The sequence below is a fragment of the Pinus tabuliformis genome, chromosome 7 (genome assembly GCF_031772625.1).
Source record: "Pinus tabuliformis cultivar Carrire ecotype Pingquan chromosome 7, CPIR1, whole genome shotgun sequence".
Classification (NCBI taxonomy): domain Eukaryota; kingdom Viridiplantae; phylum Streptophyta; class Pinopsida; order Pinales; family Pinaceae; genus Pinus; species Pinus tabuliformis.
In genome coordinates, this window is record NC_142293.1 from 1,816,844,779 (window position 1) to 1,816,916,867 (window position 72,089).

At 40.8% G+C, this 72,089-nt stretch overlaps 1 pseudogene; it reads left to right on the plus strand.

The window, feature by feature from the left end:
* Nucleotides 1-11,965: 11,965 nt before the first annotated feature.
* On the plus strand, nucleotides 11,966-12,493 carry LOC149255658 (uncharacterized protein At4g18257 pseudogene; annotated as a pseudogene).
* Nucleotides 12,494-72,089: the final 59,596 nt, after the last annotated feature.

Consider the following 72,089-nt stretch of genomic DNA (forward strand, 5'->3'; position numbering starts at 1 on the left):
AGAAGAAATAACCCAGGGAAATCCTTAGCCTAAAACCCCAACTCTTTATTATCATACAAGTGGAAATATAGTCCGGATTACAAAAAAATCAGCTCACAATCCATCCTTCTCTCTCTGCAATCCCTCTGTTGCTCATAGACAGTCAAAGGCTTCTCAAAAACCTTCTCCTCTACCCTCCAAGCCTCCTATTTCCTTCCGCAGTTTTTCCCAGGGTTAAGTGCTTTCACAAGTGTGAATTCCCACCTCAAACTGCTCACTTGGCTCAGAAATCACTGCACAAACCTGAAGGAGATAATTCCTTCTGTATGGATGAGTTTCCTATATAGGAAAATTCCTCCAATTGATAGTACATTGTCCCTTCCTCTGATCTCAACTGGATCTCTGACTGAACTGACATGCATTAGTTATTTATGAGAGAATATTCAGTTATCTGAAGTGCAGCAGTTATATGCAAGCATGCATTAAATAACTAAACTCACAATTAATTCAACAAACTGTTTGAATTAATCTAACTAGACTTGACTTAGTTAACTGAGCTAAGTGATTACAACTCAAAGTACAACTCATCCTGATCTCCTTAATCAAGGGATAACTTCCTCAATCAATGGAGAAACTATTGCATGTCTTCACATAGACTTCATGTTTGATTTTCTACATCTAATTAACTCAAGATGAATTAATTAATTATTTTTCAAACAAATGCTAAGACCAAATTCGAATTTTAATTCTCAATTTTAATTTAGGGACTAATTAAAATTGGAATCTATCCTGAAATGCTATTTATAGCAACGCTATTTTTAGCATTTCTATTTTTTGCTATTTCCAACAAAGTTGGAGTATATCCTGAAATGCTATTTATAGCAATGCTATTTTTAGCATTTCTTGTTGCTATTTTCAACACTCCCTCTCAATAAGAAAGGCATTAAACTCGAACCCGATCCTGAACCTTTGGAATGTTCTGCATGCAACACTTATCTCAAGTGTTGTTGCTCCAACAACTCTAGAAACACAAAAAATATCCAACTTGTATCAAAATGATGCCTCTGTCATTAAAGTCTTTGACTGTTATTGCCTCTGTCGACTGAAAACTTTGCACCTCTATGATCTTCAGTATCTGACTGCTCTAGCCTCTGTCACTTTGCTCTCTGACTGCATCAATCACATTGATTCCTCCTGCTGCATCCGTGCTGTTGCTGGTCCTATCTCCAAACACTGCACCTCCTCTCATCAAGTTGCATTGTGCTACCCACTGCTGCACTGCAACTCAGTTACTGAGAAGTAAGTAATTGATCTCCCAACTGACCTCCCTGTTGGGCTAGAAACACCCTTTGATGCTGAAGCTTCCTCTACTGCTGACAAGTGCTCCCTCTCTGACCTCTACGCTGCTACAAAAACTCCTAGCATCTCGCATCGTTGCACACCTCTCTGTGCCATCCTGCATTGGTGCAACACTCCTATGCCTCTCGCATTGCTACATCCTGCTAGCTCAACGCTGTCTTGGGACTCCTGCACTGTAGCTCTCTATGCCGCTCCATCCGCATCTGTCTCTACCCACTTAGCTAGTCCTGCTACTCCTCATTGGGTTTCCCGTAGCAAGGTCCAATCATAGAGGCTGGGTACCTCAAGGATCCTACCCCTATTTCAGCCTTCTTGGGACTATCACTTCACATCGCCCCACCTCACACCTGGAGGTATGGATGCATGTGATCCGTCTACTCACCTGGCTCGAAATTTCCCCCTACTGGAGGTCTCTGCATGAGTGGATGCCTCCACTCTGTCTCCTCTCAGCTTCCCCAGTTGTGGCTGCTCCACAACCACCTGAAGCTGCTTCACCAATTGTGGCTCCTCCACATTCGTCTCAGACTTCTTCTAGCACTGCATGTTGAGAGGTAATGTACTCTCCCTCTCAACACCAAGTCTCCATCAGTTGCCTTGCTCCTTAAGGCTTTGCATGCATCTTGAACCTTAATAGCATACAGGTTCTTGACTCGTGAACCGATCTGCTTCACCTGTCTCGTGGTGATGTGTCGAAGGAAAACCTTTCCCTTACTAAAGACTACATCATAGCCTCTGTCTTCCAGCATTGCGATCAACACCAAATTTCTCTTCAGTCTTGGTACATACTTGAAATCGGTCAAGGTAATGCGAGCTCCATGCTCCCTCTGAAAAACAACCATGCCTACACCTGAGACACTATAATTTTCATCATTACCCATCGCTATGAGTATCTGGAGATCTTTCTCCTCCAAAGTACTAAACAAACTCTTGTCATCGGTCATGTGGAAAGAAGCTCCACTGTCAAGAAACCAACCACATCCCACCATGGATGAAACCATGCATGTGAAGATAGTGAAATCCAACTCGAATTGTGAGGCCAGTGCCTCACCTTCTGATCCTTCCATAGATCCCTTCTTGGATTTCCTCAGTGGACAATTTGTAACAAAATGGCCCACCTCGTGACAACGAAAGCATCGCACTTTTAATTTGTCAAACTTCTTCCCACCATGGGAAGAACTCAATTTGGAATGAGAATCCTTCTCCTTCCCCTTCTTTACCTTACTCACTAAGGCATAATTTTCTTCATCCCCCTTGGATGAAGAACCATCTCTGGTGCTTCTTCTTATCTCCTCCTGCATCAAATCCGACCAAAGTCGTTCCCAATCTGGCAGTTTTTCTCTTCCATTAATCGAGTCTTGGTAGCTATGCTAGCTCTTCAGAAGACTGAGGAGTGCAAGACTCACCATGTCATCATCGTCTATCATGATCCCTACGCTTCCAAGCTCATCCCCGTAGGTGATGAGCTTGTTTAGATACGTAGAGATCATGTCACCATTTTCACACTTGGTTTTCCGAAGCTTGTCTTTCAGTGCCAACTTCCTCTGATCGCTGCTGTTCTGATATATATCTTTCAATGTTTTCCACATCGAAAATGGTGTCTCCTTCCCATGGAGACTTGAGACTATGTGGTCTCGAACTTCCTCTAGAAGGATTCTCCTTGCTCTAGCCACACATTTCTTCCATTCCACCAATTTAGTAGCATTAGCCACTGCGGGCTTGGGGACTTCTTGATCAATGAAGTCCTTTAGACTATTATCCTCTAATACTACTTCCATGCAATCCTTCTAGGCTATATAATTAGAATTGCCATCAAGAGCATATTTGAGTCTTAAACCGTTGAACGCCATTGGTGGAAATGAGATGTGATAAGAACTCGATTTTTATATTCAGGAACCTCAAACTTCGAACTTCTCCCTTCTTTTATACTGTTCTCTCCTTGATCACCTTTGCTCCGATACCATGTAGAAATTTCCCACTATAGATCAATAGATTATGCAATATACTAAAGCAAAATACAAGATCTACTTCTACAACAAACTTTGCGGAAGCTTAATCGAATATAAGCAAGATCAATAGAACACATATAATTGATAAGGAGAAATCAATCACACATAACATAGAAGAAATAACCCGGGGAAAGCCTCAGCCTAAAACCCCAACTCTGTATTATCATACAAGACTTGGAAATATAGTCCGGATTACAAAAAAATCAGCTCACAATTTATCCTGCTCTCTCTGCAATCCCTCTGCTGCTCATAGATAGTAAAAGGCTTCTCAAAAACCTCTCCTTTGCCCTCCAAGCCTCCTATTTCATTGCCGCAATTTTTCCTGGTGTCCAATGCTTCCACAAGTGTGAATTCCCACCTCACACTACTCACTTGGCTCAAAAATCACTGCACAAACCTGAAGGAGACAATTCCTTCTGTATGGATGAGTTTCCTATATAGGAAAATTCCTCCAACTGATAGTACACTGTTGCTTCCTCTGATCTCAACTGGGTCTCTGATTGAACTGACATGCATGAGTTATTTATGAGAGAATACTCAGTTATCTGAAGTGCAGTAGTTTTATGCAAGCATGCATTAACTATCTGAACTCACAATTAATTAAAAAAACTATTTGAATTAATCTAACTGGACTTGACTCAGTTAACTGAGCTAACTAATTACAACTCAAAGTACAACTCATCCTAATCTCCTTAATCAAGGGATAACTTCCTCAATCAATAGAGAAACTGTTGCATGTCTTCACATAGACTTCATGTTTGATTTTCTACAACTAATTAACTCAAGATGAATTAATCAATTATTTTTCAAACAACAGCTGAGACCAAATTCGAATTTCAATTCTCAATTTTAATTTAGGGACTAATTAAAATTGGAATCTATCTTGAAATGCTATTTATAGAAATGCTATATTTAGCATTTCTATTGTTTGCTATTTCCAACAGAGTTGGAGTATATCTTAAAATGCTATTTTTAGCATTTCTTGTTGCTATTTTCAACAGAAGTCTCAGACAATTGTGGAGCAGCCACAATTGGTCAAGCAACTTCAGGAGGTTGTGGGGCAGCCACAACTAGAGAAGCCGAGAGGAGATCGAGTGGAGGCATCTACTCATGCAGAGACCTCTCGTAGGGGGAAATTTCGAGCCAAGTGGGCAGAGGGATCACATGCATCCATACGTCCAGGTCAAAGGTGGGGCGATGTGGAGTGACAATCCCAAGAAGGCTAGAATAGGGGTAGAATCATTGAGGTACCCAACCTCTTTGATTAGACCTTACTACAGGAGCCCCGACGAGGAGTAACAAGACTGTGTGAGTGGGTAGAGGTAGATGCGGATGGAGTGGCAGAGAGAGCTACAGTGCAGGAATCCCAAGATAGTGCAGAGCTAGTAGGCTACAACAATGCGAGAGGCACAAGAGTGTTGCACCAGTGCAGGATGGCATAGAGAGGTGTGCAACGGTGCGAGATGCATGAAGTGTTACAGGAGCTCAGAGGGATCACTTGTCAACGGTAGAGGAAGCTTCAGTATCAGAGGATGTTTCTAGCCCAAAAGGGAGGTCAGTTGGGAGATTTTTTTTGTTTCTAGAGTTGCTAGAGAAACAACACTTGGGAGAAGTATTGCATACAGAACATTCCAAAGGTTCAGGATCGGGTTCGAGTTGAATGCCTTTCTTGTTGAGAGAGAGTGTTGAAAATGGCAACAAGAAATGCTAAAAATAGAAATGCTAAAAATAGCATTGCTATAAATAGCAGTTCGGGTACTAGTGTTGGACATAGCAACAAGGAATGAAAAATGGAAGTGCTAAAAATAGCATTGCTATAAATAGCATTTCGGGATAGATTCCAATTTTAGTTAGTCCCTGAACTAAAATTGAGAAGCAAAATTCGAATTTGATCTTAGCAGCTGTTTGTAAAATAATTTATTAATTCACCTTGAGTTAATTAGTTGTAGAAAATCAAACATGAGGTCTATGTGAAGACATGCAACAATTTCTCCATTGATTGAGGAATTTATCCATCAGTTAAAGAGATAAGGATGAGTTGTAATTATTTGGCTCAGTTAACTGAGGCCAGGTCCAATTAGATTAATTAAAATAGTTTGTTGAATTAATTGTGAGTTCAGTTAGTTAATGCATGCTTGCATGTAACTGTTGCACTTCAGATAACTGAATATTCTCTCATAAATAACTCATGCATGTCAGTTTAGACAGAGACCCAGTTGAGATTAGATGGAGGGACAATGTACTATCAGTTGCAGGAATATTCCATTGTGAATATCTCTTGCATGCAGAAGGAATTCTTTCCTTGACGATTGCACAGTTACTTCTTTAGTTTTTGTGAGTGTGATGAGGCAAATTCACACATGTGGCATCACTGGACCCCAAGAAAAACTGCGCAAGGAAATAGGAAGCTTGGAGGGCTTGAGGAGGACATATACTGTGTCTATTCAGTCTGTGAGCTGTATTGTTTGATTGCAGAGAGAGCAGGATAACTTGAGAGCTGATTCTTTTTGTAACTTGAACATATTTCCACTTGTATTATAATACAGAGATTGGGGTTTTAGGTTGAGGCTTTCCCTAGGTTATTTCTTCTATGTTCATGTGTGATTGCTTTCTCATTCTCAATTATATGTGTTCTATTTGATCTTGTTCATATTCGATTAAGCTTCCACAAGGTTTGTTGTAGAAGTAGATCTTGTATTTTGCTTTAGTATATTGCATAATATTTTGATCTATAGTGAAAAATTTCTACAATTTTCAACTTATCTCCCTATGGGTTTACTCAAATTTCGAGCGGCAACGCTCGTTGGATGAAAATTTTTATTCCTCATCCAAGGAGTACTCATGTTTCATACTTTCGATGGACCCTACTACATGAAAAATGAGAAATACATGAAAAACATGATCACAATCACATTTTCTCATGTATTTCTCATTTTTTGTGTAGCAGGGTCCATCAAAAGTATGCAACATGGGTACTCCTTTGATGAGGAATTAAAATTTTCATCCAATGAGTACTCCTGCTTGAAATTTGAGTAAAATCTTAGGGAGATAAGTTGAAAGTACAAGTTGAAAAATTCATTATATTATTTTATTATTTTTTAATCTTTTTACCTTTTTACTCCAAAAATGATGAATCATCCCCCTTGGTTGACATAATCATCTTGAATCCTATTAGTTCTTATAAAGTTTATTTTGGTTGTACATATTTCTTAGGAGGCCCATTTTAGACCTCAAAATTCCCCTAATGAACCTTCCAACATATTCAACCATTTATCTACAACATCTGCATCTATTTGACCTTCGAACATAGAGATATCTAAGCGCACTTATACCTTGAAGGGGGCAGTGCCTCCAAAGTTACTATTTGATGAAGATGCGTCACTGGTGGGCATTTGCTGAAATATCTGGGAAAAGTTTTCCATCATCGCGTTCCTTTGTCGCTTGAGGGATGCTTCGAGCAATATTTTGAAAGGATCTCCTACTCCATTGTCTTTATTTTCTTTTGTCATGGGAGGTGGTCGTGGTCGGTGAGGCCGACCTTGGAAAGGTTCAATGAGTTCGAGCCCTAACTTCTTATACCCTGACCTTGTTGGGGACATGCACTAAAAAACAAAGACAGACCAGACCACCGTGATACCATTGATCCAGATTTATGAAGGAATGAAATGAAATAGAAATATAAACAAAAACATAGAGATACAACAAATACATAACATCAAATCATTAATAATGAAGTCCTGAAAACGATTTACATGTAAAGTGGAAATAAAATAGCTCAGGTGATGGTAGCTTATCTCTGAGAAGAGATGCGACAACTACATGTCTTCTGAACTATGTGACAATGAGGCTCGGTGGCCTTTTTATCATTAAGACATAATGGGGAACCATAAACATCCAAAAACCTAAACCTAGGAGATGAAACACCAAGAGCCTGTGGGCCCTATTGGGGTTAGTTAGAACGACAACTTCCCGGGTTCGTAACTTTGGCATATGATCTCCGTTTGACTATCATAATACCTCATTTCAAAGATCTCCAAAAGGAGGCCAAAAATATATTTAGAAATTAGACTTGCACTTTTTTGGTCTGTCCATTTTCCCCAAAAAATATCTTTTATCCCTCAAAACGACTCCGGAATTTTAAGACCTGAAAAAATGCCAAAATAGTAAATTGTGCTACAATTAAGGAAACTGAAAAGAAACAACAGTGGGGGTCCATGTGGAATATGTAGGTGGCCACCAATATCCACCTGGCTCAAGGTCTCTCCTTTGCATCAATCTCCTCAAGATATAAGAATTGAGGATCTTATAGGGCCTTGGGAACTTTCCCTGACGACTTGTAGTGTTCAACCTGACGAACAATATAGATCAAAGGAAATTGATTACAAATATTGGATGGGAATGAAAAATTAGGCCCCTTTGAGGATATGTCCAAGATTCTTCAGCATGATTAAGACCAATGAAACGATGTCACATTGTGACTTCCTAGTGATGCATTGATCCATTTATATTGTCACTTACTAAATTAATTTGAAGTTGTTTCAAGATATATACGAATATTATGTAATTATGGTTGCAAAATTTAATGTGTCAACCCATATAATGTTATTATAGAGTTATTTTCTCTTTATTCTACTACATAATGAAGCGCTCATCTATTGTTCTCTTGTATCCTCTATAAGATGGGTACCCTAGCTCAATGTTTATGGTACCAACTATAATGAGGGTATCTTTTAAAGTAATTGGGTTAGTCTTGTAAAGCCCCCCATTGCCCGTGAATTATGTTTCTTGTCAAAATTTTAACCAAGAAAATGTCTAAGAGAAGAGCGAATGGTATTTTGGATACCTTGGCTAACTCTTAAATATCCCGTAGTCATGTATCAAAAGTGTTAGAAGTCAACTAGACCCCTAAATATTTCAACAATGTGTTTTAGGACATATATGATCCTATTACCAAACAAGATAAACTAAATACCCTTAGGTATGCAAATTTTAGTCATTTTTCAAATGGGAAAAACATCCATAAGTCTTGGAAATGGGGTCTACTAGCGAGAATGGTCCATCCAATTTACCCATTTCGTAAGTTCACTGACTTGTGTTGATCTGAATTAAATCATTATATTTTTTTTCATCCATATCAATGCATTTGGAGTGGACAAAAGCAGAGGAACCAACTCATGGGATCGTTTTTATCAGTGGGACCCAGTTTGGTGAAACAGGGTCTGAAACCCTCTGGGAGTGTTTTGAGGTATCAAATGATTATTTTTTGGGGGTAAATGTTTTTCACTTTATATTTGCACCTTCTCATGCTATTCTACACATAGAGACCTTTCCAACAGTGCAAGAAGCGTGCTAATCAGAGTCCGTATGAAAAAGTTATGCCACTCAGAAGTTGACCTTCCTGTTTTCACACCTATACTTCAGGAGGTTGTCGCGTCAGCCCCCATTATTAATGGAAAATGGGCTGGCCACGTGTTTGTGATGTAAAAGAATATAGAAGAGTTTATTTTGTAACTCTATTTAAGAGTTGATGTAGTCAGACTTAACCACTAGTAGGCTATTAGGTTGTGTTATAACCAGACCATTAGGAGGAAGAGACATTCCATTCTTTCGAGAGCATTTTGTTCGATAATTGAGCAAAGATAGCCATAAGAGATAGGAGTTAGAGAACACAGAGAGGATGTGTGCACTATAGTAGCCCACGGGCCATAGACATTACTTCTTTGTACCTACATCCATATTTACAGACAGAGAAAGAGAATGGAGTGACCTCACCTTCCAACTGGGTTTTCTCCTGAAAGGGTTTCCCACAGAGCTTATCTTGTATGCATGTGTGCTTATTTTGTTGTTCTCTACTTTTCTGCATAATTTCCATTCTTTTTTTGGCTGTGGTTTACGGACACCTTGGTCAACGGGTGGCGCTACGTCCACAGAAAAATCTTGGCTGATCGACCCTGAAGGGAATCTAGCCCCATGGCCCACTAGCTAGGCCTGACCCCAAGGGCTTTGGGGAGAATAGACCCTGTGACCTCCCAATTGTGAGGCACTGATTTTGACCAACTGAGCTAACCCTTGGGGCTTGCATAATTTCCATTCTTATGCATGCACTAATTACAATAAAATATACATATCTAGAAATTAAATAAAATTGTTATAGTGTAGAATCTCAGATTTTTAATATAGTATTATCATATCTGCTGTGAGGAACTGTCAAATGGAATTTCAACAAAATTTTACAGACCATTTGGTATTAGAGCCAGTTTCTTTGGCTATTTGTGGATATTTGCAGGGGATCTAGGTCGGCAGGGTCGAAAACCGTAAAATCGTATTCATGGCCAGCGAATCCGTAAACGAACCTCATGATCATGTAGAGGTGAGGTTTTAGCAGCATGAACAACAAGTCACGATATAAATTGCAATGTAAGCCTCCTCATGGTGGCCCTAAGAAATACGCTGGGGATATTTGGAGAATATGGGGGTTTGAATGCATAGGACAACTTAGAAGTTGGATCAGGAGGTCAGGATGACACGGAGAACCAACGGAATAAAGAACCCAAAAAATATCAACCTAGTTCGAATGCCGTGAATCAATCCCTATTCAAAATGGAAGCAACAGTCAATATCAAGCCATACCATGACAAGAATGAAGCTATGAAGATGAACCCCTGGTTGCAACAACTGGAAGGTTATTTCAGCGTCCATCAGATCGAGGAAGGGAAAAAGATCCCATTCGCGCTGCTAAAACTAGAGGGCCATGTGTTGTAGCTTATTTTTTCCTCTTGGATTTGGACCATGAACAATAAGGTGCAAGTTAGTATGGAAGATTCAACGCAAAATTCTGAAAATATACTTGATCTTTATGATGCGGTGGAGGAGTTGCATGCCTACAGTTCACAGGAAATAAAGAAATTGTTGAAAGATTATCATAATATGACATTGTGCTTGATTACTCAGAAAGGCTCTTTGATAAAGGTTGATATGGAAAGGGTAGATTGGCAGCTGCCTTTGTATCTTTTAACTGTTCTTGTATCTTTAAATGGTGTTGAGTTACACCTCTAGTAATTGTTATGTGTTGTTCGACTTTTGCATATTCTCAGTGATTTAGCACCCCAACATGTCACATTTGAGCATATATTTTTGGACGAGTTGAGACTTATGGAGCATATTATTGATTTTCTTTTCTTTATGCTTGTGGTACTTGCACATTTGAAGTAGGATAGTTGCATTGGGACCTTCTTGACGCTTTACCATGTACTATTGGTTGCATGTACCCTTTATCTTTTAACAAATTTTGTGTCTCCTTAATCTATAACTTTTGTCTAGCAGTGTGAAGCTTCATTAGAGGCACTCCATTCCCTTTGTTTAAAAAATTCATTTGGGGAACAAATTTTACAAAACAAGGAACTCTGCGAAAATGGTGATGCTGGTCAAGGTATTGTTGGTGCAAGGCAATTGATAAGGAAAAATGTTGAGAATGTAGTTGCTCGTTTGGAAATTCAAGTTGCACGTCTTGAAGCAGATGTTGAACAAATTTTTGATGGTGTTGATGATGCAGTTGGTGCATAAAATGTGTCGTTTGATGAAATTGTTTGGATGCAAGGGCCTGTATTTCATTTGGTTGAAAATTCCATTACAACTTTGGCCAACAATGCAATTTTTCTTAGTGTCGCGATTTTCCTTCTTTTCACCTTAGGGCAGATAATCCTTTTCATACTCTCTCGACTTGTGGTAATAGGTACTAGTAAAATACTAACAACATGCATTCCTCCCTTAGACTCAACATTGGTTTTAGCTAATGTAACGGTGCAAAATACATTGAACTTTGTTGAAAATTTATCAACAGAAACTCGAACAAACTTCGTATTCAGTTAGGGTGGAGAAGCACAAGCAAAGGAGTTGAAGATCAAGCAGGCTCAACTTGCCAAATCAAAGGCTGAACTTGATATTAATACGAATTTGATTGAAATGTCAAAAATAGTTCCTATGAAAGAGGAGAAACCAAAGGATCCCATACCTGATGTTGAGTGGTGGGACATGGTCCTTTTACCCCCTGGTAGCTACGTTGATGTCACAAAAGGTGATTTAAAAGTGAAAATGGAAAAATCTTACTATCTATGTGGATCATCCTCAGCTAATTGAGCCTCCATTTGAGCCTCTTCCACCCCCACCCCAATATTTAAAGCTGACCAAAAAGGAGCAGAAGAAATTGTGTACACATCGGCGCCTTGCAAAGGAAAGATATGAACAGTAGAAACACCAGGGCACACCTAGGTTGGGTTGTGTGATAAAGATGAAATAATCGAAAATCTTGGTGATTTCTTGACATCAAGAACTACATGGTTTTGAAATATACTGAAGGAATATGCTGGGTTATGTGTTATTAATACCAAGGCGTATGTTTGTGGCAATGGTTTTATCCATATCACTATGCTCCATTTGCATCTGATCTGAGTATTAATTTGGTTTCTTTCATTTGGATTGATATGAAAGACTTTAATAGATAGAGGAAAATAGGAACATACTGTAGGAATTGCATAAACATGGCGTAGGCAGGCATGAAGGGCATTGAAGACTGTAAAGGATGAGCATAAATGTGATAGCATCGTCGATTGAATTGAATTATAATGGATGCGAATAAGAAGAGAATTGGGTTGTTGGGATGGTTGAAAAAGTCGGGGGTGATGCCCAAGAAACAAAGGGCCATAGAAGGGGAGGGCGTGTCTTCGCATTTAGAAATTAGGGCTTAGCTCTACAAAACCCAAGAGGAAGCCAAGCACAAAAAGGATGTTGCCCCTAACATTGATTTGCACTGCGTAAGGAAGAGGAATAATTCCCCTCACGATATATTCTCCAACAAGAACTCCGACATTGAATATCGAGCTCACGGGGATAAACTTCAACTAAAAGCCAAGAATGATGGATCAATTAGCTATGCATCATTGGAGAAGAAATTAGAACTCTATTTAAAACTTGTGCATGGAGAACTTCTGGATGATGAAGAAAATGAGAAATATTGTGTGGATTTCCTTTGGAAGGGTACTTTAGAGGATGAGATCGAAATCTTGGAAGGGAACAATAAAACTGGAATCTTGGACAATGACAGTAAAACCGACAATGATATGCCCTTTTCATATTTAGATGTAGAAGTATGACCCCCTATATTTGCTTCACCTATCAAGGAAGGATAATAAATATACAAATATTCTAGGCATGGAAGCCCAACTAAAAATTAGAGGAATGTCAATGATGTTAGTTATCCATTTAAGGATTTTGCTCGGTTACTCACAAATGTTATCAATACATCGTATAAATAACTATGACGCTCTTATGCAATTCGTGCTTTAACAACATAAATATATACATTGCCTTTATTTTGAGATTGTTAGTTGTCAAATGGTGTAATACTCTTTCTAAGTTCCAGAAGAGATCGTTACTTCATAACACTCATTTCAAGATCTAACAGAGTCCTATCACTTAAAGTTGCACAGAGTTTATGCAAAAGCATGCTCTCGTAAGTGGATTTTGTCAAAAATACCTAGGGAGAGATCATCGACAAAGGTTTTTTACGACATCAACTTCCCTCCATTCCGGAAACAGCTAAGGGTGCTTATGTAAGTGGTTTTATGGTTTCCAAAAGCCATACATGGTTTTTTCAAGTCATACAAGGGTACAACACCAGGACCCACAATGACATCCATTGTTGGGATCGGGTCCCCAGGGGTAAAAAGAAATTAATTAGTAGTTTTTTGTAAATTTTTTTGTAAAATATATAAAGTCTCCACGGTTTGTGGACGCGGAGTGTGTAGATGAATAAAGGTCAAAAGGGCTAAGCCCCTTGTTTTATGTAAAATTTGAGTTGGTTTTGAGATTCCCCATGGTCCGCGAACCATGGTATTGTATGGACAAATCTATAAATAGATGAGTCTTAGCGAGTCTAAGGATAAACTTGATAAGTAAGTTTGGATAGAAGTTTGGATAGAGCATTGGGTTAATGTAGGAAGGCTTCGATTCATGTTCTTAGGTAGAGAAGGAAAGGCTCCGCAGTTGAGTGCGCGGAGGCCTTGGTAGAGTTCGCAGCTGAGTGTGTAGAACCCTGCAACTGTGTGCGCAGGGAAGTTTGAGTCTGTAATCGGTGAATTGAAGATCAATTAAGACAATTTATGAAGAATTACTGATTTTTATGTTCATATCTGTTAATTTTATATGTGGCTGATGAATGGCATGTTTTAGGAATTACTAATTGAATACTACACGATTATCTTGAATCTATCTTAATAATGTAGGAAATGAATGTTTAGCCACTTCCACAAATATTCTGGTGATTTTTATTATGTTTTATAGTGAATTAAGTAGATCTGCATGAATTCCAATTTAGGATTGCTTTCTGATGCGTGTAAGTAGGTGAATCAACTGTTAAAGGTCCATAAGGATTGATCATGGACCTTCATGAAGGTTTGAAGGCCGCTTTAACTGAGTTGCAGTAACATGCCCTAGGAGTTTATTGATTTGCATGAAGGCAGATCCAAGTCATTGAAAGCCATCACACTAGTCTCTGGATGCAGAAACTTGGTTCTTGCATCCCCCCATACTGCTTCGAGTGAGATTGCAGCCTGCGCTACGCGAGTTGTTGCGGAAAGGGCCACAATGTCGGGTTTTGTTGGTTGGTACAACTAACTCTGAACCTAGGTGACGACCCCCTAAGCCAACAAATGGTTCTGTTGCCGGGACCTAGATCTACTTGAAAGGGATGTGTGATGTCGCATCATTGGAACCCAACCAAGAAAGAAATTGAAAAGTGGCTGGATCAAAAACTTCATGAGTTCGCAGTGCAAGAAAACAGGAATTCGCCCCTGTCAAAGGAAGAGTGGTTGAATAGATATTTTTATATGGAGATAGACGAGATCTTCTTCTGCACCTTCACAATTGAATTGTATGAGTGGTTAGCTAAGTTTACATATAGTCAAGGAAGGTGGAAGTTTGATATTCCTATAGTGTGGACTCCAGAATTAGTGTGGTGATCAGAAGCCTCTGAAAAAAAGATCGCGTGGGATGTCGATCATTGACTAGATCAGATCTTGGGAGGGTTTGTTAGAAAATTTGCAGTTGATACCTCAATCATATATAACAAAGTGGAGCGAAGATTCTTCAAGGGACCGCGAGGTAAGTATTTAAGATCATTGAATACTTGGATTAAAATGCTCTTATGTGAAAAATGGGTAATGCCATTACCTTGATGTTCGGAGCTACGCGAAGTGGAAGACTCTTTAGAGATCGTGAGAGATTAGGTCCCGAATATAGCCCATTGATCAGACCTCCTTCAAGCGATGACGAAGGGGCGGTGCAGGCTTCACCACGAAGCACTATTCAGCTGATAACACAAGGTTTTCCTTGAACACATCATCCATCCACTCCACCTCCACCTCCACCTCCACTGCATACACCTTCGACCACCCCTCCACCTCCACCTCCACTGCATACACCTTCGACCACCCCTCCACCTCCACCTCCACCATTCAATATGGTGAATGCAATGAAGATGTTGGTCTTCAAGGGCATAGGAAGTGAAGAACCAGAGCAATTCTGGTTTGTTGCGAACGCTGTATGGACAACGCAATAGATTACTGATGACAATATAAAGAAGGAATAGTTGGTTACCACTTTGTAGGATCGCGCACTAACCTGGTACATTAAGTATTGCTCTGATAATCCTCTTGCAACACTAGCAGAGACTAAGATGACTTTCAACAAAGAGTTTAGTAAACCTAAATTTGACTCATAGTCAGTAATTGGATTTAAAGAGATCATGATGAGGGTCGAGGAGACGCCTTGGGAATTTGATCAGAGGTTGAAGTGTCAGATCAAAGAAGCTAACATGCAGATCACAGATAGCCAACATCATGAATGGTTTATAGCGTCGCTTTTTCCCCACTTGAGAATTGCTCTGTCACAACAGAAGATAGAAACATAGGTAGAAGCCTTGGAGATCACGATGAGGCTGCATGCATCACCTATTTAGAATACAAACTTGGGAGTACAACAGATCCATTCATAGTTAGAGAGATTACACTTAGAAATACAGAGTTTGAAGAAGGACAAGGAGTTAAATCAGAAGAGCGCACATAATTCTGGTGTTTGAAGTGCAAGGGACATGGACACGATAAGGATCATTATCCCATGTACGCAAATTATATTACAGGAGGGGGGATGATTCCCCTGAAGCCAAAAGCCCCAACAAGGCTGAGCATGGGGGCTGTGATGTGGTGCGCTATTTTTCAAGTTACCGGGAAACATGCGACGAATAATTTCCATTTACTTCAAAAGTTTGTTCAGACACCCCAACAATTGTTTTGTAATTTCTGCAAATCTGTGGGCCACGATGAGCGCCACTGTCGAAGCTATGAGCTGATGATGGAGAGAACCCCGAATTACTGTATTCAAGCAAAAATTCTTCCTCCAGATCAAGGCGCCGAAGCGACGCACGGAGGGTTTCAAGGCCAAGGACGAGACCGAGGAGGAGGACTTGGTAGAGGTTGTGGTCAGATTATTTGCTACAATTGCAGACAACCGGGGCACTATGCGCGAGAGTTCCAGAATCTGACACACCCATCATGTCAATACTGTAGATAGTTTGACCATACTATAGAAGAATGCTTGGTGTTAATAGCTAAGATGCAAGAGAAGAAAGCACAACCTTAGCAGCCTACACAGAATTTACAAATGATGAGGGATGAGCCCCATGAGGAGGATCAAAGCATTCATATTGTGCTGAGAAGTGGAATAATGACTAACGCTGATAAAGGTAAAAAACTCGAAGAAGATGGATGGGTTTGCAAGGCTCTAGAGAAAGAAGTTGACTTTAATCTGAATCGTGCTAAGGAAACTTTTATGGAAGCCAAGAAGAGATTTGCTGAGGCCTCCACCTCAGGAAGCTAGGGCAAGGTGCAAGAAATCAATGCACTTGTAGAGGTTGATCCTTCTGCACTCACTACTGTTGGGCATGGGATCCCACATATCATGGTTTTGGGGTGCAAAGCCCAAGTTTTGGTCCATTATATTGTAATACTCCACGAATTGCGGGCGTGGAGCGCGAAGTCTAGGATGAGTCATAGGGCTGTCTGCCCTAAAATATTGTAATTTAACGTAAATATGTGTCAGCCTACCCATGGTCCACGGACCATGGGATTATATAAATAGAGCGAGGCTATAAGTGTAAAAGGAGGTACTGAAAGATAGAAATGTAAAGGCATGGTTAGAGCATAGAGTTGGATTTGAAGTGTACTGGGTCATAGTAGTAGTAGGAGGCTCTGCAGCTGAGTGTGCAGAGGCCTATTAGAGTCTGCAGCTAAGTGCACACACCCCTGTAGCTGAGTGCGCAGGGCGGAGTTGAGTCTATAATTAGGATTGAAAGTTAATAAAGAGAATTTTATTCTGTGCATCTGTTATTGAATCTGTATCTTGATGTTATGCATTACTTTTAATCTATTTATTTACTATGCGCACTTGATAATTACTTGTATGAATGCTTATAAATAATCTAAGTGATCAGCTAATGGAGTCTAATTAAGGAAGAAGTGGGTAAATAACATGGGTCGCACTGCGGCTAGAACTGCGCAAAGACAATATCACAAGGCGCAAGGTGCCTATTGGTGCGCAGAGCAATAAGTACAAAGGGTGGACTACATACCAATCACCTCATATCAGACATCCCCAGGGTGTGGAAACCTAGTTCTAGCACCCTCCCATACTACTTCGGGTGAGACCTCAGTCCACGCTCCGTGGACTATTGCCGAAAGGGGCTAGTAGTACTGGGATTTGCTTGGCTAAATCATTTCTGAACCTGGATCAGGCCCCACTAAGCCAACAATTGGTTCCATTTCTGGGACCTAGATCTGCATAAGGGATGTCTGATGTCGTGCCACTGGAACCCAACAAAGAAGGAAATTGAAGAGTGGTTGGACGAGAAGATTCACGAGTTCGCGATACAAGAAAACATAACTCTGCAAGTATCTAAGGAAAAGTGGTTGGAGCGTTACATGTACACAAAAATCCACGAGATTTTCTTTGCATCCTTTCCTTCGGAGCTGTATGAGTGGATTGCGAAGTTAGCTGATAGCCAGGGAAGGTGTAGGCTCAAAAAACCAATAGTGTGGACTCCAGAATTAGTGCACAGACTAGAAGAATCAGAGGAAAAGATCGTGCAAGCTGTGGACCATTGGCTCGACTGGATAGTAGGGGGATTTATCACTGATCTTGCGGTAGACACGACCATGACCTACAACGAGGTAGAATGACGCTTTCTCAAAGGATTGTGAGGTAAGTATATTAAATATTTGAATACTTGGATTAAGATGCTATTATCTGAAAAAAGGATCATGAGAATACATTAATGTTTGGGACTACGCGGAGTGGAAATATCTACAAAAGTAGCAAGGAATTAGAAAACAGTCCCTTAATTTCACCCTCACAAGAGAGCGAGGAAGAGTTTTCCAAGGTCTCTCCGAGAAGTGTGGTTAGTTTGATAAGGAAACACATTCAATGGTTACCACCTCCACCCATGCCACCACCCACTTCACCTCCCTCACCTCCATCTCCACCCACTCCACCTCCACCACCTCCACAATTCAGTATGGTGAGCACGATCAAACTACCAGTATTTAGAGGGGTAGGGAATGAAGATCTGGACCAATTCTGGTTCGTGGTAAGAGCAGTATGGGAAGCACAAGGTGTCACAGATGACAATATTAAGAAGGCTACATTGGTGAGCATGCTGCAGGATCACACATTAACATGGTATACCAAGCACTCTAATGACCACCAAAATGCAAGGATAACTGGTTGAGTCTACAGACCCCACGATACCATCCGCATGCGGACCTGGCTTTGGCTTAGCTAAATCAACCTTAGATCCAGGAGCATCTGGCAAGTACTTTTGGAGGATCCCAGACTGAGAGTAGATCAGTTCTAATTGCTGGGCCCTGAAAATGGCTTGCTCCTCAGAATAGACCCCAGACATGGAGACATCCTTGGAGATCTCAGGTTGCAAAGACTTCAAAAACCACTCTAGACGGTACTCCGGAGGGATTTCGGCTTTAATGAGCCTTTTTCTCCGTCTCCATTCCTGTATGTGATCAGAAATGTGGGTTGCCTTATCCTGACGAAAGGTAGCCAGAAGTTCAGTTCCGGCATCATAGCGGACAGGCAACTGAAAGTGATTCAAGAAGATATTAGCTAAGTCTGCGAACGATGTAAAGCTGCCCCCTGGCAACTCTATGTACCATTTAGCCGCATTACCAGTCAAGGTGCGCTGAAAAAGTCTCAACCTAACCGAATCTTCGATGAGGGAGTTAGATGAGCACCACAAATGGAATGTGGTTACATGATCGCCCGGATCTTCACCACTCTTCCCTTCGAATTTTGGGATGTCCGAAGGGAGTTTGGTTGGGACCGGAGGCCAGGCTGGATTGTATCTGATAGGGTCGTTCGTTAGCTTAGTGAGATCTGGCAAGTTTAACGTTGCCAGAAATGGAAGCCTAGGAGGACCTAGGGGATTCCACCCAGACTGGGCAGAACTCCCCAAGTTCTGAAAAGATTGTCCTGGGATTTGAGAGGCACCAGGCTGCCCCAAGTGACCAGTAGAACCAGCTGAACCAAAGGGCAAGCCTTGTGGTCCAGCAAAATTCGGAGTTTGACCAACTCCTGCCGTATAAGCTCCATAGCTTGCAAAGTTTCCTCCTAAAGAATTGTAAGGAGTCGATAACCCCTGATAGGGGTTCCAAGCCGAAGCGAGGGGAGGAATACTTTGAAACATGCTAACCGTGGAATACGGCCTACTTCCTTGTTGGCCAATGAATGGATTCGCAGTTCCTGCGTTACTAGCCCCAGGGTTATTCCAACCTTGGAAAGGATTGCTGCTTTGTCCTATTGAAGAAAAAGGCATGGATCCTACCGTTGGGTTGGAATGTGGAATATGACCACTTCCAAAAGGAAAACCCTGAAATGAAGCCGATCCGCCCATCATGGACGTAGCGGCATTGAACGGAACTGACGGAATACCCTGTGATTGGGTGCCAAAAAGGAAGGAACCAGTACTAAAAGCATTGGTTTGGGCATTTCCACTCGTGGACGGAATGGAGGTAGACCCAACCAAAGATGTGCTAGCAAACGATCCGAACAAGGAAGCGGAGGGGATGGAAATGGTTCCTCCCCCTTGCACCGATGTTGGGGTTTGCATAGTCGCAGCACTCGTGGAAGCCATGCTTCCAGTAGTGATCATAAATGGTAAGCGCGTAGCGTAACCTGGACTCGCTGGTCTATATAATGGAGGCCCAACGTATTGCAATACGTCTGGGTAACTAGATGGTAGTGGAGAATTTGGAATCACTAATGATTCTGAAAGTTCTTCTACCTCTACGTTATCCTCCGCTTGAAAGCAAACTTGAGAAAAGACTGGAGCGTCCCTCTCTTGTTCAAAAGTACCAGGCCTTGCTTGGCCGCTAATATCCCCGAGAGGAGGATCAATCCCCGATGCGTCATCCGGCGTGGGACGGACCCCACCGGTAGTATTCCCTCTGCGCCTTCTAGGAGAAGGCTCTAAACTAGGTGGCGAGAGACCACGAAGTCTTCGAGACCGTCTTGGAGACCGGTCAGCCACTTTGAATTTTTTGTTATGATCTTATCTAAAGACTCAAAAAATTAAAAGCTAGGCCAACTAGGAGCACAGAGCACACACTAAAAAGTTCCTAAAGATATAGCCAGTCAAACAACTTTCAAGTATTTCCGCTCCGGGTGATTGAGACCGGACACCAAAATACGAGAAAGTGAATCAAAGGGCCTTCCGAGGATAGTCTGGGATGATGAGGGCCCAGTCCTATCAGCGAAGGTATCAGAGGAAGTTACGCTGACCTCCTAACAACAGTCTGCGCCGGTGCAAGCCCCCAAGCTTCGCAAGGGTGCCCTCCGGAAGTACTGTCGAGAGTGATACAACGTCGACCTCAGGTGCCACGGGATTCCCCTCCGCAGCCACCTATGCAGATCCCTATGAGAGGCAACTATGGGTACCAACTCGTCGCAGAAGCCAGGCGGAACAGTCGTGAGGTAAGTTCGGACAAGTAGGAGAGGGGGTATCTCTCTTCCCTGTCTTCACAGACCCTCGTGCTTAACTCCCAGATCCGGAGCTTTCCTGGTCTCCCTAACGCTATTGGATTTACTCTCTTTAATCAGACTCTTATGTTTGACGTTTTGTGTGGCCTTGGAGAGTTAACTCTCCACTCGCCTAATCCAAGGCCCTAAAATCCTAAACTTGTTGGTGTAATAACTAAAACAAAAAGTTCTAGTGGATTTTAATTAAGCGCTTGATTTTATTAGGCTGTTCTTTAAGTCAAAGGTAATGGAGGTGAAACTTGTGGTGTTTTATGGACGCAAAAGAAATTAATAAAACCTAGCTACATGCACATGCACTTTTGTTTTCGATGAATAGCAATTTCTATGAGGTTCAGAAGGCACTTGTAATATAAACAAAAAAATTTTCCTTTTTCTTTTCAGACTCCACACTCACAAAAACTAACAAAACTAAACATGCCTAAAAAGAGATGCAAATCTTTCCCTAATGCAAGAACTAAATGTGGATGCACGATTCAAAGACTACTCTAAAAACAAAGAAGGAAAGTTGCTGCTTTACCAAATTTTGTCTTGCCACTGAAATGCTTAGATAGAAGATGATTTGTTACTAATCATTTCGTCCAAACAATAAAAACAAGTTTTAAGATAAAAAACAAAGCACTTTCACTTCACAAAAAAAAGGAAATCAGATGAGAAGCAAGTTTAAGAAAGCGAAACTCAAAAACTTTCAAAAGATTTTCTTTCAATCAAACCAAAAAGTCTTTTTCAAAGGAAAACTCTCAAAAAATACTGACACTAATGATTGATAAACAAGCCACCAAACACTTTTGTGAATTGACACCTTTCAAATGATGAAAACTCAACAAAAATAAAATGTGTTCGAAAACGCTTTTGACAATCAAAAGCAGCAATGAAAGTCCAAGAAATCAAAAGACAAGTTTCAAGGAAATGGTAACAAACAACTTTCCCGAAACGAAGGAGCAAATGGTCATAAAAATGATTTCGTTAAGCAAACACAAATGTCATGAAAACAAAATGGACACAAAGATTTTAAGACAATCTTCCCACTCTGCCGAAACAGAGCAATCAAGATTCTTAAACAGAAACCTTGTGTGTCAAAAATCAATGACGCTTGCAATCAACGAAAAACAAGACTAGCACTCCTTATAACTAGAGAGAGTTCGAAACAAGATGCCCCCTGTTAAACAGAGAACTGTCACTGGGACTTGACTGCTTTAAACTGACCCAAACCACCAGACAGACATTCAGCAAAAGAAAAATTATAAATCTTGAAAATTATGTGATATACGCGCCTGCAATTATTTGCAGAATGCGTGTACACGCGACTGTAACTAAGGAAACCTGCGTATACGCGGGTTTACTTAGTGCAACTTGCGTATATACGCTTCTGTAATCCAGAAAAAGTGCGTATATGAAGTGTTTCAAGAAAAATAAAAAACACAAACTGAAAAACTGGAAAAGCTTGGAGTTCAAGAAAATATCAGACAGTCAGAACCAACAAACAGAGGGACTGAGCCTTGATTGGCTTGAGGACTACCCAAACTAGGAACAACAAGAGTGTTGTCCCCAGCGGAGTCGCCAATTCTGGTTGAAGGGAAAGTACCCCTAGAGTCCTTTGGGCTGAGACTCTACCAGACTGAAAATTGCTTATACAAAGAAACACACACACACAGCCATCTTTTTTACTTTTAAGCAAATTCTAATGTTTAGGGTACATACCTAAGGTCCTACGTCCGAGAAGACCGTTAGGGTGCAAACCCTTCTTGGAGTTCCCTTCTTCTTTCTCTGACCTGCAAGACAAACAAATCAAAGAACACAACAATACATGTATAGAAGTTTATGTATAAATCATCTTCATGCTATAAAGTTAGTTATAAAAAATCTTTAAGTAACTACTTTCATAAGAATTCAACACAAGAATCTCATAAGCATAAAGAAAGATTATTCGGGAACAAAGACGTGTTTCTTTATATATAAAGGCAAATAAAGTACATATATCGGAAAGATATCACCTGAACACCTTCAGCAGGCTCCAAGCAAGCTTCCTCCCGGATTCGTTCCAGCCTCCAGCCTTCAACAAGAGCTCCTTCCAAGTCTTACTCAATGATGATGTCAAGGATGAATGATCACCAATACACATGGAAACAAGGGTTTCCTATGCAAAATGGGGGAAGTGCAGAATGCACCAAGGACTTCAGACCTGGTCTAAGGGAAAAATCTCAGCATAATAATCTTGCTCTCCTTTCTCTCTCCCCTTGGCCTTCCCTTTGATGTCTTTTTATACCCTCTCCAAAGTAGTTTTTTAGTTAGGAGTTGGTTGGGAACAGTTGGGCCACGGGCACTAACAGGTGATCCAGCAGGTAAACCCGCGATCACCGCCCGAAAAAGAGGAAATTATATTTTTTTAAGTGTTTTAATAGATACACGCGGGTTGGGTATGACAGACCCGCGTGTACACGCGTTTAACACAGGGCAAAGTCGCGTACAGGGAATAAAACACTGTTTTTTAAATTTTTGGACCAGGTCTGGAAGGAGGGGTTGCCCTAGGCCATAAGTGCAGCATCACAAACCATAAGAGTGAGATTTGGAGCTATAACAATAACAGAGATCCAAACCGTGTTGAACAAGGAATTTAGTAGGCCAAAGTCAGAAACACAATTAATCATCGAGTTTAAAGAAATCGCGATGCTCTTCGGCGAGACTCCCTGGGATCTAGATCAATGACTGAAGAGTAAGATCCGCGAATCCAATATGATGTTGACAGATGGACAACATCGCGCATAGTTTGTAGCATCTATGACACTGCACTTGAGGATGATGTTATCACAACAGAAACTTTCCACCCAGGCCGAAGATTTGGAAATGGAAATGAGATTACATGAGACCCCGATACAAGACCCTGGGTTTGGAGTTCAAAAAATCCACGCGCAACTACAGAATCTTTGTTTGGAAATGAAAAGTTTGAAGCAGGATAGGGCATCATGGCTAGAGGCACGCGAGGAAGTATGGTGTATAAAATTCAAAGGCCAAGGCCATGACAAGGATCACTGTCCAGTGTTCGCAAACTACTTGGCAGGAGGAGGGCCAATGCAGTTGAGACTGGAGGCATAGGCAGGGCTGAGCACGACACCCGCTTTATGGTGCGCGATCTGTCAAATAGGAGGGAAACACATGACGAATAATTGTCATTTGCTGCAGAAGTATACACAGATGCCCCAACAATTGTTTTGTAATTTTTGTAGGTCGGTAGGCCATGATGAGTGCACTTGCCATAGTTACGAGCTAATGATGGATCGAGCCCTTGCCTATAGGATGCAGACTGAAACGCGAGCCCTCAACCCAAATACGGGGATGGTGCGTGCTGGATTTCAGGGACGAGGTCAAGGATGAGGAGGAATGGGACTAGGAAGGGGCCGAGGACAATTAATTTGCTACAATTGCGAAGGACAAGGGCACTATGCCCGCGATTGTACCAATTTGACAAGGATGTCCTGTTCGCATTGTGCTAAGTTTGATCATGAAACAATAGATTGTCCTACGTTGATCACACTGATGCATGAAATAGGGGTATTCTAGCCTCCTCTGACTCAGAATATACAAATTATGAGGTTTGAGCCGCGCAAAGAAGACTCGAATGTGAACATGATGCTTAGAAGCGGTGCGACCATGGGAGAGGATAAGGGGAAGCAGCCAGAGGAAGATACGTGGGTTCGCAAGGCTCTTGCAAAGGAACCCGAGTTTGACTTAGAATGCGCAAAGGAAACATTCATGGAAGCTAAGAAGAGCTTCACAGAGGCCTCCACTTCAGGTAGCAAGGATCAAGCAGAGCCGGGAATGGATCCTTCAATGCTCACTACCTTTTTGGAGACATGTATGAAGCTGCTGCACGATAGCAAGGCTGTTAAAGGACTATAGGAGCTGATCACCAGGTGCGCGGGGTCAGGAGAACCATGCGTAGTCCGGAAATTAGGGAAGCATGCTTTGCGCACTGGAAGGGAAATGAGGTTGACTGTGCAGATTGCTGAGTATGAAATGGATCAAGTAATCCTAGATCTGGGTTCAGACACGAATGTGTTACCAAAGAAAAAATGGGAACACATAGTCAAGCCCGCGTTACAATGGTCCCCTATTCAATTATGAATGGCGAACCAATAGAATATTTTTCCCATGTGGAGGTTAAAAGGAGTAACATTTGATATTGAAGGTGTGAGCGCGCAGGCAGACTTTGAGGTAATAGAGATTGTCGATGACAAGAATACCTATCCTGCGCTGTTAGGAATAGATTGGGCTACCAATATGAATGGAGTCATCAACCTGAAAAAGCGCAAGATGATCTTTGAGAAAAAATCACTATGCGTAGTAGTCCCACTGGACCCAGCCGAAGGAGCGCGCTACACTGAACCAGTGCGCGATGAATATAGCAACGATGATCTTGATTGTATTTACAAGATAACTACGCGAGACCAGGATTGGGTGAATCCAACTGCAGATGGGAGAATCTCATGGGAGCGTGAAATATCCTGCACTTCGGATTCAGACAAAGAAGTGGAGTGATGGCAGAATCGGTTGCATGAAGTGACGAAACTGAATTGCAACGTGATGGTTAGATCATTGTGTTGCGTGACAACAGAGGCAAGAGAGCTACCGACATATTATGGATTGACAATGGTGGATGAATTTCTGAGCAAATTTGAAATCGTGGTACTAGAACTGCAACAGTTCGATGCATTGAAATGGGCACTACGTGCAACACCCGCACGATGGTGGGGTACACATCAAAGAAATTTTGAGGGCTGGCGTAGATGCAAAAGGATGATGTGCTTGCGATTTGGGAAATCGAAACTATGGTTGGAAGACAAATATGATGGACGAGATGACCCACGCACGCACCTCGTGAAATGGACCAAGGTCTACGGGGAAGAACCACAACCTAAATGGGTACACTTATTCTACCATACCCTGGATGTCATACCCATGAATTGGTATACAGAGACAAAACTCTAACATGGTACGAGCGAGTGGGATGTCTTGTGCGAAGGATTTTTGTTAACATTCACATTTGAAGACCAGTGGTCGGATACTGTTGACGACGCGTTGCAAGTAGTAAAAGCTGCCATCTTCAAAATACCTCGGGAGCCACTGGAAATGCTTCAACCAGAATGGGCAAACCAGTTAAGCAGCGCCATAGAATTTTACAACGTGCATGTAGAGGAGGATGATGATGACCCTAAAATATTAATATTCCAGAAACCGAAGGCTGTTGCAAGGTTCGAGGACCATCAATTGAGGATCCTGACATAACTGCACCGCTAAAAACAAAGCAGGTAAACATTGGCATAGAAGCGGAGCTGAAGTATGCGACGCTTGGGGATTATTGGGATGATGCTATGGTAGATAAGGTCACTGAGTTACTTCGTGAATATCAAGACTTGTTCCCAACCAAGATCACGGACTTAAAAGGGAACATTAGCGACTTAGGGATGATGAAGATCACACTCAAACCGGACGTGAAGCTAGTTAAGCAGTGCCCTTACCGCTTGAACCCAAAGTATAAAGAAAATGTCTGCGATGAGTTAGGCAAAATGCTTGCAGCTAGAATTATTGAACTAGTGGAAGAATCTAATTGGGTGAGTCCTATGGTAGTACATTAGAAAAAACAGAAAGGCGAAATAAGAATATGCATGGACCTCATTAACGACACCTGTGTTCACGATCCATTCCAAACACCATTCAAAGATGAAGTATTGGAGAATGTTGGTGGTCAGGAGGCTAACTCATTCACAGATGGCTTCTCAGGGTACCATCAGATCAAGATCATGTCGGAAGATAGGAGAAAAACAACCTTCACAATAGAATGGGGCTACTTTCAATACATGTGATGCCCTTTGGACTAAAAAACCCGCCCGCAATATTTTTGCGCATAGTGGTGGTAGTGTTCAAAGAATACATCCACAAGTTCTTGGAGGTCTACTTGGATGATTGGACTATCTTTGGATTAGTTAAACACCATGCAGCGAGCTTACATTTGATGCTGGATACTTGCCGCCGACACCAGATTGCGCTGAACCTTAAAAAGTGCACCTTCTTAGTTCCCTTTGGAAACCTGCTTGGCCATGTGGTCTGTAATCAAGGCCTGATGGTGGACCCCGCAAAGATTGCTCTTATTCTGAATCTGGAAGCACCGCGCAGTGTTAAACAATTACGCGCTACTTTGGGGCACACTGGCTACTATAGGAAGTTTATCAAGAGCTATGCCCAAATAACAGCGCTGATGGAAAAACTATTAAAGAAGGATGCTACATATTGTTGGAATGATGATTGCATGAAAAGTTTGGATGTCCTCAAGGAGAAACTGGCATCTGCTCCCATTTTGGTCTTTCCAAAATGGGATGTGGAATTTCATGTACATGTTGATGCGTTGTGTATTAGGTTAGGAGCCGTACTCATGCAGGAAGGCATGGAAGTCATGGATCACTTGGTCGCAGTCGCAAGTCGAAGATTGTCCAAAGCCGAAAATAACTGCTCTACTACTGAGCACGAAGGGCTTGCAATGGTGTACACACTCCAAAAATTTCGACACTATTTACTTGGAGGACATTTCAAGATGTATACCGACCATTCCACTGAAATACCTGGTGAACAAGCCTGTGTTGGGGTGGCGCATATGCAGATGGATTTTACTATTTCAAGAATATGATTTTGAAGTCATAGTCAAGCCAGTATGCCTAAATGCAAGACCAGATCACTTGTCACGAATTGAGACAGGCGAGGAACCAACAAATTTGGAGGAGGGACTACTTGATGCACAACTCTTCGTAGTGCGTGTTGCAGACAACCATTTCAAAGATATAATCCAATTTTTAACCACAGGAACTGCGTCAAAGGAATACTCCATCCAACAGAAGAAGGAGTCGGTGGTGTGTGCGGCGGACTTTTCTGTCATCACGGGGCACCTCTACAAAATGGGAAACAATGAGATATTATGAAGATATGTACCTGATTTTGAACGAGGACAGATCCTCGCGGAAGCACATGGGGGTGCTATAGGAGGACACTATGCAGGATGCACGACTACATAGAAGATTCTTCGCGCTAGGTTGTGGTGGCCAACCCTGCACCAAGATTCAAAAACACATTGTCGGGCCTGGAACATATGTCAAAGGACTGGAAAACCCTCACGAAGGGATGAGATGCCACTACATCCGCAAATGAAACTGTAGCCATTTGAAAAATGGGCAATCAACTTTGTGGAACCGATCAAACCTCCGGGAAATGTGGGAGCATGCTACATCATCGCCACGATGGAGTACTTAACATGATGGGAGAAAGCGCAGCCAATTAAGGACTTCACATCCGCTACGACTGTGAAGTTTTTGTTTGACAACGTGCTGACATGATTTGGTTGCCCAAAAATCTTAATAAGTGACCGCGGAATGCACTTCCTGAATGAAACCATCAGCGTGCTCACCGAGGAGTTCCAGGTGTATCATTAGAAAAGTACACCATACCACCCACAAGCTAATGGGACAATAGAGGCATTCAAAAAAATACTGGAGACTACGCTGACCAAAGTATGTAACGCACAATGAAACGACTGGGACCTGCACATACCTGCCATATTATGGGCCTACAGAACCACGTGAAAAAAATTGACAAGTCAGACACCTTTCTGGCTAGTCAATGGCACGAAAACTGTCATGCTGATGGAATACATCGTACCTAGTCTGTGAATAGCAGCACTTACAGGCATGTCAGAGCGCGAAGCCTTGGAAGAGAGGCTCATGTAATTAGAAGAACTCGAGGAAGAACGATTTCTGGCAGGATTTCATCAGCAGGTACAAAAACAACGTGAAAAGGCCTGGCACGATCATCATATCAAGTTGTGCACCTTCAAGGTCAACGACTTAGTACTATTGTACGACAATAAATTCGACAAATTCCTAGGAAAATTCAAAATGCACTGGCTGGGACCTTACGTGGTTAAAGAGGTTACAGACAGAGGCACCATCCAACTAGGTAAACTTAACGACAAACCCTTCCCTAGCAAGGTAAACGAAAGTTGCTTGAAGCTCTATACAGGTGGGCCGACTACCTGATTCACCAACTGCGGCATAGTATTCGCAACCCCAGGGGCCGGACTAGGGCGTGGGACTATAAACATGCACAACAAATTCTAGTACAAATGTAAGGAAATAATTCAAACGTGGTGGGCTCAGAAGATCAGATGCTGTCGGTTCAGCCATTAGTAGCTCCGTGCGCTACGAACCTTCGCGCAACACAGGCACAGTTGGAAGGGCTCTGTGCCAAGATCGCTGCACTAGCAGAGTGGCTTGGGACGAGTCACGATGATTGTGTTGGGGGCCTCTTGGGCATGGGATCCCCCGCAACATGGTTTTGGGGCGCAAAGCCCAAGTTTTGGTCCATTATATTGTAAGACTCCACGAATTGCGGGTGCAGAGCGTGAAGTCTAGGATGAGTCATAGGGCTGTCCACCCTAAAATATTGTAATTTAATGTAAAGATGTGTCGGCCTACCCATGGTTCGTGGACCATGGGATTGTATAAATAGAGTGAGGCTCTAAGTGTAAAAGGAGGTAATGAAAGATAGAAATGCAAAGGCATGGTTAGAGCGTAGAGTTGGATCTGAAGTGTACTGGGTCATAGTAGTAGTAGGAGGCTCTGCAGTTGAGTGTGCAAAGGCCTAGTAGAGTCTGCAGCTGAGTGCGCGGACCCCTGCAACTGAGTGCATAGGGCGGAGTCAGGTCTGTAACTGGGATTGAAAGTTAATAAAGAGAAGTTTATTCTGTGCATCTGTTATTGAATCCGTATCTTGATGTTATGCATAGATTTTACTTTGTTATTTACTACGTGCACTTGATAATTACTTGTGTGAATGCTTATAAATAATCTAAGTGATTAGCTAACATAGTATAATTAAGGAAGAATTGGGTAAATAACATGGGTCGTGTTGCAGCTAGAACTACGCGAAGACAGTACCGCAAGGCGCAGTGTGCCCGCTGGTGTGTGTAGTGCAACAACTTCGAAGGGTGGACTGCATACTAATCACCTCATATCAGACATCCCCAGGGTGTAGAAACCTGGTTCTAGTGCCCTCCCATACTACTCCAGGTGAGACCCCAGTCCGTGCTCCACGCACTGTTACCGAAAGGGCTAGTGGTACTGGGATTTGCTTGGCTAAATCATTTCTGAATTTGGGTCAGGCCCCACTATGCCAACAACCATGTTTTTAGAGATCTGCATGAAACTATTGCACGATAGCAAGGCTGTGGAAGGTCTGTAGAAATTAATAAATAAATGCACCAATAAGGAAAAGGCACCTATTGCACATAGTGCAGTTAGAAATATTGGCAAGCAAAAGGCACGAATAGGGCGAGATATGAGGCTAACAACGCAGATTGGTGACTATGAAATGGGCCAGGTCATCTTGAATTTGGGGTTTGAAGTGAATGTTCTACCGAAACAAACATGGGAAAGGATGGGGAGACTTACGTTGCAGTGGTCTCCGATTCAGCTTAGAATGAAAAACCAACAGAAAATCATCCCTATGGGATGATTGTATGGTGTCACGGTTGATATTGACGGTGCAAGTGCATTGGTGGACTTCAAAGTTTTAGAAATCGTTGATGACAATAACCCTTACCCCACGCTCCTAGGAATTGATTGGGCTATTGACATGAATGGGGTTATTAACCTGAAGAAAAGGACTATGTCATTCGAGAATAAGTCGCTAAGGGTTATAGTGCCATTGGATCCTGTGGAAGGAGAACGCTATACTGAACTGGTCTATGATTATGAGGAAAGTGATGATGAGCTGGATCAGATCTACAAAATAACTGCGCGAGATCAGGATTGGATCAATCCGATGGTAGATGGGTGGATCGCATGGGAGCGGGAGAGATCCTGCGCCTCTAACTCGAATGAAGAATTAGAGTATTTGTAGAATCACCTACATGAAGTTTCTACATTATGATGCAATATGATGATGAAATCGCTGTGCTGTGTTTCATCAGAGGTAGGAAAATTACCTTATTATGATGGTTTAACTGACGTAGATCTGTTTTTGGATGAATTTGAGCATGAGGTCCCCGAGGAACACCAATTTCAAGTGTTGGATTTAGCGTTGCGCGCTATGCTTGCATGATGGTGGGGTATGCACAAAGATAGTTTTGTAGGATGGAGGGATTACAGGCGCATGATGAAGTTACGATTTGGGCATCCTAATACAAGAATGTCTAAGAAGTATAGTAGGAAGGATGATCTGCACGATCACCTAGAGAAATGGGCTAAGGTATGGGGGATGAAACTGCAACCAGAGTGGGTGCATATCTTTTTTCACACCCTGGATACCATACCTATGAACTGGTATCTTGAGACAAAACTCCGCCACGGTACCGCAGAATGGGATATATTCAGAGAAGGATTCATGTTAACCTTCAACTTTGAAGACGAGTTTGAAAGCATCGACGAAGTGCTTCAGGAGATTAAAGAGGTTATTTTCAGGACACCGAAGGAACCTAAGGAGTGGACCCATCAGATTGGAGCACCTAGCTGTGCCATGCACTGGAATGCTATAATGTGACCGCTGAAGAGGAGGCAGATGATCCAAGAAATATCAATATTCCAGAAACATAAGGACAACGTGTCGTAGAAGGGCCACAAGTAGAGAACCCAGATATCTCCACACCTTTGAAGACAAGACAGATGAACATTGGAACTGAGGCTGAACTGACGTTCATGAAGATTGGGGATTATTGGGATGAAGCTACGGTAGACAAAGTTTCTGAGCTACTTCACTAATACCAAGACCTTTTTCCTACAAAATTTTCTGATTTAAAGGGCATCATTAGCGATTTGGGCATTATGAAGATCACATTGAAGCTGGATGTGAAGCCCATTAAACAGAGGTTGTATCACCTTAATCCTAAGTATAAGGAAAAGGTTCGCCTAGAGCTAGATAAGATGTTGGAGGCAGGCATCATAGAACCTGTTGAAGAATCCGACTGGGTGAGCCCAATGGTGGTCCAAGAGAAGAAACAAAAGGACGAAATAAGGATTTGCATGGATTTGTGGAAGCTTAACGATGCCTGTGTTCATGATCCATTTCCAACACCATTTACATACAGGGTGTTAGAAAATGTGGGAGGGTAAGAGGCATATTCCTTTACAGACGGGTTCTTAGGATATCATCAAATCAAGATCGCGATAAAGGATAGAAGAAAAACAACCTTCGCGATGGAGTGGGGTTGTTTTCAGTATACTGCAATGCCATTTGGACTGAAGAATGCGCCTGCGATATTCTCCCGCATAGTCATAGCAACATTCAAGGAATTCATTCATAAGTTCTTGGAAGTGTACTTCGATGATTGGATGGTGTTCGGATTAGTGAAGCGCCATGTAGTGAGTCTGCGCCTGATTTTGGATACATGTCGAAGATAACAGATTGCGTTGAATTTGAAAAAGTGCATCTTCTGTGTTCCTTTTGGGATCTTGTTGGGTCATGTTGTGTGAAAGTAAGGATTGATGGTGGGCCCTGCAAAGATTGTGGTGATTATGAACTTGGAGGCTCCTAGGAACTTCAAGCAACTGTGCGCAACACTGGAACATACAGGGTACTATAGAAAATTTATCAAAGCTTATGCTCAAATTACGCACCCATGGAGAAGCTACTAAAGAAGGATGCGGCATTTTGCTTCATGTTTAACACTGGTAGGCGAAGGAGAGTTGGACCATCCTATAGCCTTTGCAAGTAGGAAACTATCAAAAGCCAAGAAAAACTATTCAATGATTGAGTGCGAGGGGTTGGCCATGGTCTACCTGCTGCAAAAATTAAGGAATTATCTATTAGGATGACATTTCAAGATGTATACAGATCACCCCGCCTTAAAGTACCTGGTCAACAAGCTTGTGTTGGGGGGGGGGAATCTGTCGATGGCTTCTATTATTTCAGGAATATGATTTCGAAGTGATTGTGAAGCTGGGGTGGTTGAACGCTGGACCTGACCATCTGTCAAGAATCGAAATAGGTGAAGAACCTAGTAATTTGGAGGAAGGATTACTAGATGGATAGCTCTTTGTGGTGCGCGTAGCTGATGACCACTTTCTAGACATTATTCAATTCCTAACTACCCAAATGTAGCCTGAAGGATATACCAATCAGTAGAAGAAGGAATTGGTTGTTCGCGTAGCTGATTTTTCAGTCATTGCGGGACACTTATACAAGATGAGGGCAGATGAGATACTGCGAAGATATGTGCCAAAATTTGAGCGTGGTATCTCACTGAAGCTCATGGAGGAGCTGTGGGAGGCCATTATGCAGGCAAAGCAACTACACATAAGATTTTGCATGTAGGTCTATGTTGGCAAACATTCCACAAGGATTCTAAGGCATACTGTAAGGCGTGCAATGCATGTCAAAGAATTGGTTGACCATCATGAAGGGATGATTTACCACTAAATCCTCAGGTGTCTTTGCAGGAATTTGAGAAGTGGGCGATTGATTTTGTTGGGCCAATTCAAACCCTTAGAAATAAAATGGGTGTGCGCTATATTATTATAGTGATATAATATCTAACCAGATGGGAGGAATCATAGTCAGTTAAGGATTGTATAGGGGCTACAACAACAAAATTATTGTTTGAGTATGTCTTAAGTAGATTTGGCTGTCCAAAAGTGTTGATGAGTGATAGGGGTACACACTTTCTGAATGAAACAATCAGCGCGTTAACTAAGGAATTCCAGGTCTACCATCAAAAGAGTACACCGTATCACCTGTAGGCAAACAGAACTTTTGAAGCCTTTAACAGGATTTTGGAGAGCTGACGAAGATCTGTAACACACAACGAAATGATTGGGACGTGCACGTACCTGCAGTACTATAGGCTTATAAGACTACTTGTAAGAAGCTGACAGGACAAACGTCATTCCGATTAGTATATGGGGTCGAAGCGGTAATGCCAATGGAATACATTGTGCCTAGTCTGCGCATAGTAGCTTTGACGAACATGGCAGATCATGAGGCCTTGGAGGAATGGCTTGCTCAACTGATGGAGCCTGAAGAAGACTGATTTTTGATAGGATTTCATCAAAAAGAATAGAAGGAACTCGAAAAATCATGGCATGATCGCCATATCAAGCTTCTCATATTCAAGGTAAACGATCTTGTCCTATTATATGATAGTAAATTCACTAAATTTTTGAGTAAATTCCAGATGCATAGGTTAGGGCCATATACTGTCAAGAAATTACAGATGGAGGCATAGTTCAGCTCGCGAAGATGAATGGGGAACCCTTCCCAGGAAGAGTGAAAGGGAGTAGATTGAAGTTGTATACAGGGGATCTTACACAATGACTATATGACATCAGGATAGTCTTAATGCTCCAGGAAATTATAAGGGAGTGCGGGACTATAAAATACACTGCCTGGTTTGAAGGACAAAGTAGTGAGCAAGCTGCACAGAGAATGATGAAGATGCACCAAAGGAAGCTGTGCCATTGGGGAAGGCACCATGCAGCCCAACTGGAAAATGACCATTGGAGTTATTGTTCATGACTAGATGACCGAAAAATAGTTCGCACAGCTGTCAGCCTACGCAACATTCAAGGCTGACTTCCCAGAGTCTATATCCAAGCATGGAAGGATTCAGAGTAGAAATGGAACTAGTTTCCCTATTTGGTGTCAGAAACGGATGTGTAGGAGATCGTAGGATTATGGCCTACAAAGTGGCATGCTCGGTCAGAATTAGATGTTGGAACAAGCATATGCGTGGAAAGTTTGGCTGCGTAGAAAAGAAAGCAGGCTGCTCATAAAGGTGCACATACCCTAATAGAACAGAAAAGGAAGGAAGCTATAGTAAAGGCTTGCATAGAGAAAGAGTGCGTTGGTAAGGAGTGGGCGAAAAAGAGTAGCGTGAATTGCAAAAAGATGATAGGTCACCTTCGTTGGAGACAAAGGAAGAGGAGATTTCAGGCCAAGGCAGAGGAGGTGATGAGGGGAAGAGTACCCCCTTTATTTTGAAAAAATGTGGCAAGGAGCAGAAGGGTGGAACAAAAAAAAGAACAAATTTGATAAAATGCAAGATAATCCCATGGTATTGACACAAAGCGTTCTCGATGATATCAGTGACAAAGTAAGGGATACAACGACAAAAGTGTTGCAGCAGTTTGAGCAACAATACATGCAGACGTTGGGGAGCATCTAGAAGGATCTATGTGAGCTGCATATCCAAATGAGTAGAATACAGGCAGGTGTTGGACAAGCGAGCACGGAGCAAGCGAGCCTGACACCTAGGACAAGCCAAGAATTAGAGCTAGTAAGGACCCTGGATCTTAGAACTATTTGATTGCCAGATGGGTCCATTCGCGCAGAGTCAACTGAGGATCGTATTGTACTTAGTACAATCAAGGATATAGGACTAAATATAGCGGCGCTCTCCTTTGAAGCCCTCCATGCGCTACATAAGGGGGTGATAAGTGCCCTCAACCTCATAAGTGAGAACCAGGGAGAATCGTGCTCTCAACCTCATAAGTGAGTACAAAGTTAATAATGAACAAATGTTCGCAGAGAAGACTCAGGCCCTAAAGGAGCAGGAGGAATTGTGCACACAACGTCAGAACTTGGTCACAATGATTGAGAAGGCATGCAAATCCGTATCAGAGTTGGGTATACCTGATGATGCAGAGGCCTCAACCAGGGTAAGGAAATTGGCTACTGCAGTACGTGCTTCAAAGGAGAAGGTCGATAAGGTGACTTTCAACCTCAGGATGCAGATAGTTGAGCTACAATTAAAGTTGCAGCTGACCACACCGCAAGAGGTGCAAGAATAGAGGAACACACCGATTAAAGAATCCATGGCTCAGCTAGATTTTTCCATTCAAGGGTGTGACAAGCTCTTCACTTAGGCACTGGGCCTCTGGGATACATTGCAAGAAGATCCTACGTTGCAGTAGTTAAGCACAAATCTTAGGGAAGCACAACAACTGTATGATGAAATCAACACGACAATGTGGACGTTGGTGCCAGTCCAACGTTTCACGCGCTTACAGGAAGGTAAGGCAAAGTTGTTGCACATTTAGGAATTGCAGAGGAAGAAGTCTGTGCTTAGTGCATGACTTGAGCAGTGGATAAAGGAAGCTAGTTAGTTCTCGCAAACCATTCTGGAGAAGCTGAAGGCTATGCAATAGACACATAGGACTACACAGCTGGAAGTAGAGGGACCAACCACAAAAAACCAGGTCCAGGAGGTGCAGCAAGCAATGAAATAGAGTACAATGGAGCTCCAAGCATTGACTAAAGCATTCAACGAACTCTGCCAGAAAGTAGAACAACCAGCTCAGTGACTCGAGGGCGAGTCATGACCTTTGTGTTGGGGGCTTGTTGGGATGGGGTCCCCAGGGGTAGAAAGGAATTAATTAGTAGTTTTTTGTAACAAATTTTGTAAAAGATGTAAAGTATTCGTGATTTGTGGATGCGGAGCGCATAGATGAATAAAAGTCAAAAGGGCTAAGCCCCTTGTTTAAAGTAAATTTTTGAGTCAGTTTTGAGATTCACCCATGGTCCGCGGACCATGGTATATTATGGAAAAATCTATAAATAATCGAGTCTTAGCGAGTCTAAGGATAAGTTTGATAAGTAAATTTGGACATAAGTTTGGATAGAGCATTGGGTTAAGGCAGGAAGGCTCTGCTTCCTGCGCTTGGGTAGAGAAGGAAAGGCTACAAAGATGAGTGAACGGAGGCCTAGGTAGAGTTCGCAGCTGAGTGCATGGACCCTTGTAGCTATGTGCATAGGGAAGTTTGAGTCTATAATCAATGAATTGAAGATGAATAAAGACAGTTTCTGAAGAATTACTCAGTATTTATGTTCATATCTGTTAATGTTATATGTGGCTGATGAATGACATGTTTTATGAATTACTGATTCAATACTACGCGATTATCTTGAATCTATCTTAATAATGTATGCAATGAATGTTTAGCCACTTTCGCAAAGATTCTGGTGATTTCTATTATGTTTTCTAGTGAATTAAGTAGATCTGCGTGAATTCCAATTTAGGATTGCTTTTTGATGCATGTAAGTAGGTGAATCAATTGTTAAAGGTCCACAAGGACCGATCGTGGACCTTCGCGAAGGTATGAAGGCCACTTTAACTGAGTTGCAGTAACATGCCCTAGGAGTTTATTGATCTGCGCAAAGGAAGATCCAAGTCATTGAAAGAAATCACACTAGTCTCTGGATGCAGAAACTTGGTTCTTGCATCCCCCCATACTAATTCGGGTGAAACTATAGCCAGTGCTACGTAGGTTGTTGCCGAAAAGGCCAGTAGTGTAGGGTTTTGTTGGTTGGCACAACTAACTCTGAACCTGGGTTAGGACCCCCTAAGCCAACATCCATACTTTCAATCAATCTCGAAAACCAAAGTTTGAAACTCATATATGATTTTATGACAAAGAATCGGGATATGCTTCTTAATTAAGGTCACTACATATGTATTTTTACTTTAAGATTTATCATTATTTAACAAAACATATTTCTATACATATTTTTAATAAACAATTTTTAGAACTGTTTAAAAAACAACTTTATAACTAAATCAAGCATCAATTCTTAAACTAATTGAATTTGACATTTGTTAGTTAGGTTGGGGAGGGAAGATAAAATATGGAAAATGACATTTTTGAGGGGTTCAGAAGGGCACAACCATCCATGACTGGTAATGTAAACAAAACATTCTCTTTTAAATTTGAAGATGAAATTTTAGTTTGATTCCATCATTGGGAAGTTTCAGTGATTGTTTTTCTCTTGAGTTTCAGCATTCAAATTTATGTATTTTCCTCTCTTGAACAGTGTAAGATGTAGTTTGTGCTTTGGTTTAGTTTTTGATGAATTTACTTAATTGTACTCATTAAAATTAATATTGAAACCCTTAATGAAGTGCTCCACATCCAGGAATTTCATTTATATTTTCTCAGTCTTACATTATTCTTTCTATAGAGTTAAAGCACATATTCTTAATTGCCTATGCCAAAACTCAGTCTCTTCCATTTTTTGCTTTACACCTCCACCCTGCAACTCTCATAACCTCTTTGGCCATTCTTCTTTGGAAAGATAGGGTTTTGGAACTAGAAGCTTTGCTTGCAAGCCCTCATGGCTTGTCCTTCCTTCCATTGGTTTCAAATTGTTTTTAATTAATATGAAGATGTCTAGGGCACAGGTTCCCCATAGCCAGGAACTGTCTCCTAAGAGATACAACACCATGCACTGACTTGGAGGGAGAGCCACATAGAAACCCCGAGGTTTGAGGGAGAACCTACAGTGATTAAGTGGGAGGATTTTAAAACCCTCATTAAGTCACAATTGTATCCCATTAGGTACGTGGAGGACCAGTGGATCCGATGGCATTACTTCAAGGAAAAATCGAGCCAAAGCATGTGGGAGTACACCACAGAATTCAGAAAGATGGCTATAATGTTGGGTATCTCTCCAAAGAACCCAGATGTACTCCTCAAGATTTTGGTGGGTTTACACTGCCATCTGCGTGAGTAAGTGATGTTGTTCAAGCCCAAATCAGTGGACAAGGCTTGTGTACAGGAACAATACCTGGAGAACATAGGCCTGAAAAGAGCGCAAGGAAGTGTATCGAAGCAGAAGGGGCAACCGAAAGCTTCTAAGGAGGGGAAGAAGATGAAAAAGGGGGAAAATATAAAAATATGACAACCACAACACACCAATGTAAATATCCTAGCAACCACTACAACCACTGCAACATTAATGGCCATACAGAGGAGAAGTGTTGGAAGTTTCATCCAGAGCTAAACCCAAAGAACAAGAAGAAGAATCTCATGGCCATTGATTCGAGAAACCAAGTTAAAAGCATCTCAAAAGTGGATGAGAATATTTTCTATGCATCAATGCAGAAGGAGGTGAATTTGAGTATCCTTCAGCAACAGGAAGATAAATAATTGACCAAAATCTTCCATTTAAAGATACAAGTCAAGAAGACAAAGATTGATACTCTGTTTTACTCAAGATCGCAGGAAAATATCATATCAGCTGAGCTGGTCAATAAGTTGGGGTTGGAAGTTTGTGACCATCCAAACCCATATCCACCAGGATGGGTGAATAAGGATTTAGAGCTGAAGATAACAAAATATTGCAAAATTAGATTTGCTTTTTATTGATGAAGTAGATCTGGATGTGGTTCCCCTTGATGTATGCAGAGTCGTGTTTGTGAGTCCATACATGTACATGCATGATGTAATATACATGAGGAGAGATAACCAGTAACAACTCATCAAGGATTGAAAACTGTTCATCATCAACCCGCACAAAGGTAAGTTGAAAATTTCACTAGTAAGTTCCAACCAAGCAAATAAATTGATGAGTTCCAACAAGAAGTATGTTTTATTGTTTTTAAGAGAATTTTAGTCTGAATAGGAGTTAATAAGAGGCAAGGAATTTATGGAGGGGTATACTAAGAAACAAAATAAAGGATGACGTAACTCCTAGGGTGACAAACTTTACTTTATCAACTTGGGGTTCGTACAAATTTGGAGGTGACAGTGCTATATGCATAACAGATGCAACAATCTACTCTTGTCACTTATCAACTGGGGCAATAGACCATTAGGGTTTTCAAACCAGTCTTCTATTGACTAGAAGGAGGCTGACTACTGAAAGTGAATGTAAAGCTATCTTTAATGTAGAAAGTAAATGCTTGCCTATGTTAAGGAAATGAAAGTGCTGAGTAGAAAGTGCTATGAAATGACATGAAATTACCTAGCTAAGAATTAACACACATTACTTGCAGAAGAGACCTAATTTAACCTCACATTCTATCATCTAGTTATCTGGACTAATTAGCATGTAAATGATCCTAACATTTCTAAGATAGATGTATGCATGCACTAACTAAATATGACAGAAAAGAGTATTTTGGTTTTCAATTTAGAAATGTAAATGTTAAGCTAAACAGGCTGATATTTTTGCAGGGGAGGAAGGTATGGAAAAACTGGTCAAAAATGGCATTGAGAGGTATGGAGGTCAAGTTGAAGGCCTAGCCTAGGCTCTCATCATCATTTCTTCCCAAAATAGTAAAAAACAATCTCCTACAGGGTTTTCTGTAGTTTCTACATGATTTCCTGTAGTTACTACAGGATGTCCTCATTTACTATAGGAAACTTAGCTGAAAGTTGTAGGAAGGTAGGGAAGGTGAAAGGAAGTGTTGGGAAGGTGTATGTTGGTAGAATAAGGTATGGGGAAGGTGCACACTACCCAAGGATCATCCCAACTCTTCAAGATGGTTGGATTTGCTTAAGGTGGCTGTCCACAGTGGCTACAAAACAAAAATATGAATTGGTGATTGGTAGGATTTGGCGAGAGGTGGAGAAGACTTAGATGAGGCTAGTGGAATGAGTTCCTCCTTGCAGATCAACAACTCCTACAACAACACATATTCATTTCTTCATTTATTCACAACTTTATGTAAATGTGGAAAATATGAGTTGAATTTGAGAAATCGATTTAATGAGGGCTATTGGATTAAATCTATGGAATGGAATGCTTTCTAATCTACAACAAACTCAAGAAACCAAAATGACAATTGCAGGTGCTTCTAAGAAATCATTAAAAATGATCTACTCAACAAGAAATCCTAAGCTATGTAATAACCAAAAGATAAATATGTTTTTGGGGTTGTGAGAGTGGGGCCTTCAAACCATGATCCCATGAGGGAGATGAGGATGATGCCACTGTCACAAGATTTTCTGAAGTCTTTTCTTTCACTACTGTAACACTGATCTACTTCTCCAACTAATGGAAGAAAAACTAACTAATCATTCAAATACTTGTAAATTAAACAAAACAAAGATAACTTCAACAACTAATCTATGATTCTAATCTAAGGATACATGTACAAAAAGAGGAACCTCTGCTACTAGGGTTGGGCCCTAACCCAAGAGATTCAACCCTCTGAGTTAACTCAGTGTTGGATCAAAGAAACCCTTTTCATTATCACCAAAATGTAAAAAATAACACGAGGATAACAATCACAATATCTTAGCTCGAAATTGCCTCTTGGCTACAATAAAAAGTCGAATCCTAATGAGGCCGTAGGACTTCTTATTTATAGAACTAAAGCTACCAACAACTTCCTTAAAATCAGGGAGGCATGGCTCCCAAAATCGAGATTGACTTGTCTTCAACTATCACTGACTTGGTTGCCAATGAACTCTGTGGGATTGGCTGCTTGTAACTCTGAGCTGATGAGATCTGGTGGAGGAATCTTTGAGTGATTGAGGAGTTAAGGAGGGATACCCAATCTCCTAAAATCCCTCTTTCTTGTATACTTCGAGTTCTTGCACTTAAATTAGCCCAAAGCTGCTCCAAATCTTGCAATTAATACACATTAGACCACATGACATAACATCTCACCTTTACCCTTCCTACTAAGAAAAATATAATAAAATATGTAAAGATATGTGAGAAAAGTTGATTTTAATCAGTTGGAGAGTGGAATTAAGGCCCATATAATTTACCTATTGATGAGCCTCATCATCACCCCCTACTAAACGTGTTGCTCATCCTTTGAGAAACTTAGTCTATGTCCATATCTTTCATAGCTCTTGTGGCCTCTCTGACATCCCAAGATTCTGTTGATGGAGTTTCCTCTTGTGGATAAAAACCTGCATGTTTCTCTATTTCCTCCCACTTCTTTCTTTCCTCTTCCTCCTTTCTACCTTCTAGCATACCCAATAGCAAGGGTGGAATGAGTTTCAAACCAATCCAATTGATTTTGAGTCTTTACAGTTTATTCTTATACAATGGGGTCCTTTCTAGTGCATCTCTTATCCTTTCAGGGGAATGATACTCCCTGATCCTTAGGCTATATGGTAGGGCACCCCATATCCTTTGGAATTCTTGTTGGCTTTCATTCCCTAGCAATCTAATGTGTTCTCAAAAGGTGTGATTTCTTGCTATTGTGTAGCTAGGTATCATGGTGCAAGCTAGGGATCATTGGCGATGATGTTGTGGGTGCTAATGCCAACCATTGAATTTATCTGTTTTGCTCTGATGTAAAGGGGATCCCTTTCTTCTCTTTCCAACACCCTCTTCACCTCCTTAGCCCTGGCCTCCTCATGACTCATCCATGATGCAAGGGACATTAGTTGTAAGTCCCCCAACTTTGCATTGGGGTCCCACACATTCAAGTATGTTAAGGCCAAGTTGTGCAAGTAGAATTCAGATATCTTGGCCTTATCCTCTAGGGTTCTCTTGTCACATAGTTCAATGAACTTCCTATAGTCTTGGAAAGGCATAGTTCCCTGTTGTTTTAGTGTCTATCTAAAATTGTAGCCATTGATCTTTGAGATATAAGGCATATGATTTTGGTGGCATCTTGCACTGGAGTGCCTCCATGGAGAGGCTTGCCATGGTGGCCAATTGGATCTCTTTTTCCTGTAATTGCCTCCTTATCCATGTGTTTTCTGCCTCTAGTTGAGATCTCATAATTCATTCCCTGTCCCTTATCTTACTCAACTCTCTGCCCATCTCTAGTAGTGTCTCTTCCATATGGCCCACATCCTCTACCTTCCTTGATTTGGAAATTTGCATCCATCGATGTGTCCTTCCTCTCTCTTTCTCAAGCTCAAAGAAGATAGGGATGGCAAATTTTTATGGTATTACTTTGCCTCCCTCAATGAATATGTAATAAGAGCTGAGATTGGGTTGTGGGCTAGGTTCTTGCAGCACTTGGGAGTCTCTCGTAGATGTCTTTGGAGAAGTTTCCCCCTCCCGTACTTGTGTTGTTGCTTCCTTGACTTTCCTCTTTCCTTGCTTTCCTTCCTACTGCTTTTTTTTGTGTTTCTTGTAGTGCTGATAGAGTTTCCTATATGACTGTTTGAGGATCCTTTAGAAGGCTTTTTCCTTTCTGAAATGGGGTTAAAGGTGCCTTGTATTTTTTTTTTTTCTGATTCTGACCTGGTGACAGGCCTCCTAACATAAGTGATGGGAGACTTTGGGGAAGCTTGTTTTGATGTTCCCTCTTCACCTTTTATTTCTAGGGAAACTAGCTTTTCTTGCTCTTTTGGTGAGTCCTCAATTATGATTGGAGTCCTGGTGGGTTTTTGTGGTTTCCCTTGTTTTATCTTGGTGCTCCTCCTTGTTTAGAAATAGAGGGGGGTCTGCATCTGTCTTTTCCCTTTTGACTTGACAGGTGTGCTTAGGGCAGTCAAGGTAGCAACTGTCTCCCTCTCAGTGGGTTTAGGTGACAACCTTGGAGATTCCTCCCTTTCCTTGGTGTGTTCCTTAGGGATTTATTCTTAATTTTCTTCTTTCTCTCGACTTTTCTCCTTTTCTCCTTCCTCTTTTGCTTCTTCTTCCTCTATTTTCTCTGTTTCTGCCTCCACTTCCTCTCCTAGTTCTTCTTCATCTTCTTCTACCTCCTCTTCAGGTTCTTCTTCATCTTCTTCTTCCTCCTCTTTGCCACTAGAGGTATTGTCCCTATCATATTCAAGGGCTTCTATTTCAATCAAAACCTCTTTGTCCATGTCTCTAAATGTGGACCATTGAATGGGGATTTTTAGTTGGCTCAAGGCATCCTCTAGTATTAGCTTAATAAGTCCATGGTGTGCCAATTGCTGATGTTTTCTCTCTTGGACCTTTAGGCTCATTTATATTATTGATTGTACCAAGAAGTAGGGTACAATGAGTCTTTTTTCAATGGGTATCTCCTTTTAAAATCTCAACTAATGGAGGAGTCTAAATTGAATCATAGCCATAGATTATACTGAGCCTCCCTTCACAAGAGAGATATTTGAGAATATGATAGCTCACCTCATTCCAAAGGTAGGGAAGGATTTCCCTTCTTATCCCATTTTTTTCCTCAATTGGCTCTTCATCCCTTAAGAATAAGTTTTTCTTTTCAAAAGTGCTTGCAGCCTTATCCTCCTTTCTCCATGGCCTAACTTGAGGAAGTGTAGTGATTCTGCTAATTACTTCAAGAGTAATTGTAATTGATAGTCCTCTTACCATAGTAGTAGCACTGATTCTAGATTTAGGGTTAAGTGCCATGGAAAATTATTGAGCTACATCATCATCATACCCTCTGAGAAGCTCAACGAATCCCAACTTGTTATGCCTTCTAAATATTTCTACCACAAGGGGATGGAGGTGTATCCTGGATGTCTCTGTGGGTTCCCTTCTGTTAAACCCTCCTGTCATGTCTCTTTTTGGGTTGGATCACTGTAGAGATTTTGGTAGGCTAGCCTTAATTTTTAGGGTGATTGAGAGTTTATAATAGTGGTGGATGGCTGTAATTTATTTCTATCTCCACACAACTTTTAAATTATTCATAGTTCTTTTAAAACTCCTAGGCCCATTATACTTAAAAAACTTAGATTTTTCTTTTCCTAGCTATCAATTCAAAGCATAGGAGATATGGGCCACCTACCTGTCACTGTGATGCTTTGGATGAGGAGAATTTCTGAGAAGCTGGACCCTAGGCACCCCCTTTCAACATTCTCTGTGAATTTCCAATGTTTCATGTAGCTCCCCGCATTTCCTGTAGTTGTTCCTATAGTTCTATTTCCTGTAAGGTGGCTGAAACAGGTTTGCCTCCTCGATGGCTCTCCAAGGAGGTCCCATTATTCTCTATTATTGAAATGAACATATGGTGCATGAGAGTTTGGAATGTTTTCTATTTATGGTCGATTCCTTGGAGCGTTGTATTGGCTGGTAGTGTACAAGATTTCCTCTTTGGGACCATTGGAACACAGTTAGTTGTCATGAAACCTCCCCTCATAATCATCACCCACTCTCACACAACTTAACTCAACCACCTTTTCAACTCATTCTTCTTGATGTGATATTTCCACATGTCATGCTGACTAGGAGTTCACTTTTTGTTTTCGAGCTGAGGGTGGCCAAGTTAACTGGCCACCTCCAGCTTATAAAATCAAAATTTTTCATATTCCTGCACTTTTATGATATCATACTTAGGGAAGAATTCGAATGAGGTGCCATAACTGTGCCTTCCTTCGCTTGGTTGATGCATGATGGAGGGTGACTCCACTGTGCTTCTTTTTGTTTAGGTAAGTGCTTTTCCTTCGTCACTTTTTTGTATATTTCTTCCTATTGATGTGGTTGTCTTCTTTGTTGTTGTGTGTAGGTGCTTGTTCTCTGCTGCTACCGCTGAGCTCTAGATAAGAGTCATAGTGTTTTTAGAGGTGCTTGATCTCTTTTCTTGCATTGGTGTTGAAGGAGAATGCATGGAGAAACTGTTGCTGTGAGAACACAGGCTGCTACAGGGTTTCCTGTAGTTACTACAGGAAATCTTGTAGCTGCCTTTTTCATCATTTTTTTTTTTTTTTTCACTTGGAGGAGGAATGGGTGGTGATGTAGGAGTGGAAGGATGGAAATGGAGGAGATGGAGTGGTAGGTGAGTGAGGCCAATGATGGCATGACCCTTGGACTCCTTTTTTTTTATATTTATTTATTTATTTTTTTTGAGTGGTTTTTTATGGACATAGAGGTTGGTATGGTCATGAGCTGGTGTTGGGTGAGAGGTGGTGAGGTGTATGGTCCCTTATTTCAACCTAGAACATGCCTGCATCATCATTTTCCAATCGAAATTTCATTCCTGTAGTGTTTCAGGACATCCTGTAGTACTATAGAAACTCTTGTAGTAACTCCAAGAAACTCTATGGAAGTCAAAAAATTGCATAAAAACTGGTTTTTGATGCCTGGAAGTGAGGATGGATGATGGAGACATAGTAGGCATGGGAGATATGAAGTGAATGGAGGAATAATGGGGTGATGTTTGGCTTTCTTTCCTTTGAACTCTGAGTCCTTTGTTTCCTTTAAAAACCTGCAAAAATCACATAATTTTATTAGTGGGCAGGTTTGAGGTCCTTGCCATGGAATTTTATTTTTTTCTTTTCTCTTTTTCTTCCTTTTTTTTTGAAAGACACACAGGTCACCTCAAAGGAGGTTTTCAACCTGTCTTCCAGCTCTAGGCATCTCAAGGGAGGTTTTCACCTAGGGATATTTTTATTTTTCTTTTTTTTTTTCACTCTTGGGTTGCCTCAAGGAGGTTTTCAACCCAAAAGTTGGCCTTAGGTGCCTCATATAGGTTTTCACCTAGGTCCCTTATTGTTTTTTTTTTTCCTTTTTCATTCTTTCAAAAATAAAGGCGCGCTCGAAGTTGAGACACTTCCAAGCACATTCACTTCCTTACTGATGGTACTGATAAACTATTCCCTTGATAGAGGTCTTTTATAGGTTTTCAATATGTATCCATTGACAAGCAAGGGGATACCTTCTTCATCAATGGTCCTTATTTGCACAACCCCATTGTCATGGAAATTTTCTATCAGATATGGGCCCAACCACTTGGTCATCAATTTTCCTTTGAAGTCCTTGAACTTGGAGTCATATAGAAGAGCCCAATCACCTTCTTGAAAAACTTTGTCTTTGATGTTTTTGTCATGCCAAACCTTTCTTTGTACTTGAGTAACTTCTGTGTGTAGGAGGGCTTGCATCCTGAATTCATCTAAACCATTGAGCTGGAGCAACCTCTCTTGATGTGCCTTTGTAACATCCAAATCCAACTATGCTGCCATTCTCAAAGTGTTGTACTCAAACTCAATGGAGAGCAGAGCCTTCTTCCCATAGACCAAGTCATAAGGGGTGAAGCTAGTGGTTGTCTTCCAAGTTGTATTATAGGCCCAAATGGCATCCATTAGTCTTTCAGCCCAATGTTTTCTTCTACTTCTCACAACCTTGGTGATAATCCCTTCCAATTATCTGTTGGTAACGTCCACTTGTCCGTTGGCCTCAGGATGATAAGCAGTTGATTTCCTGTGTTTGATCTTATGCTGCCTCAACATATTTTCAATTAGGAGTGAGGTGAATTAAGCTCCCTAATCAGTGACTAGATCTCTAGGGTACCCAATTTTGTAAAATACATTCTCCCTTAAGAACTCATCCACTTTATCTTATGTTTCTACCTTGACAACCTTGGTTTCAACCTATTTTGTCAAATAATCAGTGCACACAATTATGTACTTTTTCTACCCTGATGGTGGATCAATGGGCCCAATTAAATCCATGCCCCACTTGTTAAATGGCTCAAGAGTCACTTGAGGTTGCAAACACATTTCATCACTGGGAGTAGGTTTCCTCATTATTTGGCACTTGTCACATCAATTGGTGTATCTTCTTGAATCTTGGTGGAGAGTGGGCCAGTAGTAGCCAACTTGTAGTACCTTGAAATCTATCCTCTTAGCTACAAATTGACCTCCACAAGGCCCATCATGACAGGACAGAAGGATGTCAAAGAATTCCTCCTCCTTGAAATGTATCCTCAAAATTTGATCTAGGTTGAGCTTGAAGAGATTGCCCCCAATCCAAGTGAATGGGGCGCTCTTTCTAATAATTTTGCTCTTTTCCTTGGAGGATAGATTTGGAGGGAACTATGCACCCACTAATTAGTTGGATATGTCAGAAAACCATGGAGAGAGAACTAAAATAACAAATAAATGCTCATATGGTAGCTGATCATCAACCATTCCTTCCTCACCTACAGGCAAAGAAAGTCTAGACAAAAAATTTGCAACTACAGTTTCTCTACCAGGCTTGTCAATGCTAGTTAGATCAAACTGTTGTAATAAAACTATTAGATCAGGCTTATCAATGATAATTAGATCAAACTGTTGTAATGAAAGTAACAATCTAATAATTATGTTATTCACATCAAGCTTGTTCATTGAATATTTACTAACAACATGGGTAGTATGTACAAAGGTATGGTAACCAGTGATGTAATGTCTAAATTTATTCAAGGAATGGACAACAACTAGGAGCTCTTTTTTAGTCACAGTATAGTTTAATTTAGCCTTGGAGAAATTTTTGCTGATGAAATAAATGGCATAAGGCAACTTGTCATTTATTTGGCCTAGAGAGACTCCTATAGCTTTGTTAGAGACATCAAAATGTATGTGGAAAGGAAGAGCCCAGTTTGGGCCTTAGAGTATGGGTGTAGTATTCAACTTGTCCTTTTCTAGGGCCTCTTGGCAACTTTCTGACCAGGAAAAATCAGAGTCCTTGGCCAATAGTGAAAACAAAGGTGAGGTTACTTCACTGAAGTCCTTTAAGAATCTCCTATATTATTCAGCTAAGCCCAAGAAACTTCTGACATCCCTCTACTTCTGAGGTGTAGGGATCCTCTTTATGATAGCAATTTTATTTGGGTCCACTTGCAGTCCTTCCTAGGATATTGAGTGACCTAGAACAATCCCTTCATTCATCAAGAACTCACACTTCTCAGGACTAAGGGATAGGTTCATTTCAATGCATTTATTTAATACTTTCCCCAAGTTAGAGACAACCTCTATGAAATCACACCCATAGGGAGTGAAATCATCCATATAAATTTCTACAGAGTCATGGACTAGCTCTGCAAAGATGCTCAGAACTACCCTCTGAAAAGTGGCAGGGGCATTACATAATCCAAAAGGAAGGACCCTATAAGCAAAGGTTCCCCAAGGACAAGTGAAGGTGGTTTTATCTTTGTCCTCTAGGTTGATCTGGATCTGATTGTAACCACTGAATCCATCCAGGAAAGAGAAGAACTTCTTTCCTGCAAGACCATCCAAGACTTGATCAATGAAAGGTAGAGGGAAATGACCTTTTTTGGTGGCTTTGTTTAACTCTCTATAGTCCACATAGATCCTCCATTTTCCATTCTTCTTTGGGACCATAACTAGAGGATACACCCACTCACTATTTGAGATGGGGTAAATGAACCCTGCATCCAACAAATTCTGTTGTTCTTCTTTAACTATGTTTTTTAGGGTTGGGTTAATTCTCCTATGAGGTTGGCGCACTTGCTTGCAACCTTCCTTGATGTAAATGTTGTGAGTACACAGTGAAGGGTGCACTCCCTTCATTTCCTTATAACTCTAGGAAAAGGCATCTAGATGCTCCCTTAGCATGTCGCATAACTCATTTTCCTATTGTGCAGAGAGGTGTTGATTTTCAATGTTTTAGCTGGACCAAATTCTATCATCTTTACATGAGTTTCAGCTATGCACAAATCCATCCAAGGGTTATCTTTAGCTTTCTTTACTAACTCATCAAGAGACATGGTGTTGGGGGGATGATTCTCGAGGATTTGATCAATCATGTCATCTTCACCAGGTTGCCCCCCTTCTATAGTAGCATCTAGGGTACATATTGGGTAAGATGTGGAAGAGTAGACTTCATCTTCCTCCTCCTCTTCCAACCATAAAGGTAAGTCATGCTCTAGAGATGGTTGAGTAGGAGGGTACAAGACCAATTGTTTGGAAAAATGGCTATTTTTAATGGTCATATTCTGACCCTTGCAACTTATGTAAGCATCAGCAGTGGCTAGCCATGGCCTTCCAAGGATGAGAGGATAACCTTTGAACTTAGTCTTAGTTTGGAGGACTAAGAAGTTAGAAATGTATTCCTAGGAATCAATGGGGACCATCGCATCCTCAAAAACTCCCTTAGGAGCTACTGTGGATCTGTCTGTAAGTTGCAAGACTATTGTGGTCTTCCTTAATGATCCTTGGAGATTCAGTTTAAGCACAGTCTCCTTAGTCATCACATTGATGGAAGCTCCAAGATCAATCATGGTATGGGTGACAGTGATACCACCGATGTTCACATCTATCACAGGACTTCTAGGGTCTAGATACTTCGGGCAAATCACTCTCCCCAACATTAAGTTAGACAGTTGTCCAATGACATTAATGGTAGGGGTGTATTTCTTTCTCCTCCCAAGATGTTTGAAGCATTTCCCCTTGATCAAATTTTTGTATATGAGACATCCTTGATAGCTTTGAGGAGTGGGATTTTAATACAAAAGTTTTTTAGTTCACCCAGAAGTTCAGTCTCTTCTAGGGTGTGCTAGCTAGGATGGATTGGTGGCATGGGTGTGTTGTGGGGAAAAATGCCTATGCAGGACGATCCTATCCACCTAAGGTGTGACAGTGCCTTAGCAACAAATAGAAACAGCTATTCTAGTATTCTTCCTTTATGAATTAAGAATGAAGAGAGATGGATGGACTAACCGGTGTCTTCCGTTTGTCCCTCGATCCGGTTTCTCTTCTCTTTGGGAGTTCCCAGCTACTTGCCTTCTCTCTCGCCCAGCTTCAAGAGGTTTCTGCAAGATCACAAGAAGAGAACACTACACCAAGACATAGATTCATATTCACAACTAGTTCAGGATTAGAAATAAACTAAACATACTAATGCAATCATACATCAAAGATACATCAGTATATAGGAGAAACCAAGATAGCTTTATTGATGAATAACAAGGTTCAGGAAGAGATACAACCCAGAGGGCTCCAATCCAGCATCTCCTTCCCAGCAAATGAAATTCCTATCTTCACCTTCCCTCAAAGCATTAAGCACCCAATGATTCCAGTCTCAAACCAACAACAATTCTTTGCAATAACAAGATTCCAGCCTCTAGATCTCATGGAGGAGAGATCCATATATAGATGTTTGGAGAGAGGATGAGTCAGCTTGAGATCTGACTAGTGTCCTCTCCCTCTGTCAGTTCTTGCTTCCACTTGGAGATTGAGAACCTCTTACTCATCACTAGTCGAATTCACTGAGGCAAGTGTCATTGAGGAAGATTCTGGAAGCTTCCAGGGTCTTGACACCTTGTTGAATGAACTTGCCATTTGTCAATTCCCGCTCAGCGCACCCTGGTAGTGCTTCTACCTGCGTTGCAGTGCAGGTAGCCAGTGCAAACTTTGCATTTCAGCGCAGACAGCTAGTGGAGCCTCTGAATTGATCCTGAATTGACTTGTTTTTGAGCAGTTTCTGGTGGAGAACTTCTGTGAATTGCTGTGGTTTGTTAGCCTTGTTCCTCTAGGGGTAGGAACAATATGTTTAGGGACTTTGGATCCCTTGGATTATGGACATTTCATGCTCAATGCTGTAAGGCACAAAAATGTCTATAACAGTTTCCCCCTATAGTATGAGGCCGTTTATCGGGTGAAATGCTTTATCAGGAGGATCCGAAGTTCATTCATTACTGGGAGGAGACCTGTAATACAATACAATAAAATACATTATTTTTCATACTGCTTTCATGATCTAGCTGAGGCGGGCATTCCCATGCTCAGCTTTATAAATTCATTTTTCTGTACATAGAACAGACAATCGTCTGATGGTAGACTGATAATTTTGATGAAAATATCATCCTTTGTGTAGGATGATTATCTGTTGCAATGATGTACATGTCAATGTCTTTATCTTTCCTGAATATATATCGCAGCCCGGATGGATGAAACTAGATCCGGGGTCTTCAAACTCGTTCGATCTTCACTCTAAGTACAGGTCGATCCATGTGAGAAATGTTTTGAAGTCGAACATGGAAAGACATCGCTTGATTACCGGTCAATGAGGTAAACCATTAACAAGCGCGAGAGGAATCACCGATAATGATAATGACCCTCAAGGTACTGCAGTACAATTCACGTGGTGTGAATAAAGGACTTGGCATCGAACACCACGCAAAATATTTTGGTCGAAGGTCATTGATGTGTACCTGTCGCCGGAAGTGAGAAACTTGCCATTGAGGCATGCAAGCTTCAAAGTACTGAAGGGGTTGTTCCTAGGTCAACTTCTTGGATAATGAGCTGATGTCGACAAGAAGCGATCCGTCAAAGGAGGGCCTTAATGAATCTTACATCAGTGACACGGAACGGAGCAAATGATTTTGATGGAGGTGAAAACAATCTGGTGACATATGATTCAGGGTGGCGGTCATGAAAGGATGAAGGATAATGTATGGCAGTGGATGGGACGCGGTTGACTTCTCTGAACGACTTCTCTTGAACATATGGCGACACTTATGCGATGGATCGGTAGCATTACCCCAAATATGGATGGTATGGCGAGACCATGGTGATGTGACCGGTGAATGAAACAACCCAACTCGATTGTGGTACGGAGGAAAAGTGTCATGTTCAAGAGCGACTTGCTACCATCAAAGTTTTCTCGAGTTTCTCCCAATTTTCCCCAGTCATTGCTGACCAGTACCTCTTCATTTTTGTCAAGCTTGAGGAGGATAACATATGCTTGTTCTATAACTTGCCCTTCGGGCAAGCCCATCGCTATGTTTTAACGAGCCTAGCGATAGTGAAACTCGTTCTTGTCTAAAGACAAGCTTGTCGCTATTTAATGCATTTAACGAGTCTAGCGACAAAGATAACTCGGTCCTTTTCATTTTTAGAGAGTCTGAAAAGGTACGTAAAGTCAACTCCGAAAGTCCTTTTTCGTCATCTAATCCCTTAAGTCCGAAAAAGTATAAAACAATACAGAAGGGATGAGTTTTCGATAGTTTTAACGAGCCGAACAAAACAAGCGCTCGATCTTTTTGTGCAATAATCCCTCAGGTCCAAAAAGATTAAAATCTAGAGGAGGGATAGCTCTTCCGGTCGCTTTAACGAGCTGGAAGGCCAAAAATCGGCAATCTTTTCATATTTTACGAGTCAGATGAAAAGAGCTTAAAGAAGACTCGTCTTTTGAGGAACGAGTGATAAAACGGGTTAGCAGCTGATTCCAGGTACGGGTTGGAATTTTCCAATCACGGCAGTGTCACAAGGATGGCTAGTGAAATCACTCTTCGCAGCTGTTCCTCAAAATGGGTAAACAATCAAATGGAGGTGAATGATCGGCCAATGGAAAAGTGGAGGTGACGGTGCAAACACGACCAAGGCTTTAATGGCTGATAATTTACGTTCGCAGTGGTTATTTACTGAGTAGTTCATTTTTTAACGAGCTTAAACACAGATTGAAACACTTGCTCGATCTTATGTTTATTTTTTAACGAGCATGAACTATGTGCTAAAACTGCTCGGATCTTGCGTTTATTTTTTAGCGAGCATGAACTGTGTGTTAAAACTGCTCGATTAACCCAGTCATATGATAAGAATGTCTCATTAAGATTCTATTTTTTATGGAGCTTCATCTTACAAAGCTTTGCTCCGGATCCTTTCGTTGTGCAAGTTCGGAAACGACTAATCCTACGAGTTTAAAGGGTTAGACCTACAGGTTTAAAGGGAGGACCTAAAAATTTAAAAAATAAATAGCCGCCCCTTGCTTGCACTCCAAAAGGTTGGCATGCCCCCAGGCATAAAGTACGATTTCAAGGTTACCCCTTCTTAGTCCAATAAAACGTTTGTTTTACCGGGAGAGGCCTACCTCTTTCAGGTTACCCAAATATTGTCTCGTTAATCTTTCAAACAAAACACTTCTTCGGCGGTGTCTACCGAGATAGACAAAGGTGAATGACCTCAGTGCCAAACACGTAGCTTTGACAAGAGAATATTATTCTAGAATAACCCCTTTTCCTAGACGGACGGGGTACAGACTAGTCATATTCTCCCGTGGAAACCTACCCTATACCCAAGGTTTTCCTGCCGAAGCAGACCAGGACGCATGCCCCCTGGGTTCCAGTCGTATCCTCCTAGATTACTCGCGCTCATCAGGAGGACGGACCATGGGTTGAGACATTTCTTGCGTGAAGAGACCATTTAGGGATGGTATATGACTATTTGCGATGCGTGATCCGGGAAATGAAAGCTGGTCCACGAGCTTGACCACTCTTCCTTCGTGTGGAAAACACATTACTCTAAAGAGTGAGGAGACGATGGCTCCCATGCAATATATATAGTCTCGTCCAAGGAGTAGGCTATAATCCAAGGGTCCTTGAACGACCATCACATTCATTTGAACGGTCTTCCCTTTCAATGTTATAGGCACATTGGGGAGGATCCCTAAAGGTCGACTGGTTCCTTTATCAAAGCCTGTCAGATTTCTCATTTCAGGAAAAAACGCTGGCGAACCAAGCGCTTTCCAAGCAATAGAGGAAAGGATACTCACAGATGCCCCCTCATCAATGATGGTGCCAGCCATTACCATTCTGTATATTTGAACGATAATCTTGAATGGTATGCTTGCTAGCAAACGGGGTCTGCCTAGTTGGTTCCAGTCGAACGAGACAACTAGGTTGCTTGGTGGTGGGACCGAATAGACGGCCGGGTATGACTCTGATGAAGTTCCTTCCTGCGATAAAGGAATGGGCAAATTGCCCCCTTGTTCGTCGGAGTCTGTGTTGATGAAGAGAATTTGGACGGTGTCGTCTTTATTCTCCTCTGTGATGGTATCATTCGAAGATAGAGCCTCTGAAGGCAAAACCGGGTCAACTGCCGCCTCAACCTTTTGAATTTCGTCGGGTATGGATTCAGACGGTTCATCCTCAATGATAGGTGCTTCGGCTGACCACCTGAGCGGGCCAGCCGAGTTCTCAACTGGTGAAGGACTTGGCAGGAGTTTTTGATATCCAGGAGGAAGTTGCACTGGTAAAACCGGGCGATCTTCCAAAACTCTTTTAGCCTCGTCTAAGAAGGGACAACGGTGGATGGCATGGTCGCCTTCACACAGTTTGCAGGGAAATCTAGCTTTCCCTCTCCGTCCTGTGACTTCACTTTCACTAGTTGACGGTGAGCTGTGAACATGGCTATCAGAGGTTGACGCCACCGAATTGTGCAAACGGGGAGACCAGTCCCTTAGTATCCGAGGGATGCAGGGACAATCTCTGTGGAAGTGGTCTCCCTTGCATATGACACATGGCGATTTAGGCCTAGTCAGTGCTGTGTGTGGATTTTTGTCGGACGCCACTTGTTTGCCCCCAGTCGCTTTTGGCTCTTTCTTCTTCTTCTCTTTCTTCTTCTTTTCCTTCTTCTCCTTAGGAACTTGGTTTTTTGTTTTACCAGTTCCGTCAAGTGAAGAGGAAGGAGGAGAGGAAGAATTAGATGAAGTAGAAGAATGGTGGGCAACTCTGGTTTGGTCTAATTGTTGATTCGACTGTTCAGGAATAGTGGTGTTTTGAACGACATTGGTTGAAAAGAGCCAGACCGGCAGGCCAATTGTCAGTCCTGGAAACGACAATGTGGCCATATGGGGCGCACCAACATCTCCCCAAGAGGAGAAGGGACTAGGATTTCCACCAAGGGGAATTCCTTGGTTGGTGTGCTCCATTTTCTCAACCTAAAGATCAACGTAGGAATAGGGGTGATTGTTCCGTTTAAAATAAATTTTAACGACGCTTTAGACACAACTTGATTTTTCACTTTTAAAGAGTCGAGAAAAAGCTAAAGATGACTCTAGTCTCCTTCGATGTTTTAACGAGCCCGAAGTGACAAATGCTCGGATGGACTTTTTCCGTTATAGAGTCTGAAAAAGGCCAAAAGGAACTGCTCTGGAGTTCTAGGTAGAGGGTGTGCCAAACTTTTCGCAAAACCGCAGAATACTTTTTACGGTACGGGCAGTCGATCTTCCTGAATGCTGTGTTCAGTGCATTGCGATTAGTAGGGCGGTCGACACGGCTTCCTAAGGATAAAGGTTTTATGCCTATAGGGGTCTCCCAATATATACTCGACGGTACGTGGGAGCACAATCCGTACTGGCGCTATCGTCCCTCAGGAGGAATCACCCACCATCAACGAGATCGACAGTCACCAGGCTTTACGACGCCGGAACACGTCTCTAGCCTAGACCTCTATGTTGTGCGTTAAGTTACAAAGCGTTGCTAAGTTCATTCAATTTATTTTAGGTTGATCTTTTTAGAAGTTTGCCTTTTGAGGTTCACCACGAGATGTATGATACAATTCCTAAATGCAGTCTAAAGATGATAAGCAAGCTTTTTATATCTTTTCAACCATGAAAATCCTAGCTACAAAGGGAAAAGAAAGACACCATCTTTTCTCAAAGAGTAATCAGCACACTCTAATGCACTTTTCCTAAATCAAGCATGCAAACTATCAAGATGCAAATGCACAATGCAGGTGTTTGTTTTCTGCTCTCTTAATATTGATGCCTAAAAAGAAAGCTTTTTGCACAACTTTGAATTTGCTTTTAAATGACAAATACAAACAAGTTTACTTTTTCGAAATCAGAAAGGGTAGAAGAGATTACAACACTTAACGATTTTCGAAATGAACACTTGTTTCGACACTTAAAAGAGACAAACTCAAACCAAAAGCAAAAATGAATGTATAACCAACTGTAAACAACCAATGAACTCTCTCCTAAGATCACAATCAACAGATCTGAATCAAGGGCTACAGGATGACTATTTCACTCTTGCAAAGGAAAACTGTAAATGACGCCACAAACACATAAAAACACTCACAGTCTTTTTGTACAAAAGGAGGCGGAATTTAAGCAGAGAAAAGGAGTTATCAGACAGGTACCTATGCTGGTTACAGGCTGCAAAAATCAGAGATCAAAACAAGGGAAAAAAGAGCAGAGAACCCCAGCTGCACAAGGCCTAACTGGATCAGCGCACCCTCAACATAGGGGTTTTGACATTCAGCGCGGGTAGCCTTCACGGGACCTGCGTTGAAATGCAGAACCTCTTCACAGGGTCTGCGCTGAAGGAGAAACGAGAGTTTCTCACTGGGTTCTGGGTCACAGTTTGCTATTTAATCTACAGTTTCAGGCCAAATCTAAGCAACAAGCAAGGTACAATCAAAGGGATGCTTTGAGGAAGGGCTAAGATCTATCACAAAGGATCATCAAATCATCTGTGAGTCCATTGTTCAGATCATAGACAAATCCAGTGATTGGATCAAAGCAGCAGCTGTCTACTTTGCATCTGAGAAAAGCAGATGCAGTTCGATTGTTGCTGTTGAGTCTATGAAACAAACAATGATAGAGACACAAATAAAATGACTAAACAGATCTCCCCAGTGGAGTCTCCAATTTGTTGTGGGGAAAAATGCCTATGCAGGACGATCCTATCCACCTAAGGTGTGACAGTGCCTTAGCAACAAACAGAAACAGCTATTCTAGTATTCTTCCTTTATGAATTAAGAATGAAGAGAGATGGATGGACTAACCGGTGTCTTCTGTTTGTCCCTCGATCCGGTTTCTCTTCTCTTTGGGAGTTCCCAGCTACTTGCCTTCTCGCTCGCCCAGCGTCAAGAGGTTTCTGCAAGATCACAAGAAGAGAACACTACACCAAGACATAGATTCATATTCACAACTAGTTCAGGATTAGAAATAAACTAAACATACTAATGCAATCATACATCAAAGATACATCAGTATATAGGAGAAACCAAGATATCTTTATTGATGAATAACAAGGTTCAGGAAGAGATACAACCCAGAGGGCTCCAATCCAGCATCTCCTTCCCAGCAAATGAAATTCCTATCTTCACCTTCCCTCAAAGCATTAATCACCCAATGATTCCAGTCTCAAACCAACAACAATTCTTTGCAATAACAAGATTCCAGCCTCTAGATCTCATGGAGGAGAGATCCATATATAGATGTTTGGAGAGAGGATGAGTCAGCTTGAGATCTGACTAGTGTCCTCTCCCTCTGTCAGTTCTTGCTTCCACTTGGAGATTGAGAACCTCTTACTCATCACTAGTCGAATTCACTGAGGCAAGTGTCATTGAGGAAGATTCTGGAAGCTTCCAGGGTCTTGACACCTTGTTGAATGAACTTTCCATTTGTCAATTCCCACTCAGCGCACCCTGGTAGTGCTTCTACCTGCGTTGCAGTGCAGGTAGCCAGTGCAGACTTTGCATTTCAGCGCAGACAGCTAGTGGAGCCTCTGAATTGATCCTGAATTGACTTGTTTTTGAGCAGTTTCTGGTGGAGAACTTCTGTGAATTGCTGTGGTTTGTTAGCCTTGTTCCTCTAGGGGTAGGAACAACATGTTTAGGGACTTTGGATCCCTTGGATTATGGACATTTCATGCTCAATGCTGTAAAGCACAAAAATGTCTATAACAGGGTGCAAGCGATATAGACAAACACCCAAATCCTGATATAATTTCCTCTAATTCTGGCTGAAACCATTCTTCTTCTCTCACTGGAGTATTAGTCATCTATTTATAGACTGACTGTTATAAAGATTCCCTTTTTTTCCAATATCACCTCTCTTTTCCCTTTAATCACCCCCACCCTTGTTATCGGGAACAATTTATACCATAGGCCTTTTTTCCTCTCTCGGGACTATAATTCCATAGGAATTATAAATTACACTATCGGAGGGGTTTTGAATGGATTTAACACTATTGTGTATAAAATACACTATCGACGCTTTTAACACTACCATAGTGCCTTTACTGTGGATATACACTATCGACGGTTATAAATGGTCATAGTGCTAATTCCCAAGAATTACACTATCGACAGGTTTATACACAGGTAAATACTAATACCCAGAAATACACTATCGGCGCAGGTTTTCAAAGAAATTCGTTTTACGCATTTAACACTATCGATGCTTTTAACTGTTGGCCCCTTGCAATGGTCCTTCCCCGATGTGATAACATGTAGTGCTATCAGAAATTGCTATCAACGATTCCAATACACCCTGCTAAGCACTCCCCATTGAGACTTGCGATGTGATAACACTCGGGGACCCGATGAGCTATCAAAGCCTCCTTATAATATTTCGGGTCTGAGCTATTGGAGCTTCAGACTTCAGTGATTCCAAAGGTCCTTCTCTCTCCACTGTGGTTCTGTGATGTGATATTGGTTCAAACCCGATATGGGTATGAGCCAGATATAATAAGATTTCAGGTTTGGAACTTAATTCCGGCTAAGTTTTTCGCCATTTTCCTGTGTAAAATAGAGTTTCCACCATGGAACTCAACAATGCATGTAAGGGAAACATGCACACCGATATGAAAGGAAATCACTCCAACAGGCTTAAATCTAAGTGTTAGTTGGAAAAAAAGGCTGAATTACTATAACAAAGACTCAGAAGAAAAAACTGAAACCGATACATGCATAAATACTAGTTAACAGGCAAACATAGTTCAGATACATAGAAAGGTTTTTCAGAGGTCACCATGCCTCCGGGATTGACCAATACACAGAGAAAAATCCCCTCTTCCTTTTAGAAATATGTAATAATAGCATGCGGTCCAAATCCCATTACAATGGGATCCAAATTACATTTATACTGGTTCGTATTAACAACCAGATCCCTAAAACAGGGCTTTATTTAATACAACTATCAGTTCAGGGGAACATCCTCCTCAAGAACCTCCATTATGCTTTAACTAATCCTATCTATTCAGTGAGGTATTCTCCTCAAGAACCTCCACTATGCTTAACTATTTGGCATTTATTACAACATGATTTATTCCTAAATTCTATCTCTATGCTAACTAAAAAAACATGGAAATTGATGGCTAAAGGATCCCACTCCTTTGCTTGTAGATTTTTTTTGTATTTTTGGAATAAGTTGGAAGATTTTTCCCTCCAAGTCTTATGCTCCTGCATCAGACTCTTGAGGACAAAATTATTCATGGGCTCCTATCCATGAGCTCCTCTACAGAACTGCCCAGCTTCTGTAGCATGCTTTCTGTTACCCAAGTAGCTTCAACAGTTGGTTGATTCCTCCATTTTACCAAATACTGAAAGTACTCTTGTCCTCTAGTCTTTTTGAACACCTTCTTGTCCAAAATCCTTTCTGGCTGTAACTCTTTTGCTCTAGGTAATTGCTTTACCCAGCCAATCTCTAGTGTCTCTTGATCTTGTGATGTATCATCTGCAACTTCACCTTCATACTTATACAGGTCTGCAACTTCACCTTCATACTTATACAGGTCTGCAACATTGAAAATTGGAGATATTCCAACATCAGGGGGTAATTCAATTTCATATGCATTTGCAGAAAACTTCCTTAATACTCTGCATGGTCCAATTTTCTTGAACTTCAATTTATTATACTCCCTTTTTGGAAATCTTTCCTTTCTGAGGTGTGCTAATACTAAATATCCAACTTCAAAGTTCACCTCTCTTCTTCTCATGTCTACACTGTTCTTGTACTTGATGTTGCTATCCTGCAGCCGTTGTTTCACTTGTTCATGTATTTCTTGCATTTCCAAAGCAAAATCTTCTCTCTCCGCACTTCTCATATCTTCTTTTCCCAAGTTTCTCAACTCAGATATTCCTCTTGGATGCATTCCATAAACAATATGGAACAAACTCTATCTTGTACTCTTGTTAGGTGAGTCATTGTATGCATATTCAGCTTGTGCCAACACTTGATCCCATTGTTTTGGATGTTCTGCAGTAAGACTTCTTAAAAGATTGCCCAAACTCTTGTTCACAACTTCAGTCTGTCCATCAGTCTGTGGATGATAGGCAGAACTGAAACTCAGTTTAGTTCCCAATTTCTTCCATAATGTCCTCCAGAAATTCCCAACAAATTTGGAACCTTTGTCTGAGACAATACTCTTAGGCAACCCATGTAATCTTACTATTTCCTTGAAAAACAAATTAGCAATGTGAGTGGCATCACTGGTTTTATAACATGGAATAAAATGTGCCATTTTTGAAAATCTGTCCACTACAACAAAAATTGAATCATTACCCCTTTGAGTCTTTGGTAAGACCAAAACAAAATCCATACTTACCATATCCCAAGGCCTATCTGGAATTGGTAATGGAACATACAAACCTATGTTCTGGCTTCTTCCCTTTGCATATTGACAGATTTTACAAGTTCTCACATACTTTTCCACATCAGATCTCATTTTTGGCTAGAAATAAAATCCGTTCAACTGTTCAAAAGTATTCTCTATACCAAAATGTCCTGCAAGTCCTTCACTATGTTTTTCCTTGATTAAATTCTCCCTCATTGAAAAGTTTGGTATGCACAACTAGTTTCTCTTAAACAACAATCCATCTTGTAAGGAATAATCCAACCATTTACTCCTCTCTATCAAAACATGATTCTTACAAGCTTCAAAAACCTCTTTAAAATATGAATATGTTTCATATGATTCTTTAAGAAAATCAAAACACAACACTTGAATTTGACTTTCTTGAAGTAATACATTTCTCCTACTTAAGGCATCTGCAACTTTATTTAATTGTCCATTTATATGTTTCAAAACAAAATGGAAAGCTTGAAGATACTCTACCCATTTAGCATGTTTCTAGCTAAGCTTTGGCTGCTGCATAATATACTGTAGTGCATGGTTATCTGAATAAAGTATGAACTCCTTTGACATTAGATAATGCCTCCATTTCTTCAATGAATGCACAACTGCATAGAACTCTTTATCATAAGAAGAATACTTCTTTTTGGAATCATTCAACTTTTCACTAAAATAGGCTATAGGTCTATCTTCCTGACTTAAAACACCTCCAATTGATTCTCCGCTGGCATCACACTTCACTTGGAAAGGCTTACTAAAATCAGGTAGAACCAAAATAGGATTTTCAGTGATTTTCTTCTTTAACAGTTAAAAATTCTTTTATGCTTCAGCTGTCCATCTAAATTGCTGTTTATCCTTCTTGATCATCTCAATAATAGGTGCATTGATCTTACTAAAATTCTTTATGAATTTTCTATAAAAACTAGCAAGACCATGAAAACTTCTTACCTCAAAGAAACTTTTGGGTGAAGGCACCCCATGATTGCCTTGATCTTCTCTGTATCCATCTTCAGCCCTTCAGCAGAAATAACAAAACCCAAGTACACTAGCTCTTCCTTCATGAATGAACACTTCTTCATATTCAACAATAATTTCTCTTGCTGTAGCCTTTGTAAGACATAATTTAGATGTCTCATGTGCTCCTCCTTAGATCTGCTGTAAATTGATATATCGTCCAGATATACTATTACAAATTTACCAATAAACTCTCTAAGAACTTCATTCATGCGTCTCATAAACGCACTTGGTGCATTTGACAACCCAAAAGGCATTACTCTCAACTCATACAATCTCTCATTTGTCTTAAAGGCAATTTTCCACTCATCCCCTTCTCTTATCCTTATCTGATGATACCCACTTTTAAGATCTAGTTTTGTAAAATACTTTGCCCCACTCAAACAATCCATTAAATATTTAATTCTAGGCAAAGGAAATCTGTACCTGATTTTGATTTTATTGATGGCTCTTGAATCTGTACACATTCTCTAGCCTCCATATTTCTTTGGACTCAAGACTGTTGGTACAGCACAAGGACTCAAGCTTTCTCTGATCAGCCCTTTGTTAAGCAGTTCCTGAACCTGCTTCCTAACCTCTTCATTTTCTGTAGGAGTCATTCTGTAAGCTGCTTTGTTAGGTAGACTTGCTCCAGGAATCAAATCTATATGATGGCTGATTCTTCTAATGGGTGGCAACTCATTAGGTAAATCATCAACAATGATATCACAATAGTTGTCCAACATGACTTTAATTTCAATGGGTAAATCAGAAATTTTAGTGGAAGTAATTATTACCTTGGGCTTGCAAATTACAACAAAATTTACCTCATTCTCTTCAATCTACTGCAAATATTCCTTTCCTCCCAGTAACAGAGTTTTTGGAATAGTCTTCTTTCCTGATGCATCTTCTTCTTTCATAGGCAGTAGTGTATGATTGATACCATCTTTACCAAACTTGTAGGTGTTTCTTTTTCCATCATGCATAGCTCCTCTGTCATATTGCCAAGGTCTTCCAAGCAATATGTGACACACATCCATTGGCATCACATCACATACAATTTTGTCTTTATATTTTCCCAATTGCAACTCCACTTCACACTGTTCATTCACTAACAGCTGATGTCCCTTTTGTAACCATGACACCTTGTAAGGTGTTGGATGTTTCATTGTCTTCAGCTTCAATTTCTCCACCACTTCTGTAGAGACCAAATTATCAGTGCTGCCACTATCAATGATCATTTGACAACATTTCCCTTGAACCTTACACACTATTCTGAATAAGGTCTTTCTTTGTGATGGTTCAGCTATCTCCTTTGCTAGCTTGAGCAAGACTTTATTTATTACCAAAGATTCTCCTCTCTCTGGTATATTTTCTTCTTCTGCCACTACTGTTGCTATTGCTTCTCCCTCAATTGGAGCAACAATTACATTCCTCTATCTTGTTCCTGCATTCTCTGGGCACTCAAAAGCTCTATGTCCCAGTTTGTTACATATGTAACATTTTACCTCCTTTCCTCTTCCTCTAGAAAATCTCCCTCTGCCACTTGCATCACCATGATGAGTTGAGCTGCTGCTAGCTCCATCTTTAGGTGCTATATTTCTTCCTCTACCACCTTGACTTCCCCTTCCTTGGAAAGTACCTCTCCCTCTGGTAGACTTCTTCCTTATGAGTTTTTCTTCAGCTTTCAGTACCATCTAATAAGCTTCCTCTACTGTTTTGGGAGACAATATACTTATCCCATCTTGAATGTCCATCCTAAGACCATTCACATATCTAGCCACATTCTCATCTGTATCCTGAGTTTGTCTAGCTCTTATGCTTACCTTATAGAATTCCTCTGTGTACTCTTTCACTGTCATAGACCTCTGTCTAAGATTCTACATCTGTCTGAACAAGGTTTGCTGATAATTACTTGGTAAAAACTTACCTCCTAGCTTTGCTACCATCTTTCTCCAATTTTTTATTGGTTGCTTGCCAAGTCTCCTCCTTTCTGCCTGCACACCATCCCACCAAAGCACTGCATGGCCTTTTAGCTTAGTGACAACAAACTTTACTTTCTTCTCATGTTCTGTTTCTTCATAGTCAAATAATTACTCCATGCCATTAATCCAGTCTATCAATTCTTCTGGATTCAGTCCTCCCTCATATATTGAAACCTCAGTCTTTGGCCTAGCTGTGGATATCAACACTGACTGGAAGAATCTCATCTCAGGAGTAATTTCTACAACTTACTCCTCTTCTCCAGCTTCAACCTCAGGCTCACTAACATCCCCATCATCTATATTTCTTTCTGCTGTTGATGCCTCTAATCTTGCTTTCATCTATTGCACATCTTCCATCACTTCAACATTTGCAACTAGCCGTCTTCTTCTACCACATCCTCTTCCAACTCTAAAAGCCATATTAGCTTTTCTTCTTCCACTTCTGAGATTCAATTCAGTGTCAAGAGGTTGCTATGATACCACTAATGGTGGCCTGGGTGCAGGCGATATAGACAAATGCCCAAATCTCGATATAATTTCCTCTAATTCTGGTTAAAACCCTTCTTCTTCTCTCACTGGAGTATCAATCATTTATTTCTAGACTGACTGTTATAAAGATTCCCCTTTTTTCCAAAATCACTTCTCTTTCCCCTTTAATCACCCCCACCCTTGTTATCGGGCAAAATTTATACCATAGGCCTTTTTCCCTCTCTCAGGACTATAATTCCATAGGAATTATAAATTACACTATCGGAGGGGTTTTGAATGGATTTAACACTATTGTGTATAAAATACACTATCGGTTCTTTTAACACTACCAAATGCCTTTACCGTGGATATACACTATCGGTAGTTATAAATAGTCATAGTGCTAATTCCCAAGAATTACACTATCGGCAAGTTTATATAAAGGGAAATACTAATACCCAGAAATACACTATTGGCGCAGGTTTTCAAAGAAATGCGTTATACATATTTAACACTATTGTCACTTTTAACTGTCGGCCCCTTGCAATGGTCCTTCCCCGATGCGATAACATGTAGTGCTATCGGAAATCACTATCAGCGATTCCAATACACCCCGCTAAGCGCTCCCCATTGAGACTTGCGATGCAATAACACTCGAGGACCCGATGAGCTATCAAAGCCTCCATATAATATTTCGGGTTCGAGCTATCGGAGCTTCGAACTTCGACGATTCCAAAGGTCCTTCCCACTCCACTATGGTTCTGCGATGCGATATTGGTTTAGACCCGATATGGGTATGAGCCAGATATAATAAGATTTCAGGTCTAGAACTTCATTCGGGCTAAGTTTTTCGCCATTTTCCTGTGTAAAAAAGAGTTTCTGTCGTGGAACTCAACAATGCATGTAAGGGAAATGGGCATGTTGATATGAAAGGAAATCACTCCAACATGCTTAAATCTAAGTGTTAGTTTGAAAACAAGGTTGAATTACCATTATAAAGACTCAGAAGAAAAACCAAAACTGATATATACACAAATACCAGTTAACAAGAAAACGTAGTTCAGATACACAGAAAGGTTTTTCAGAGGTCACCACGCCTTCGGGATCGACCAATACATAGAGAAAAATCCCCTCTTCCTTTTAGAAATACGCGATAATAGCATGCGGTCCAAATCCCATTACAATGGAATCCAAATTACATTTATACTGGTTCGTATTAACAACACCAGATCCCTAAAACATTGCTTTATTTAATACAACTATCAGTTTAGGGGAACATCCTCCTCGAGAACCTCCATTATGCTTTAACTATTCCTATCTATTTAGTGAGGTATTCTCCTCGAGAGCCTCCACTATGCTTAACTATTTGGCATTTATTACAAAATGATTTATTCTTAAATTCTATCTCTATGCTAACTAAAAAAAACATGGAAATTGAGGGCTAAAGGATCCCACTCCTTTGCTTGTAGATTATTTTGTATTTTTGGAATAAGTTGGAAGATTTTTCCCTCCAAGTCTTATGCTCCTGCATCATCGATTAATCTCTCAGGAAAAGGAGGTAGATGGGCTTGATGAACACTCTATTCCTTTTCCTCTTCAAGCTCCCCAGGTGGAGATGGAGGTTGATTATCTGGAAGCACTCTTCCAGACCTGAGGTTGGTTTCTTGAATTTCCATAGCATAGGTAGGTTGGATGTCTCTCCACTATAGAATTGTTGTGCCTACTTGTTGTTTGGGTTCAGATTTGGCTGAGCAGGCATCTGAGGTTTCTTAGGTAGAGCAGGGTGACAAAGTTGTAGCTGAGATGGAGGTGGAGGTAGTAAGGTTGGAGATTGGTTGTATGGGGGCCTCCACCCCTATGATGGTGTATTCCACTAAGGTTGTCAGGGAGCATATGGATGAAATGATTGATTGGTAGGTTGGGAATGCTATTGAGGTGCAAAAGACTAGGGAGAAGGTGTGGACCATGAAGGATGAGTAGGAGGACTCCAAGGGGGAATAGATGTAGTCTGGTTAGGATTGTAATATGAATAGGATGCCCCTTGCATGCCTTGATGGTATGGTCGAGGTCCTTGAGGCCTCCTTTTGTTGATATAGCAGAGTTGTTCAATCACACCTTCAATTCCTTGATACACAACTTTCAATCCAGGTAGAGAAGGACACTTGTCTATGGAGTGGTTCTCCTCACAAGCCAAGATGATCTATATAAGATTCAATGAACATTCATTTCTAGGGTGCCTCCTAGTGCATCTAGGGAAAAAGGTAGCTAAGGCTCTTTCTTCTTCCTCCTACTTCCTCTTGATCTGCATGGTGTCCATTTGTAGAGCAAGGGTATGCAACATTTCACTCTTAAAGTCTTCCAACATGTTCCCAATTTCACTTTTGATGGATGTGTTGGAGGAGGATGAACTCACCAAAGCTTGACTAGCCCTACCCTTCTTTCTGGCTACCCTAGAATGATTTTTGAAAACTGTCTTGATATCATCATAAGATAATTGGTAGATGTCCCTTCCCGACAACATGTTTAGAGTTTATAGGAGATCTTCCCTAATCCCTCTAAGAAGGACTATCTTGAGTGATTCATGATCGAGGGTGCATCTAGCCCTTTTGTAGTTGAGTTGGAACCTTTCATCATAATCTTCCAAAAATTCATCATGTCCCAAGGTCATTCTAAATATTCCCTCTTTGGTGTTTTTGGACCTATAATAATCCCTGTACTTGTTGTTGAAGACTCGTTGCATTTGAGCCCAGGTAGTGATCCTGTCCCCAGCTAAACCCATGAAGCAATGCAAGGATGCATCCTTAAGGGTGGATGGGAACAACTTCTACTTCTGGTCGTCAGATGTATAATCATAAGTTCTGCATATGACAACAAACTCAAACAAAAAAGTATCAGGGTTCTCTGAGTTTAAGCCATGGAAGCGAGGAATGGTAGAGGGGCTTATGTTTTTCATCTTAGCATCTCCATTAGTTTCTCTAATGGGAAAAGCACCTTCATTTCTGTTTTCAGCCCCATTTCTATTTTCAATCCCATTTCTATTTTCAGCCATGGTGTAGGCTGGTGGAATGGTTTCTTCTTCTTCTTCCCCAATAGGCTCCTCAAAGATCTATAGTTGTTTGCCTAATGGGTCCTCTGGCTCACATCCACCAAAAAAGAGGGAAGGTTGGCTGTTTGATGGTGTGGGGGTATCTGTCAATTTTTTCCTAAGTTGTCTCTACTCCTACGAGGCATGAAAGAAATTTATTTTTTTCTTTTAGGGTTTTTTCAAAACTACTTGCAAAATGGAAAGAAAACAAAAATTGTAATTATTTGTTGAATGGAACTACTTGTAGAATAGAAAGAAAGCAGAAATTGCAACTACATATTGAATGAAAAAAAAGGAAAGAAAGAATTGTATCTATTTTTTGAATTTCAAATAGAAAGGAAATCAAGAATTGCATCTACATAGACACCTCCCTGGTAATGGCGCCAAAAAGTGATGAGCCCCAATATTGCAACAAGGATGCTGCAACTCCTAGGGTGACCAAATTTACTTTATCAACCTGGGGTTCATACAAACTTGGAGGTGACAGTGCTATATGCACAACAAATGCAACAATCTACTCTTGTCACTTCTCAACTGGGGCAATAGACCACTATGGTTTTTCAAACCAATCTTCTATTGACTAGAAGGAGGCTGACTACTGATAGTGAATGTAAAGCTATCTTTAATGTAGAAATTAAATGCTTACCTATGTTAAGGAAATGAAAGTGCTGAATAGAAAGTGCTATGGAATGACATGAAATTACCTAGCTAAGAATTAACACACATTACTTGCAGAAGAGACCTAATTTAACCTTGCATTCTATCATCTAGTTATCTAGACTAAGTAGCATGGAAATGATCCTAACATTGCTAAGACTGATGTATGCATGCACTAGCTAAATATTGCAGAAAAGAGTCTTTTGGTTTTCAATTTAGAAATGTAAATGTTAAGCTAAACAAGATGATATTTTGCAGGGGAGGAAGGTATGGGAAAACTGGTAAAAAATGGCATTGAGGGGTATGGAGGTCAAGTTGAAGGCCTACCCTAGGATTTGATCATCATTTCTGCCCAAAATAGTCTAAAACAGGCCACTACAAGGTTTCCTGTAGTTGCTACAGGATTTCCTGTAGTTACTATAGGATGTCCTAGTTTACTACATGAAACTTAGATGAAAGATGTAGGAAGGTAGGGAAGGTGAAAGGAAGTGTTGGGAAGGTGTATGATGGTGGAATAAGGTATGGGGATGGTGTACACTTCCCAAGGACCAGCCTAACTCTTTAGGATGGTTGGATTTGATCAAGGTGGTTGTCCAAGGTGGCTACAAAACAAAAATCTGAATTGGTGATTGGTAGGATTTGGCGAGAGGTGGAGAAGACATAGATGAGGTTGGTGGAATGAGTTCCTCCCTGTAGATCAACAACTCCTGCAACAACACATATTGATTTCTTCACTTATGCACAACTTTATGTAAATGTGGGAAAGATGAGTTGAATTTGAGAAACTGATTTATTAAGGGTTAATGGATTAAATCTATGGAATGGAATGATTTCTAATCTACAACAAACTCAAGAAACCAAAATGACAATTGCAGGTGCTTCTAAGAAATCATTAAAAATGATCTACTCAACAAGAAATCATAAGCTATGTAATAACCAAAAGATAAATATGTTTTTGGGGCTGTGAGAGTGGGGCCCTCAAACCATGATCCCATGAGGGAGATGAGGATGAGGCCACTGTCACAATATTTTCTGAAGTCTTTTCTTTCACTATTGTAACACTGATCTACTTCTCCAACTAATGGAAGCAAAACTAACTAATCATTTAAAGACTTGTAAATTAAACAAAACAAAGGTAACTTCAAAAACTAATCTATGATTCTAATCTAAGGATACATGTACAAAAAGAGGAACCTCCATTGATAGGGTTGGGCCCTAACCCAATAATTTCAACCCTTCGAGTCAACTCAGTGTTGGATCAAAGAAACTCTTTTCGTTATCACCAAAATGTCAAAAATAACATGAGGATAACAGTCACAATATCTTAGCTTGAAATTTCCTCTTGGCTACAATAAAAAGTCGAATCCAATGAGGCCTTAGGCCTTCTTATTTATAGAACTGAAGCTACCAACAACTTCCTTAAAATCAAGGAGGCTTGGCTCCCAAAATCCATATTGACTTGTCTTCAACTATCATTAGCTTGGTTTCCAATGAACTCAGTGGCCTTGGCTGCTTGCAACTTCGAGCTGATGAGATCTGGTGGAGGAATCTTCGAGTGATTGAGGAGTTAAGGAGGGAGACCCAATCTCCTAAAATCCCTCTTGCTTGTCTACTTCGAGTTCCTACACTTAAATTAGCCCAAAAATGCTCCAAATCCTGCAATTAATGCACATTAGGCCACATGACATAACATCTCACCTTTACCCTTCTCACTAAGAAAATTATAATAAAATATGTAAATAAATGTGAGAAAAGTTGATTTTAATAAGTTGGAGAGTGGCATTAAGGCCCATATAATTTACCTATTGATGAGCCTCATCAGTTGCTACATGAATACAAGGATGTGTTCTGAGAGCCTAAAGGGTTACCACCTAAGAGAGAAGTGGATCATGAGATCCAGATATTACCGGGCTCCCCATTGCCAAATATTGGGTTGTATAGGAAGCCTGTTATAGAAGCAAGTAAGGTGAATAAAAAGTTGTAGCGGCTGCTGGAACATGGTGACATTTGACTGAGTACATCACCATGTGGTCCACCCATCATCATTGTGCCAATGAAGGATGGGACTTGGTAGATGTGTATAGATTACAAGGAGTTGAATAAAATCACGCTCAAGAAAAGATACCCCCTTCTTAGGATAGACGATTTGCTAGATTAGTTGCAACAAGCAAAGTATTTCATCAAGTTGGACTTGAAGTTTGGATATCACCAGGTTCAATTCAAAGAAGAAGATACATGGAAGGCCGCCTTCAAAACCAGACAAGGTTTGTATGAGTGGTTAGTTATGCCATTTAGCCGATGTAATGAACCAACCACGTTTATAATATTAATAATGATATACTGTGCCCTTTTTTAGATTCATTTGTTATGTTCTATCTAGATGATATACTAGTATATAGTGCTACTTGGGAGGAGCATATTTCACATTTGAGGCAGGTGTTGGAAACATTGAAGAAGCATCAGTTGCTAGAAAATCTCAAGAAGTGTGAGTTTGTGCAGCAACCCTTGGTGTATTTAGGGTATGTGATGGGGGAGGAGAGCTGAAGATAGATCCTTCTAAGATGGAGGCCATCATGAAAGAGTCGATGCCTACTATTATTTCCGAGGTCAGGAGTTTCACTGGGGCAGCATAGTACCTAAGAAAATTCATAGCCTCGCTTTCAGCAGTAGCAACACCACTCCACACCATAACAACAAGTGGAAAAAATTTCCAGTGGGGAAAAGGTCAAAAAAGGGCTTTCATGGAGTTAAAGAAGAAGATCAGTCAAGCACTAGTTATGGCATTACTAAACTTGCAGCGGCCCTTTGAAGTGGAGATAAATGCGAGTGGGTATGCTATGGGAGTTGTCTTGATGCAAGGAGGAAGGCCTGTATGTTACCAATGTAAATTTTTTCATGGGGAAGCTCTTAAATACCCTACCTATTATCATTCATAATTTTAATATTAGCAGAATAATATAAAGGACAACATCAAATCACTTTTGAAGCTGGGATCTAGCCCTGCCAACTCCAGAGAGGGATCTCTCTTTATGATTTAACTTTGTTTTTAAGTTGATCTTAGGCTAGTTATAATTATGCTTGATTGTTTGTTTGTTTGAATTTGGTTGACTGGTTTGGTTGGTTGATCTGATTAAATTATTTTCTTTCCATTGGGCTATGGAGTCAAATAAAGTTGGATATTGCATCAAATGTTTAAAAGAGTAATCACAGGGAAAGCTAGTTACGTTTACTGGATCTTTAAAGTGAATTATGAAATGAAGAAGAGGTGATTTTAGTAATGATCGAAAAGCATTTAGGAATTTTTCAATCCAACTTCAGAAGAAAAATATACAGATTGTAAAAACAGTCTGAATAAGGTGTTCAATTAACAAATATTATTCTTCACATTTCCTATTTTACAATTAGATTTTTAGATGATTATAATGTAGAGAAAAACAATGGAAACAACTATTACAATAGGAAAAACATCACGAGTAAATTGCAGCACAAGAATCCTATGAAAGTCTTTGTATTATTGACGCTCCAGCAGCGTGAAAAAGTACAATTCTCAATAAGAAAAATTACAATGATCAGGAACCGACACCCAATACTTCGAATGAATGAAGTATTTAAACTAAATTTCCAAAAGGATTACAATGAATGCCGTATCAACATGGAAATCTATTATTAATTACAAAAATAACAGAATTGACTAATGTGACCAAAAGAGGTGAATTTGGTGAAGTGATCTGGACGTCTGGCACTATTTTCGTGGAGAAAAATTGCTGTGTTTCCACGATTTGGTTGTTACGATGGCTATAACTGATCTTTATCCTTTTCTTTACTCTTGAAATTCACACAATTTATCCCACTGCTCCTCATCCGGGATGGTGATTTTTGTTGCCTTTCGGTAGATCTCATCTACCTCAGTATATCAAGCAAATGTGGGTTTTACCATGAAAATATGCTTTATCTCATGTTGAATGAAAATATCGTTGCTCATAGCTTCTAAAAAATCTCTCCCTGTCATAGCACCTTTAATGTTGGAAAATTTAGCAGTATCCCTTGCAATGTCTTTAAGCTTCCTCATATAATCTTCCTTGGTTATCAGTTTGTCATTAATTACAAATAAAGAAGGCAGGCCCCTCTTTGTTAATGGCTCTATTTTGTTAAAAAATCTGTTGACTACTATTTCCAAACTGTGACATTTTATTTAAGCTGCACAATCAAATTTTTCTTTGTAAGAACTTTCTTCACTTCCAAAATTGTCTTTGTCCTGTCATCTACTCCCAAATCATCCAACTCATATCTGTTTTTGGAATTTAGAAACTTGATGATGTTGTTGGCTGTGGCAGGCATATCTCCCAACTCGTTGTTAATAGTGGAAATGGCCTCATTAGCTCTCTCAATCAACTCTTTCTGCTCAAATATAATCTGAAGACATGGATAGATTTCACCCATGGCTTCAATAATATTGGTCCATATAATTTCCTTAGCTTGACCCAGTGTGTGGCCAATGGAGGATTCCCTTTCGGACTTCTGTAATCTTTCTATCTACTTCTGAGCTCTCTGTAGATCTCCTGCATGGGAAGTTTCAATCCTTGCCTTCTGGTGTTGCAGAATATTAACTTGAGCCTACAATATTTTAATTTATTTTGTTTGGAGAGACATATTCTCCATTGGGATTGCTAGCTGAATTGCAGTATTACCTTTGTTTGCTGTAGAAGATGTAGATGTAGGAATTGCTGTAAGAGGTATAGCTTCCAAAGGGACAATAGACATTCTGGCAGCTTGCTCCTTTTCTTTGATTATTTTCTCCATCTCTGTTTCCATTTGTTTCAACTATACATTCTACTCCATGATGAGCTTCATCATTTTTGTCTTTTGTGACTCTGTCTCTTCAA